The sequence below is a fragment of the Bubalus kerabau genome, chromosome 12 (genome assembly GCF_029407905.1).
Source record: "Bubalus kerabau isolate K-KA32 ecotype Philippines breed swamp buffalo chromosome 12, PCC_UOA_SB_1v2, whole genome shotgun sequence".
NCBI classification, from domain to species: Eukaryota; Metazoa; Chordata; class Mammalia; order Artiodactyla; family Bovidae; genus Bubalus; species Bubalus kerabau.
The window spans coordinates 1,205,206-1,277,294 of NC_073635.1; the positions used below are offsets into that span (position 1 = coordinate 1,205,206).

A 72,089-nucleotide genomic window follows, 5' to 3' on the forward strand; every position below is an offset into this window, starting at 1 on the left:
TTATTCTTTGTCTTAGAAAAGTGGACAAATTTTAAAATAAAAAATCATTAGTAAATCAACATTTGATAACCACATCAAAATTATGTAAAGTGACTTGTCCATAAAATGATTTGTCTACCTTGTTTCAGCAATTATGATTTCTACTTACTTATTTCATCTTGAAAGAATACAAATTATGCTTAATCAGAATTTGAAGGTGAAATTTTATATACACCTTTCATATTTAAAAAGACAGTATAATTTACTTATTTAATGGCCACCCTAGCAAATACATAGAATTTAATATTCTTCACAGAGCCCAGCTTTGCTCTCTGTGGTGACCTGGAAGGGTTAGGATGGGGAGAGGTGAAGCAAGATGAAGAGGGAGGAGATATGTGTATAATTATGGCTAATTCACATTGTTGCACAGCAGAAACCAATATGACATTGTAAAACAATTTTCCTCCAATTAAAAAAAAAAAAAAAAAAGAAGAAGAAGTTGGTGTTCTCCATTTTTTTGTGTATATCTTAGCTAAATTGAAAACATGCTTTGGTGTCACTTATGATTTCATCTTCAGTGTCAATCTTAGAATCTTGCTAGTAGTAAAACAAGTAATTAAATGAGAATTAATTAATGATTGATCATTGAAAACTGACATAGATAGTATAGGTTCCTGGAACTGAAGTCTAAGTCCAGTTTAATTTTTCACCAGTTTGCCCGGACATGTTATATACATAGATTGCAAGATGTTTAGTAGATTTCTAAATTAAATAATTCTAGGTTATATTGTTGATTTTTAAAGATGAAATATTTTATTTTAAAGGGTTAATATTAAGATAGTTTAGATACTCTTTTCTGCTTTTTTTTTTAAGGGAATCTTAGGTTTGTACATTAAAACATTAAAATAGATGATATGCTCATATTCAGTGATTTACATTTATTAAATATATTTTCTCAATATTGTATACAGTGAATATCTTCATTATTTAATACTTGAAAATATTTTCTATGTTATTTGTATCTGAATAAAGTAGTGAATCCCAATTAAGTAATGAATAATGGAAAAATAAGAACAGTGAGAAGGAAATAGCCTCTCTGGCTGATTTGGAAGAAAGGTAGAAAGAGAGAAAATCAGGAAGAAAGAAAATAATTTAAAAAGGGAAAGTAAAAAGGAAAAATAGGGAAAAGGAAGGAGGAAGGAAGAAAGAGAAAGAAAAAAATGGAACAGAGAATGAAAGCTCTGATCCTTGTAATAAACATAGGAATTTGGAGGAGATATAAATTATCAGTCCATAACAAAGACTGAATGATTTGTTCAAAATCAAACTGCTAGTTGGTGACAGAAGGAGAAGACCCTGACTTAGATATTCTGAAAATTGGTCTGATGTCACTTTCACTGCACAATGAGCTATAATTCCTGCTTTTCAAAAGGGTTAAAAATGAAAGAAACAAATCATCAGGGGAATCACTCAAATCCAATCTTTCTCAGGAATATGACTCAACTTTATTCTATCAGTCCTTTTCTAAGGCATTGCTCCATAAATATTTCTCCAAAGCATTGCTCCACAATTATTTCCATCTTCAGTTTCTCTCTCTAAATATTCCATGAAAGATTCCTCCCTTAATTTCCATCATTCTATTCAACCATGCCCCCAGTATAATTCCTATCACTGTCAAACATTTAGAAAATTATGCTCCCATTAATGGTCTCCACAACTATATTGCTGAGTCTGGTTTTATTCTTCACACTCTTCAGAAGTTTCAGAGTATAATCACAAATTAGGGATGGCAAATAATATTCCTATTTGAAGTTATACATCATCCAAGTGACAGGAGATTTTATGAATATTACTTAATTTATCCATCTAAAATGATTTAAGGATTATTTACATTTCAGAGGACAAAACTCATTGATCTATGAAGTAACTCGTTCATAATTGTTCAAAGTTTGTCTAATTATACAGATCATTGCTGCCTATCACAGTCACCTTATAAATTCCTTCAAAACCTTCTTACTTTCAAGTTACATTAAATGTTTTTCCAAGAATTTATTGATTTAATTGATTTTTTATTCTAACACACCAAATTTTCTCTAAGTGCTACATCTAATGATCTTTTTTAAATCTTGGTTTCTGATTACTTTTCACCAGGTTATTTTCTGGCTTTGGGCATTATCAACTCTCCATCTATTCTGGTACAGAGTGGAATTTAAGAGTGTGATTTGCAGTCAGAGAGACCAGAGTTTGAACCTAACCTCTAACACTAGATATGTGTAGTATTAAGCGAATTCAACTATTTGCTGTTTCATTCATTTGTAAAGTTAGCAATATAACATAATATTTCATGAGCCTGTTAGTCACGAGGTGGGGGGAGTGGGGCATGGTGAGAGAAAGAATGTAAGAACTTAGTACAGTGTTTAACACCTAAATACTTTACTAAAGTTACCCTTCATTTCCACAAAAATGTCTGCTCCCTTTGTCTAATCTTTCTGGCTTTAAAGCTATACCGCTCTCATTTCTTTTTCTCAGTCTCTAGTGCAGATTCCTGCTTTTGACTCCTCTTATGCCTTTGAATACTATCTGTAGATGATTTTTCAAAAGCTCAAGGTTTCACTTGCCATGGCTAAGTTGATTTTTTAAATTTTTTTTTAGTTAATTTATTTTTTATTGAAAGACGATTGCTTTACAGAATTTTGTTGTTTTCTGTCAAACCTTGACATAAATCAGCCATAGGTATACATATATTTCCTCCCTTTTGAACCTCCCTCCCATCTCCCTCCCCATCCCACCCCTCTAGGCTGATACAGAGACCCTGTTTGAGTTTCCTGAGCCATACAGCAAATTCCAGTTGGCTATCTATTTTACATATGGTAATGTAAGTTACCATGTTACTCTTTCCATACATCTCACCTTCTCCCCTCTCTCCATGTCCATAAGTCTATACATTTCTAATTTTCACCTTTGTCCAGAAATTAGCCTGTATATCTAAATACTCGTAATTATTTCTCAAATAAGGAATATTAAGTACAATTCCAACACATAACATCACTTTTCCCCCATTAAAAATATGCCTCCGGTTATCAAAAATAGAAATCATGATCATGCACACATTTTCTCAATTCCGTTCCAATTGCCATTCATACGTATTAAATGGAAGACTAAACTCCTCACATCTTAGTTTTCTTTTCTACTGTTAACCCATCCCTATCATTCTACCCATAGCCTCAAAATATCATCGTACTGACCAATTTGTCTTTCCTGAAATGTTTTGCTTTACTGTTCCTGGGCATCTTTAACCCTTCTGTTTGTGCTACATTATTTTTCTAATAAATTCCTTTGTAATACTCTTAACTTTTAAATGTTCTCTTTTATTTTCCTCCATAAATTCTCTAGGATTTAATGTATTTCTTTTATGTGCTTCTATTACCACTTTGCAAGTGACTCTCACATAGCATGGTATTATAATCATTTTGATGTCCCTTTGCTTTCAGAAAAGAAGCTGAATATTATTCATTTTTATTTACAAGTAGATTTCAAAAATCTTTAATACCAAGAAATTGAATATTAATTTATCCCCCAGCTATGTTTTTATTTTTTTTTTCATTTGGGAAGAAAATAATTCACTCTTATACAAAATTTCTTATAGTCTTCAGGGGAAAAAATGGCAAAACACTGAGAGTCACTTTATGAAAGTACATATTTGCTATAACTACTTGTTAATGCCTACATTATATAATGCTTGATACAAAAATAATACATCACTTTAAAAATTCTGAATAAAAGCAGTACGTCAACTCACACTCAACTTAAGAACTAGACAAAGCAACTATTCATGACTTTCTATTCTTTCCCTATACCACTCGCTGCCTTCCTCTCAGGTATAACTGTTAGTCAGAATTATATGTTTACAATTCCTTTTTTTTTCCCCTAAAAGCTATGGCTCTTTTACATATATAAGTATCTTTAAACAGCGCTAAGTTGTGTTCTCAAGTAGAGGGGTCAACTGGTCTAGTGCCAGCAGACCAGGAGTATATGAGAATCCCTACGTGTTCACACACACTTGGTTTTATTAGTCTTGCTAATTTTCACCAATTTATCAAGTATAAAAGTGCCTCAATAAAGTCGTGATTTTAATTTATCTGATTACTAATGAGCTTTATTCTGTTTCTTTTTTCTCCCTTTGATTAAACCAAGAACCAATACATCCTACCTGCTGCTTCTTACCATCCAACATGACTTTTCAACAAAGGATTAGGGTTTTGATACAGTGTAATGAGATTAGTTTGACCAAATAATTTCAAAGGCTATGAAAATTTAAGAATCATTTGTCATTTAAGTAGTGGAATATAAGGAAAAAGGAGTAGATTTTTCAGACAAAGTGATTCTGTTTTTAACTGTTGTCTGCTTAAATCATAAAAGGTGTTATATAGACTCAAAATTAAAATTTCTGAGATTCAAAATTTTAATGTAAGTTATGAAAGTTAGAGTCTACCTGATCCAACATATTTTTAAATAAATTATAAAATTGCAGCACATAAGAAAGTCAAATGACCTGATCAAGGTCAAAGTCGTGGTTAGAGATAATCAGAGCTAAAATATATCTTCTTCCTTTTAAGGATTCTATGCCCTCTTGTAGGATCTATGTCAGTCCAAACTGAGAATAGTTTATAACAGTCTCAGATAAAGAAGAATAGAAATTTGTGAGCAGGTAAAGTTCAATTTGAAAAAAAATGTTTAATATGATAGAAGTTCAATATTCTAGATTTATTTTGTTTATTTTTCAATAAAACATTTTAAAAATTGTTATTTATTTATTTAGGTGTTCTGGGTCTTCATTGCTTAGTGCAGGCTTTCTCTAGTTGTGGTCAGCAGGGGTTACTCTTTGTTGCAGTGCAAGGACTTACTGTGGTGTCTTCTTTTGTTGTGGAGCACAGGCTCTAACTAAGCACACGGGCTGTAAAAGTTGCAGCACGTGGGCTCAGTATTTGTGGTACATGGGTTTAGTTGCTCAGCCACTGTGGAATCTTTCTGGACCAGTGATTGAACTCTTGTCCTGTGCATTAGCAGGTGGATTCCTATGCACTACACCACTAGGGAAGTACTAGATCTCTTTTAACTACTGTTACATATTCATTGCAGACTGATAAAACTTATAAAGTCTTCTTATGGTAGAGCATAGCTTTGCAGCAATAATAATAATTTCTCTGGAGGAATGTAAAAGATATTAAAATAAATATTAAGAAAAAATAGAACTCTAGACCTGCTGTTGAAAATTGCCTTGTTACAAAAACATACAACCTTATAGTTATAGTACGGTTTTTCATTAAAAAGCCACGTTATACAGCTGGTTCACATAATAATCTCATAGGTCCCACAAGAAGAAAGTATTTCTTCTTCTAGATGACTGAAATGGCATTGCAACATATGGAATAAGAATGTGAGAAGCCAGTCAAGCCTTCTAAAGTCACAGCTAAATTTATCATAATATCAAATTAATCAATGAACAATTCATTATATGCCTCTGTAAGTTCACTTTTGCTTTGCTTCAAAACTTCTGTTGTTTTTTCTATGAAATTCACGGCATTTGTGGTAAGCTTCTTCATGTTTAATTGTAAACTGATGAGAATATTCAAAATTAAAAATTTATGAGAACTATAATTCAATGAAAAGTAAAAGATAAATATGTAACATTACAAGATAACAGTAAATAACAGTAAATAGACAATTAATCCTACTTAGATATTAGTTAGATATTTAGTAGCATGACCTTCACATCTCTAAGCCTAGTTTCCCCATATATGGAATAAGAGTTTTATAACATTAATTGGATTCTAAGGCATCTTACTCAGCTGATCATGTATAAATCTAATAGGTAATGCTAACTTTACAAATTGTATAAGCAAATCAAATTTGAGTTTACCTCAATTAATTATATTTTGTATTCTTGTTTTTTTTTTAACTCAATATATGGCACTACATTGTTGCCAATGACTTCAATAATTTTTTCTCACAGTGTAATAAAATAATTGATTATAATGAGTTAAAACAATGCAAATTAAAAGAAATGCATGGATCTAGAAGCACACAAAAAACAGAAATGTCAATATCCTAATTTATTTCACTGTTGCATATGCTTTTTTATAAAAGGTCCATACAAATTTGTAACCTTATGCATGTCTGAAATTCCTTTGGCAATAAAATGTCTTTCTTTTTCCCAGTAAGCACTGTTTGGAATAAATCTAATACACCAGAAAGCATTTCTATCCATTCTTACAAGAAATCCAGCATCTTCTTCAGACTTTATGATCCTCATCTTATTTGTTATTGAGCAGACAACAACAAGAAAATCTGAAATCCAATGTATATTTTAGTTTTTTGTTTTCCCTGGCTAGACTAATAATATATATAGAAAAAACAAACTTTATAGCTTGTGGAGTATTTACACTTATATTTTGCATACTGTATGTAAATTACAATATAGAAAATCTGAAATCCACTCGCTACTTAGAAAACTAGACAAAAAATTGGTTCATGCTTAGAGTGACTCAAGCACTTTTATTTAATAGGCCAACACAAAATTTTATATAGCTCTAAGGTATAGGTATAATGATCTGAATACTTTGTCCTCCCTCTTGACTAGTAAACTCATAAAATAACTGATATAGTGTGACACTTAAGAATTTGAAGAGAATGAGCAATTGAGAGGCACTCCTTTAAAAAGTCAGGTAAATTAAACAGACACTGGAATAGTCAGTTATTGATGTCAGTTGTAAATATCACATATATGTATATCTTAATTATGTATATATGATATATGCATGCTATTTCCTGGAAACATAACCAATATGTTTTCAGGAAATGATATGTTCTTGAGCACATTCCTCATGGATGTGCATTAGATGAGACAAAGTTATAATTTTTCAATAAGTCATTTCTTTAATAGTTCTGAATACAGTAGGTATTTGGAATAAATAATTCAAGATCAATTAATAAGATTATAATTTTATTTAGAATGAGAAATAATGTTATCTTATTAAGTGCTAACAATAGTAAAGTTGTTAGTATGATTGACTTTGGAGCTAGCTTGTCTAGATTTGAATTTCAGTTCTACTCAGTTCAGTTCAGTCGCTCAGTTGTGTCCAACTCTTTGCGAGCCCATGGACTGCAGCACGACAGTCTTCCCTGTTCATCACCAACACCCGGAGTTTGTTCAAACTCATGTCCATTGAGTCGGTGATGCCATCCAACCATCTCATCCTCTGTCGTCCCCTTCCCCTCCCACCTTCAATCTTTCCCAGCATCAGGGTCTTTTACAATGAGTCAGTTCTTCGCATCAGTTCCACTACTTACCAGCTATTTGACCTTGGACAAGCTACTTACACTTTGTTCTGAAATTATTCTATGTTCAAACCTGAATCCTCTTTCCTTCTTAAGCGTAAGAAAAGACTATTTCTCCATCTCTTGCAGATTGGCAAAAAATGTGATGAGTTTTGGCCAGTGAAGTATTTCCAGAAAAGATATCTGTACAGTTGGGTGAAGATTGGTATGAATGATCCATATTTTATTCTCCTCACTATAGTGGCCCTGAAAGCTAAGAGATGGGGCAGAGGAATCACCAACAGTGCAATCTTCATCAACCTGGTGCTATAAGTGATAATATATGGAGACCAACAATGAACCTGTGATTATATTACAGCAAGAAAAATAAAATAAACCTTGGTCGTGTTAAGCTGAGAGTTGGAATTTATTACTGCATATGACCTTGCCTAATATGGCTTGTATACTCACTGGGTCTCAGTTTTCTCATCTATTACTGTGATAATAACAGTATCCTATTTTTATGGAAGCTAGCAAGACTTTATTGAAGTAAGAGATCAATACAGTTTTAATTCTTATTAAAATTAGCAGCATACAAATCTCCTCATTTAGTAGATTTTAAATTATAGAACATTCTACCTGTTATAAAGCCCAGATTTAACTAGACGTGAGTTATCTCTGCAATGTCTACCACAACAAATTAAAAAAAACAAACAAACAAGGTCTCAAATTCTGATCTAATATTAAAATATCAATATTTCTACTAATGGGAAACAAGACCAACCTAGACAGCAGATTAAAAAGCAGAGACATTACTTTGTCAACAAAGGTCTGTCTAGTCAAAGCTGTGGTTTTTCCATTAGTCATGTGTGGATGTGAGAGCTGGACCATAAAGAAAGCTGAGTAATGAAGAATTGATGCTTTTGAACTGTGGTGTTGGAGAAGACTCTTGAGGGTCCCTTGGACTTCAAGGAGATCCAACCAGTCCATCCTAAAGGAAATCAGTCCTGAATATTCATTGGAAGCACTGATGTTGAAGCTGAAATTCCAATACTTTGGCCACCTGATGCGAAGAACTGACTTATTGGAAAAGACCCTGATGCTAGGAAAGATTGAAGGTGGGAGGAAAAGGGGATGACAGAGGATAAGATGATTGGATGGCATCACCCACTCGATGGAAATGAGTTTGAGCAAGCTCTGGGAGTAGGTGATGGACTGGGAAGCCTGTGTACTGCAATCTATGGGATCGCAAAAAGTCAGACATGACTGAGTGACTGAACTGAACTGTTTTCTACTAAAATATGCAGTATTTTTGTCATGTGAAACATTTTCATGTCCACAAATATTCCAGTTGCCAACTTAATAATAACACCATTCACCTTTAGAAACAATATTTTTTTTTTCCTATTATACAAAATAAAATACTGGCTAGGTAAGAGAAATAAGTGGGGGAGGGTAGAGAGAAACAATAATGAAAAATACAAAAGATTACTGCCAGATTCTCCTGTAATACTCTGATTATAGCTTTATCTATCAAGCTCTAGAATTTCAAACTATTTTTATTTCTGACCCTAGGAGTGAAATAAAAATTTTCTTTTTGCTTCAGAAACTTAAACTGTTTACAGACATTCTTTTTACTTAATCTATATGACATCAGAGAAAGGTATTGTTTCCTGAATTTTGCAGCTAAGAAAAATATATCATAGACCACAGGAAAAATAAAAGAGAGTCACTCCTTACCCAAAGACATTTTCTTTCTGTGGGGAAAGCAATTCTAAGATCTTCATTTCCATTCAGTTTCATATTTATTGCTCTCTCTCATGGTTTAAAGTAGAGCCAAAAATGAAAAGAACTATTACTGAATGCATAAAGAAGAAAACATTTTCCCTGGAGGAGCAAAGTATTTTTATATTATGTCTATTTGCTGAACTCTACTAAAGAGTATAATGACCAAGAAAAGAACCAAGTGAATTAAAAGCTTTTGCTGGACCAATAGTCTCTAGATCCTAGATGCCTCTGCCATCCAGCAGAGACAAAACTAAGAATATAAAATTTTCAATATGTTTACTTTGGAGGAAAAAAGAGTATCATATTTCTTCAATAAAGTTAATCATGTTGCATTTTAACTTTGGTTAATAAATATTGATTGATTTGTTTATACTCAAGAGAATTATATAATATATATTATAGTCAAAAAGCATTTATGTTAATACACATTATTATATCCATTTTAAAAAAATAAATGAGGACTTGAAAAATACCACATAAGTAGGCAGAATCTCCTGTACTTAGAAATTCATTATCCATGCTGCTAGTGAAACTTGAAGATGTTTTAGCATATTTTAAAATTACCTAAAATCAAAGATATTAATGCTTTTGGTAACTTAATAATTATTAATTATATTTTTACTGTCTTTCCAGTCTGTGCTAACTATTATCCATAAAGATCTTGTTATTTAGTTGGAAACCTATCTAACATTTGACAGACAAATGAGTTCTCCTATCACTTATGAATAGTGAACTTTATAAAGCAATAAGGAAAACTATGAATTGCCTTCCCAAATAAAAAAAGAAGAAAAAAGAAACTTTCCATTTAACAAGACTATTACTCTTCTAATAAAAACAATGATAAATGCTATTTGGGCCTATCGTATTGGAAATAAATAAAATAACATCATCTACTAATGATGTCAAAGTAAAGAAATGAGTGCCCTCATATATTGCAAACACCACTGCAAATTACTAAAAACATTCTTGGGATATATTTATTGATCTTCTTCTTCTTCATTGACTGTACTAAGCCTTTGACTGTGTAGACCACAACAATCTGTGGAAAATTCTTAAAGAAATGAGAATACAAGATCACCTTACTTGCCTTCTGAAAAATCTGTATAGAGGTCAAGAAGCAACAGTTAGAACTGGACATGGAACAATGGACTGGTTCAAAATTGGGAAAGGAGAATGTCACCCTCCTTATCTAAATTATATGTAGAGTATATCATGTGAAATGCTGGGATGGATGAAGCACAAGGGAATCAAAATTGCTGAGAGAAATATCAATAACCACAGATATTCAAATGACACCATCTTTATGTCAGAAAACAAAGAGGAATTAAAGAACCTCTTGATGAAAATGAAAGAGGAGAATGAAAAAGCTGGCTTAAAACTCAACATTCAAAAAACTAAGATCATGGCATGCGGTCCCATTGCTTCATGGCAAATAGATGGAGAAACAATTGAAACAGTTACAGACTTGATTTTCTTGGGCTCCAAAATCACTGCAGATGATGACTGCAGCCAAAAATTTAAAGAACCCTTGATCCTTGGAAGACAAGCAATGACAAACTTAGATGACAAATTAAAAAGCCTAGACATTACTCTGCCTACAAATATCTGTATAGTCAAAACTATGATTTTTCCAGTAGTCATGTACAGATGTGAGAGCTGGACAGTAAAAAAGACTGAGAGATGAATAACTGATGCATTGAATTGTGGTGCTGGAGAGGACTTTTGAGAGTCCCTTGGATAGCAAAGAGATCAAACTAGTCAATCCTAAAGGAAATCAATCCTGAATATTCATTGGAAGGGCTGATGCTGAAGCTGAAACTCCAATACTTTGGCCACCTTACTTGAAGAGCTGACTCATTGGGAAAGACCCTGATGCTGGAAAGATTGAAGTCAGGAGGAGAATGAGTCGCCAGAGGATGAGGTGGTTGGATGGCATCACTGACTCAATAGACATGAGTCAAACTCTGGAAAATGGTTAAGGACAGGGAAGCATGGCTTGCTATAGTCCATGAGATTGCAGAGTCAGACATGACTAAGCTACTGAACAAAACAACATTATACTAGTATTAAGGCTGATGTATTTCATGGGCTTCCCTGGGACTTCAGTGGTAAAGAATCCACCTGCAATGCATGACATGCTGGTTCGATTCCTGGGTCAGGATGATCCCCTGGAGAATGAAATGGCAAGTCACTCTAATATTCTTGCCTGGGAAATCCCATGGACAAAGGAGCCTGTCTGGCTACAGTCCATGGAGATGCAAAATGTCAGACATAACTTAATGACTAAATAACAGCAAGTTATATTTCATACTAGGAAATATTAAATTTTTACATCCCATTTTTCAAAAGTTTTTTTTTTTTTTTTAATGTGGGTCACTTTTAAAGTCTCTGTTTAATTTGTTACAATATTGCTTCTGTTTCATGTTTTGACTTTTTAGCCATGAGGCATGTGAGATGTTAGTTCCACACCCAGGGATTGAGCAGTATGAAAAGGCGGGAGGAGAAGGGAGGAGAGAAGATGAGATGGTTGAATGGCATCACCAACTCGATGAACTTGAGTTTGAGCAAGCTCTGGGAGTTGGTGATGGACAGGGATACCTGGTGTGCTTCACTCCATGGGGTCACAAAGAGTCAGACATGACTGAACTGAACCCCTGAATTGGAAGTGTGGAGTCTTAACCACTGGACCATGCAGGAAGTCTCCTGTACCCTATTTTAAATACATATTCAATGTATATTAACTTCTACTAAATGATCATGAAATTTTACAAAGATGTGGATAAAGGAAGCTTCACTTAACATGTATATATGAAATATTGAAATACTTAAAATGTTTATATCCACCAGAAAAATTGTGTGAGTGAACTCTGTCTTGTCCAAAAATTATACAGGACAATAAGTAAAGATATACAATATACTCATAAAGCATTATAAAATATAAATAAAATGATTTGAAAAATCTAGTAGCAATCTGCACATCCAGGTCAAGAAGCAAATGTTCGAACTGGACATGGAACAGCAGACTGGTTCCAAATTGGAAAAGGAGAATGTCAAGGCTGTATATTGTCACTCTGTTTATTTAACTTATATGCAGAGTACATCACGTGAAATGCAGGGCTGGATGAAGCACAAGCTGGAATCAAGATTGCCAGAAGAAATATCAATAACCTCAGATATGTAGATGATACCATCCTTATGGAGAAAGTGAAGAAATTAAAGAGCCTCTTGATGAAAGTAAAAGAAAAGAGTGAAAAACCTGGTTTAAAAGTGAACATTCAAAAAACTAAGAGCATGGCATCTGGTCCCATCACTTCATGGCAAATAGATGGGGAAACAATAGAAACAGTGACCGACTTGATTTTCTTGGGCTCCAAAATCACTGCAGATGGTAACCACAGCCATGAAATTAAAAGATGCTTGGTCCTTGGAAAAAACCTATGACCAACCTAGACAGCATATTTAAAAGCATAGATATTATGTTGTCAACAAAGGTCCATCTAGTCAAAGCTACAGTTTTTCCAGTACTCAGGTATGGATATGAGAATTGGACTATAAAGAAAACTGAGCACAGAAAAATTGATGCTTTTGAATTGTGATGTTGGAGAAGACTCTTGAGAGTCCCTTGGACTGCAAGGAGATTCAACCAGTCCATCCTAAAGGAAGTCATCCCTGAATATTAATTGGAAGGAGTGATGCTGAAGCTGAAACTCCAGTACTTTGGCCACCTGATGTGAAGAACTGACTCACTGGAAAAGACCTGATAATGGGAAAGATTGAAGGCAGAACGAGAAAGGGATGACAGAGGATGAGATGGTTGGATAGCACCACTGACTTGATGGACATGAGTTTGAGCAAGCTAGGGGAGTTGGTGATGGACAGGGAAGCCTACTGTGCTGCAGTCCACGGGGTTGCAAAGAGCTGGACACAACTGAGCTACTGAACCTAATTGAACTGAATTCAGTAAAACCCATAGGAATAAAAATTGATATAGATAAAAGTGCCAAAAAGATGGAATAAATTAAACCACATACACTGGACTGTGAAGGATAAGCATGTTGTGAAAAACTTAGTAGAAAATATAGGAATTTTTAATTAAAGAAAAATGTATTTTGAAAAAGCAATAATTATGCAGTATGCTGGAAACAAAAACAGCTATGGGGTTTATGGGGTAACAGCTAGTAGCTGTTACTATTTTTGTCACCATTCTAATTAGCTCTCAGAGGACTTTTGAAAGGTAGGTAGCTGATTTCTCAAGCAACAGTGTTCAGTAATGCTATGTGATTTCTTCAAACTTTACCTCTGCTCTGATCCAGGAGTAGTTACCCTTCTATATGTTAAAATGAAAACAAAGCTCTGTGCCTCAGTTCTGCCTTTCTCCAAAAAATGGCAACAGTAGTTATTGGCTTCATAATGTACATGGACTGCCTTTTATTTGTGACTACAAGTATGGATATTTCTGTTTTATGCTAGAAGCACTGTCATATGTTAGATCTAAAACAGACCATTTTTAAGAAAGAACAAGTATTCATAGAAGAGAACTTTCACCCAGGAGAAAGGCATACTCAGGTCCAGATAACTTCTCCTTATTGTGGTTGTTCAGTTGCTCAGTCATACAACCACATAGATTGCAGCACACCACACCAGGCTTCCCTGTCCTTCACTATCTCCTCGAGTTTGCTCAAACCCGTGTTCATTCAATCAATTATACCATCCAAACATCTCATCTTCTGTTGACCACTTCTCCTCCTGCCTTCAATCTTTCCCAGCATTAGGGTCTTTTCCAATGACTTGGCTTTCCCATCAAGTGGCCAAAGCATTGGAGCTTCACTTTCAGCATCAGTCCTTCCAATTAATATTCAGGACTGATTGCCTTTAGGATTGACTGGATTGATCTCCTTGCTGTCCAAAGGACTCTCAAGAGTCTTCTCTAGAACCACAGGTTGAAAGCATCAATTCTTCAGCACTAAGCCTTATTTATGGTCCACCTCTCACTTCCAGTAGTACATGACCACTGGAATAACTGTAGCTTGGACTATACAGGCCTTTTTTGACAAAGTGATGTCTCTGCTTTTTAATCTGCTGTCTAGGTTTTTCATAGCTTTTCTTCCAAGGAGCAACTGTCTTTTAATTTCATGGCTGTATTCACTGTCCTCAGTGATTTTGGAGCCCAATAAAATAAAGTTTGTCACTGTTTACATTTATTTCCCCATTTATGAAGTGATGGGACTAGATCTTCCTTTCCTATGATCTTCCTTTTTTGAATGCTGAGTTTTGCTTTGTTTTTAATTGAAGGATAATTGCTTTTACAGAATTTTGTTGCTTTCTGTCAAACCTCAATATGAATCAGCCATAGGTATACATATATCCCAGAGAAGGCAATGGCAACCCACTCCAGTACTCTTGCCTCTAAAATCCCATGGACAGAGGAACCTGGTAGGCTGCAGTCCATGGGGTCGTGAAGGCACTTACTGAGCGACTTCACTTTCACTTTTCACTTTCATGCATTGGAGAAGGAAATGGCAACCCACTCCAGTGTTCTTGCCTGGAGAATCCCAGGGATGGCGGAGCCTGATGGGCTACCATCTATGGGGTCGCACAGAGTCGGACATGACTGAAATGACTTAGCAGCAGCAGCAGCATACATATATCCCCTCCCTTTAGAACTTCCCTCCCATCTCCCTCCTCATCTAGGTTGATACAGAGCCCCTGTTTGAGTTCCCTTAGCTGTACAGCAAATTCCCGCTGGCTATTTTACATATGGTAATGTAAGTTTCCATGTTACTCTTTCCTTATATATCACCCTCTCCTCCCATTTCCCCGTGTCCACAAGGCTATTATCTATGTCTGTTTCTCCATCGCTGCCTTGTAAGTAAATTCTTCAGTACCATTTGCCTAGATTCTATATATATGCATTAGAATACGATATTTATCTTTCTCTTTTTGACTTACTTCACTCTGTATAATAGCTTCTAGGTTATTCACCTCAGTAGAAATGACTCAAAGGCATTCCTTTACATGGCTTAGTAATATTCTATTGTGTATATGTACCACAACTTCTTTATCCATTCATCTGTCAATGGACATCTAGGTTGCTTCCATGTTCTAGGTATTGTAAATACTGCTGCAATGAACAATGGGATACATGTGTCTTTTTCGATTTTGGTTTCCTCAGGGTATATTCCTAGGACTGCGATTGCTGGGTCATAGTTTTAAGCCAGCTTTTTCACTCTCCTCTCTCAACTTCATCAAGAGACTCTTTAGTTTCTCTTCACTTTCTGCCATTAGGGTAGTGTCATCTGCATATCTGAGGTTATTGATTTATCTCTCTACCATCTTGATCCTACCTTGTGCTTCATTGAGCCTGGCATTTGACATGATCTAATCTAAGAATAGCAAGGAGAGATAAGAAAGCTTTCCTCAGTGATCAATGCAAAGAAATAGAGGGAAACAACAGAATGGGAATGACTAGAGATCTCTTCAAGAAAACTAGAGATAGCAAGGGAACATTTCATGCAAAGATGGGCTCGATAAAGGACAGAAATAGTATGGTTCTAACAGAAGCAGAATATATTAAGAAGACGTGGCAAGAAAACACAGAAGAACTGTACAAAAAAGATGTTCATGACCAAGATAATCATGATGGTGTGATCACTCACCTAGAGCCAGATATCCTGGAATGTGAAGTCAAGTGGGCCTTAGAAAGCATCACTACGAACAAAGCTAGTGGAGGTGATGGAATTCCAGTTGAGCTATTTCAAATCCTGAAAGATGATGCTGTGAAAGTGCTACACTCAATATGCCAGCAAATTTGGAAAACTCAGCAGTGGCCATAGGACTAGAAAAGGTCAGTTTTCATTTTGATCCCAAAGAAAGACAATCCCAAAGAAAGCTCAAAGTACCACACAATTGCACTCATCTCACACACTAGTAAAGTAATGCTCAAAATTCTCCAAGCCAGCCTTCAGCAATACGTGAACCGTGAACTTCCAGGATGTTCAAGCTGAACTAGAGATCAAATTGCCAAAATCCGCTGGATCATGGAAAAAGCAAGAGAAATAAAAAACAAAAACAAAACCAAAAACATCTATTTCTGCTTTATTGACTATGCCAAAGCCTTTGACTGTGTGGATCACAATAAACTGTGGGAAATTCTGAAAGAGATGGGAATACCAGGTCACCTGACCTGCCTCTTAAAAAACCTATATGCAGTTAGGAAGTAACAGTTTGAACTGGACATGTAACAACAGACTGGTTCCAAATAGGAAAAGGAGTAGGTCAAGTCTGTAATATTTTCACACTATTTATTTAACTTCTATGCAGAGTATATCATGAGAAACGCTGGGCTGGAAGAAGCACAGGCTGGAATCAAGATTGCCAGGAGAAATATCAAGAACCTCAGATATGCAGATGACACCACCCTTATGGCAGAAAGTGAAGAGGAACTAAAAAGCCTCTTGATGAAAGTGAAAGAGGAAAGTGACAAAGTTGGCTTAAAGCTCAACATTCAGAAAACAAAGATCATGGCATCTGGTCCCATCACTTCATGGGAAATAGATGGGGAAACAGTGGGAACAGTGTCAGACTTTGTTTTGGGGGGCTCCAAAATCATTGCAGATGGTGACTGCAGCCATGAAATTAAAAGACACTTACTCCTTGGAAGGAAAGTTATGACCAACCTAGATAGCATATTAAAAAGCAGAGACATTACTTTGCCAGCAAAGGTCCATGTAGTCAAGGCTATGGTTTTTCCACTGGTCATGTATGGATGTGAGAATTGGACTGTGAAGAAGGCTGAGTGCCGAAGAATTGATGCTTTTGAACTGTGATGTTGGAGAAGACTCTTGAGAGTTCCTTAGACTGCAAGGAGATGCAACCTGTCCATTCTAAAGGAGATCAGTCCTGGGTGTTCATTGGAAGGACTAAAGCTAAAGCTGAAACTCCAATACTTTGGCCACCTCATACAAAGAGTTGACTCATTGGAAAAGACCCTGATTCTGGGAGGGATTGGGGGCAGGAGGAGAAGGGAACGACAGAAGATGAGATGGCTGGATGGCATCACTGACTCGATGGACATGTGTTTGAGTGAAATCCAGGAGTTGGTGATGGACAGAGAGGCCTGGCATGCTGTGATTCATGGGGTCGCAAAGAGTCAGACACGACTAAGCGACTGAACTGAACTGAATCTGCATATAAGTTAAATAAGCAGAGTGACAATAAACAGCCTTGACATGTTCCTTTCCCAGTTTGGAACCAGGCCATTGTTCCATGTTTGGTTCTAACTGTTTCTTCTTGACTTCATACAGGTTTCTCATGGGGCAGGTAAGGTGACCTGGTATTCTCAACTCTAAGAATTTTCTATGGATTGCTGTGATCCACACAGGAAATTATTTAGCATAGTCAAGGAAGCAGAACTTCTCGTAATGGCAGAAAATGTCTGTATTTGTAGAACAGGGTTAAATGGGTGGATAGAATCATAAGGAAAGGGCTCCCCAGTGAGTGATTGGAAGGAAACAAAAGACCCTTGGAGGAACCTGTGTTAAAAAGTTAGAAGAGAAATTCAGCAAAGATAAAATAGGCTCGGAATAAAAGGTTGAAAATACATTTCAGTTTGGGGCATCCCAGATGGCACAGTGGTCAAAAATCCACCTGTCAATGTAGCATATAAAAGAGAAGCAAATTGAGTCTGATTTGGGAAGAAGCCCTGGAGTAGGAAATGTCAATCCACTCCAGTATTTTTGCCTGGAAGACTCCATAGACAGAGGACCCTCGCAGGCTGGTTGTGACTGAACACTCATGCACATTTCAGTTTCACAGAATCAGGGAAAGTGTAAAATGAATGTGTAAAGTCAGGAAAAGTAGACCATAATTATGTGACAGCAACACAAAAATACAAGTCTAGCACCTTCTATGTTGTTTCTGCCATCATTCTGTGCCTGGTAATTTGTAAGGAATATATTGTTTACTTGCCAAAACCTATTGGAGGAGAAATATAAAGGTGGTTCAAGATTTGTAGTATTTTTTGATTAATGGTGTGTGATAAGTGAAAACATGCCCTTTTGTTAAAAAATGTCACTGCTGCTTCAATTATGGTACTAAGGAGGTTTACTGTAGCCTTTGCTATAAGACCTTGGAGAGCCTTGGCATTGATGTTGATTCAAAGGACCCATATCTAGTCTACAAGAGCTGCTTGTAGTTATTACATAAATATATGGAGATGGCACCTGGAATCAATCTTGACCCAGAAATCTCACAGAAATGCTAAAATATTCACACAGGTATCAAGGGTACCTGAGATTTCTCAGCTTTGTGACTAGTGGATATTGTGTGTAAAATGTCTTTTATGATCATTATTAAATAGTTTAACAAGCTCTAGCAGGACTTTAGCAGACTCAGGGCTTTTGAAAAAGAGGTTTTGGAATATGGAAGAAGCACTAACTGTGCTTAATGCTTTTTTCCCCCCAATAAAGCATATCATATATATGCACATTTAGAATGAGGAAAATTGCTTCTACAGAAACTATATATCATGCTTATGATACATTTAGAAAATTCTTAATCCTTTTATTTAGAGGCTTCCCAGGTGGCGCAGCAGTAAAGAATCTGCTTGCCAGTGCGCGGGACGCAGGAGGCTTGGGTTTGATCCCTGGGTGGGGAAGTTCCCCTGGAGAAGGAAATGGCAACAAACTTCAGTATTCTTGCCTGGAAAACCCCATGGACAGAGGAGCCTGGTGGGCTACAGTCCGTGGGGTCACAAAGAGTCGGACACGACTGAAGCAACTGAGTATGAGTATAATAAAAAGTGCTTCTCAAGTGAATTTCTCAGTTTCTAGCATTCTTTCTTATTCTGTCTATATAGGGGTTAAATTGCTCAAAGTCTAAATTATGGGTAATAAAAATATTATTCCATTCATTTTAACTTATTTGCATTTCTTTGAATTATTTTAAATTCTAAAAAATCATATAAATATTTAAAATAAAGTTGGTAATGCAATTTTGTCACTAAAAGCCAGTTACTCTTAGTGATGTTCTACTTTAATCTAGTTAATGAAGAAATTATTTATCCATAAAGAGGAGCAATCCACAAAAAACTATAATTATTATTATTGATTCTATATAAAGTTGATACCAACTTGATCAGTTTTAAATATTATTTATGACTAAGAATTGGTAGGCCTTTAAGATGTTTATAATATTTTTTTTTTCTCTCAAGAAGCACACTACTTTCACTAAATAAATGTTTTGGTGCCATATAATTCCAAACCATTAATGAAAGTTTATTTACAAAATGTTTCTTTTCTTGATAGTCTAAATAAGAAAATAAAAAATATTTGTTATTTCATAAATTGGACTTATATATATTTTTATTGAAGTTCATAATTATGCAATTTTTTCACAAGTTTTGTATTTTGGGAGTGATTCTGTTCCTGTCAGATTCTGCCTATTGTTGATAACACTCACATATTCAACACACAACATACGTGCTTACCTTAGTGAATATTAGATTAACACCAATATACAGAAAGAAGATTTATGAAATTAAAATTAAGTACCAAATTTTCCTTATTTAATTTTAACTTGGCCTAATTCCTGGCTATATGACCTTAAGCAACCTACTACCCTCTGAGAATTTCAGATTTCTTCTCTTAAAAATGGGATTATTAACTTTCAGTTTTCTTGTGAAGATTAGAGATAATGTTCACCATGCACCTGCAAAACTTAGGTGCTCAATGATTGGTACCTGTCAGCAGTAAATGAAACTGAGGTCAGCAACTGTACCTTCTTCCTACAAAGATACCCAGGAGGAAGCTAGTGATCGTAGGGATACTACTATGAACATGTTGACTTTTTACATCATTGACAGAAACTTTGATTAATCCTACAGCACTAATTCAGTGTATGCCAAGATTAGAACAGTCATGCAGTTTTTAGCAATCCCACCTTAAATTCAAAGACTCAGATAAAAAAGATTTTCAAAAGCCAGACAAAGATCTGTCAATCTGTGTAAAATATTACAGGAGGACAAGTTTTCATTAAGCTTTTCCCAATGTAACACTTAAATCTGTGAGAGTGAAGAGAAGGTACCTGAAGGATATAGGACACAGGATCAGTGTCCTAAAATGAAATTTCAAATGATTTCTCTCCTGCAATAGATTTGTTTTGTCCTTGACCTAATTTATATGCTAATTTATAGGGTTTAAAATTGCTTCATTCTTGGCAAAGCCCATACTTCTCCCTTCTTTCAACTCTCCCAGGGGCTGACTCTAGGGAACAAGGCTAGATGATACACATACATCATCAGTAAACTGCATTTGGTTAACTGTTCATTATTCAGCAACTGCTGATCCACTTTGTGGATTTTGCATGCCCTTCATTTAGTCTTCTCCTCAATCCTGCTACCTTTCTTTTGATGATTTCACTGCTCATTATCACCTCTACCAGAAGCAAGAAGGAAGAATGTGGAATTTAAATGAATCGAAAATGACTTTGAAATTTATTTTAAGGATAAGGAGAGAAAGTTGAGAATGTGATCTAAAATTAGGCCTGGAGTTTTCTGATGACTTCATCCAGCTATACTTATCCCTTTTAAAGTGCTCCTAATGGAGTTCTGGAAATAAAAAGACAGTTCAATTCTATTACATTCCTTCCTCTTGGAAAACAGGGGAAAAGAAGAGATATGTGAAATCTATTTATACAAAGTTTCTAAAACAAAAAGGAAAGTACTATTCAGAATCAGTTCAGTTCAAGTCAGTTCAGTCACTCAGTCGTGTCTGACTCTTTGCAACCCTATGGATCGCAGCACGCCAGGCCTCCCTGTCCATCACCAACTATTCAGAATAGACCAATGCTTAACAAAAGTCACCTTTATAAGTTGCACAGTACAGTGGTAAATGTTTTAGAATACAATTTTGTATTACAGTAAATTAGCTTATGTGTGCCCTTTTCATACAAATAATGCAAGATAAATACATATTTATTTCTTAACTATCCAGTTTTCTTAGCCAAAGAACCAATGTGTTTACTTTCTATTAGCCTTACAATTAATTCTTAGTTGTGTAGGGAAAAACACAATAGGGTTTTTTCAAAGTTTGCTTTACTTGAACAATAATTTACTGAAATTAGTGATGATGATCATTTAGACGGTAAGTCCATGTCTGACTCTTGCGACTTCATGGACTGTAGCCCACTGGGCTTCTCTGTCCATGGAATCCTCCAGGCAAGAATACTGGATATGGGTTGCCATTTCCTTCTTCAGGGGATCTTCCTGACCCAGGAATTGAATCTGGGTCCCCTCCACTGCAGGCAGATTCTTTACTGACTGAGCTATGAGAGAAGCTATTATTGTTTCTTTAAAACGTTTGTAAATTTTTAAAATTAATAAAATATAAAACAAAATAACTGGTACTTATGGCAATGTTTAATAGTAGGATTTGAGAAATAATAGATAGTAAAAAAAAAAAAAAGAAAAAGCTCTTTTACTAAGCTATCCTCTAATATTGGGGAGATAATCCTGAGGCCAAAATCTACTACTATTTTAAGAAATAGTGTTTTGAGGATTCTCATTAGCTAGGGACCATCTTTATTGCTCTCAGCTAATACGTAAAATGAGGGCTAACTAGGAGATTCATAGTTATTCAGACCCTCTCAAGTATACACATGCTTTCAAGTGTACACATATTCATCAGTTAAAAACAAAACAAAACATAATATATGTTGTTTACAAGTTGTGAGAAGATCTAAACTAGCACCCCACTCCAGCACTCTTGCCTGGAAAAGCCCATGGACAGAGGAGCCTGGTAGGCTGCAGTCCATTGGGTCACTAAAAGTCGGATACGACTGAGTGACTTCACTTTCACTTTTCACTTTTATGCATTGGAGAAGGAAATGGCAACTCACTCCAGTGTTCTTGCCTGGAGAATCCCAGGGATGGGCGAGCCTGGTGGGCTGCCGTCTATGGGGTCGCACAGAGTCGGACACGACTGAGGCGACTTAGCAGCAGCAGCAGCCAAACACTGAGAAGTTCGTGTGTGTGTGTGTGCTCGCGCGCGCGCATGTGTATGCGTGCGTGCATGCGTGCTCAGTCGTGTCTGATTCTTTGCAACCCCATGCCACGCTGCAGCCCATAAGACTCCTCTGTCCGTGGAGTTTTTCCAGCCAAGAATACTGGAGTGGGTGGCCATTTCCAACTCCAGGTATCTTCCCAACCCAGGGACTGAACCTATATCTCTTGCATCTCCTGCATTGGCTGGTAGATTCTTTACCACAACACCACCGGGGAAGCACATGTACGTGTTTAGGAAACAATATTTGACTAAAGAGGTTTTTACTTCAGAAAGGTCTCAGATAGAAAAATCTATGCCTACAGTAGTGTTTTTCTCATTGTTGATGAGTGATAAATGCTTGTTGACTCAGCCCCAGGGAACGAACTGATGGCTCCTTCATTAGCAGGCAGATGTTTACTACTGAGCCACCAGGCAAAAATGCCGGAGTGGGTGAGCATGCCCTTCTCTAAGGGATCTTCCTGACTTGGAGATTGAACCCAGGTCTTCTGTATTGCAGGGAGATTCTTTACCATATATTTACAATGATTATATAATATATTTACATGTTATTAAATGTCCCACATATACTGTAATATTCACATTTATTACATATCTACATCAACATTATACATATATACAACATATTTTAAGACATCTAAAGTGACTGCTAAAATCTGTACACGAGACAGCAAAAGAGACACAGATGTATAGAACAGTCTTTTGGACTCTATGGGAGAGGGAGGGGGGGATGATTTGGGAGAATGGAATTGAAACATGTATAATATCATGTAAGAAACAAATCACCAGTACGGGTTCGATGAAGGATACAGGAAGTTTGGGGCTGGTGCACTAGGATGACCCAGAGGGATGGTATGGGGAGGTAGGTGGGAGGGGGGTTCAGGATTGGGAACACGTGTACACCCATGGTGGATTCATGTTGATGTATGGCAAAACCAACACAATATTGTAAAGTAATTAGCCTCTAATTAAAATAAACAAAATTAAATTAAAAAAAATAAAAAATAAAATCATATATTAACACGCAAAAAACAAAATAATCTTTTTTTTCTTTTTTATTGAAGTATAGTTGATTTACAATGTTGTGTTAGTTTCTGGTATAAGTGATTCAGTTATACACACACACACATATATATATTCTTTTCATATTCTTTTCCATATTGATTTATTACAGTATATTGGATATAGTTCCCTGTCCTATACAATAAGACCTTGTTGTTTGTCCATTCTCTAAGTAATAGTTTGCATCTGCTAGTCTCAAACTCCCAATCCAACCCTTCCCAGAACTCCCTACTCCTTGGCAACCCCAAGTCTCTTCTCTGTGTCTGTGAGTCTGTTTCTGTTTGGTAAGTTCATTTCTGTTGCATTTTAGATTCCACATATAAGTGATATCATTTAGTATCTGTCTTTCTGACTTACTTCACTTAGCGTGATAATCTTTTGGTCCATCCATGTAGCTGCAAAGGAGATAATTTCTTACTTTTTGTGGCTTAGTAATATTCCATGTCTTCTTTATTCAGTCATCTGTCAATGGATATTTAGGTTGTTTCCTTGTCTTCACTTCTGTGAACAGTGCTGCTATAAATATAAGGGTGCTTGTGTCTTTTAAAATCATAGTTTGTCTGGATATATGCCCAAAAGTGGGATTGCTAGATCATACAGCAACTCTGTTTTTAGTGTTTTGAAACCTCCATATAGTTCTTCACAGTAATTATACCAATTTGCATTCCCACCACAGTGGAGGTGAATTCCATTTTCTTCATGAATATTATTACTTATTTGTACATTTTTTAATAATTACCATCCTGAATAGTGTGAGTTGGTACCTCAATGTAGTCTTTATTTGCATAAAGTAGTCTTCAAATAAGGTCATATGCTTAATTTGTATTTATTTATAATCTTGAATAACCAGAATGTGGTTCAAAATAAGTTTAACTGTCTGTATATGCATTAATCACATGAAATGTTATGGATAGCATACTGTCATTTAAATACTTTAAATGATATTATCAGAGTTAACTGAAAAATACAAACAAAAACTACCTGGAAAACATAACACTTCACAATTTTAAAAGTTTTAGGGTATGTTTGCTAAATGTACGAAGTTTTATAGACACTTGCAAGGTCACAGAAAATAAAGAGATGAAACCTCAAGGAGAGAATGCTTGCAATAAATGAATATTATTATTAACCTTCTGCATTATGCTGTAATAAAATAAAGATCAAACTAACCTATGTATCATTATGTAATTTCTATCAAAGACATATATCTGGTAAGCTATTTCCATCATATATGTGTATGTAGTGTGTATGGGTATTTTTATATGAAATTGAAGCAGAGAGATCTGATGGCTTGCCTAAAGTCACACAGTAACTTCATAACAACCTAGAGAAGGTATCCAAATCCCCTGGTTCAGCTCAGTGTCACCTATTTCATCAAGTTGTTTTCTTTGTCTATAGAAAAAATAAGCTTGGGAGGCTTATAATCTAGCTATTCTTCTAAACTGATTTTTACAGAACACCTGGGAAGCAGGCCCAGAGCAAATGAGACATCTGAGAAGTTCATAAGTATTATTTTCAAGGGGTTAATAGCATAGAAGCTCTCTAAGTCATCCTTAGAAAGAAATATGTGACACCAGATGCCAGGTCACAGAGCTGGCTCATAAGGAACAGGAGTTTGGGGACACTTTCACAGTGCCAAGTTAAGAAGATACAAGAGAAGAAAAAAAGGAATTTGCTCTTTTCTTTTTATTTCTAAGCTCGTTTACAGTTTAAACCTGCATGAAATCTCTACTTAGATCTTCAGAAGAAAGATAATAAGTAGCTCAGTTAACAGTTTGGGATGTGTCATGCAAGATGCTACCCCAAATTGTGCTGGCCTTGATGACAAACTTCCATGAAGAAACTTTGCAATAACCACAACAACTTAAAGCAAAGTGGTTATTACTGTCCCAAACATTATCTCCAGAATGTTTAATTTCTGTGTTTTACTTATAATTTATATGGTCATGCTTTATAGAAACACTACAGAAAATTATTGTTGATTGTAGTGTCCTTCTAGACAAAGGATAAACTAAAGAAAACAAATCCCAAATTTTCACCAAAATAGAAAGTCTTAACCTGTTGGGGAGGGGATGACCTGTAAGGAAATATAGTCTACCACTGTTGCTATCTGTACAGATGTAGAATTAATTCAGATTGTACGTCTAAGCTGTATGTATCCTGACTTTGGATGGATTGCCTAATTCTGGTCATGTGCCTCAAACTTCCAGAAGCTGTGTGATGACATAAATTAAACACATTTCAGAAGCAGCTTTCTTCTGATTTTTGAAGTTGGATATGTTTCAACTTCAGATTCCAAAGTAATTATTTACCAATCATGTGGTAAAAGTTCAGCTGTAGGACAGAACAAGCAGCTCAGGAAGCAAGGAGAGGCAAAGCATACTTCCCTGACTGTTTTGTTTACCAACTGTGTGATGGCCTTGCACCTACCTGTACATGTTCATGTGTGTTTACCACTTCATCAGCATTACAATTTCACTTCAAAGAGCTTAAAGGAGCTAATTTTATAAGCCAGATTTGCATTATAAGAAGTTTTGTTTATGAACTCCATGTATAGCCACACTAATGCAATAAGAAGCTGTTACACACACCAGGTTTTCTGATGTAGTGTGGCATCAATATTTAGAACTTTTGTGTCTCTAGGATTGGTGGGATGAGGAGAAAATAGTAAGTGTTAGAAGCAAAACAATTAGCTCTGCTAAGCAATTTATATTCTATTCAGCATACAGTAGAAGAAGAAAAAAATTAAAGTGGACCCTATGGAAAACATAGGATGTCAGATCTTTCTCCAAACCAAGAGAAAGACTTTTCTATTCCAGGCTCAGTGGTTAGTTACTCATCAGGAGGGCTTTATGTTTAAAACAGTACACAGGATACATGAAAACCTAGTGGTGAAGTGAAATGTATACTCTGGGAAAGGCCAATGGTCTTTCCCATTAGGCACCCTGCAGATCAAACAGTGTTTCACAGATTTAATACACTGTGGTTTCTCAGTGTATTAAGATACATACTGCCCTGATTGTATAAATTAGAATTTTGTCATATGTCTAGTGCCAGAGTCAAAGGGGCTATCCAAGCATTTTGCACCACACTCCTCCAGTATTCCTTTCCCAGTAAGCATTCCAAGGAAAAAAAAAAAAAAAGAAGCAATAACCTGAAGTAGCCTTTATTTCTAAAAAGCCTAGACTTCAGTAAAGAAAAGGAAGAAAGATAGTAATGTCCAACTCTTGGGACGACCCTATAGACTATAGCCTGACAGGCTCCTCTGTGCACAGGATTCTCCAGGCAAGAATACTAGAGTGGGTTGCCATTTCCTCTTCTAGGGGATATTCCCAACCTAGGAGTCAAACCCAGATCTCCAGCATTGCAGGCAGATTCTTTACCAACTGAGCTATGCGGGAAGCCCCAGGCTTCAGTAAGTGCCCTGTAAAAAAACAAAACAAAAAAACCAAAACACCTCTTTTCCTTAGAGAAATATGGTAAAATTGCTTGCAGGTAGAACCACTTGTGCTACCAAGCAATAGTTTCCACCCTCCCCTTTGGCTCTTTACCTTAGCCAGAAGCCGCGACTCTCTTAAAAACCACAAGGCAGACACCCAAGGACGCTTGTGCCTACGACATGGAAAGTGCCGCCACCAACAGCCACCAACAGCGAAGCTTCAAAATTAAAGCATATTGAAATGTTCACCGAGCTCCCATGTTTGCTTCTTAGCTTGAGACTGCCTTACAAAGAGCTTGAAATCCCTTCCCTCCGCAGAGAAAGTGGGGTTTCTTCCTCCTTGCAAATATTGCTGAATCCAAGTCTCCGATGAACTGGTGGCAAAGCTGGCATTTGGGGATCGAGCCTATGGTTGCTTTGTAGCGCGGACTTGCTATTCGGATATAAATGCATACTTATTCTCCATTCGGATATGAATGCATACTTATTTACTCGCTATGCTCTATTCGGATATAAATGCAGAGTTATTTATTTAATCTAATTCTCCCTCTCACATTTTCAACCTGTGGACTTGGGTCCTGACTGGTGCTGCGAGGAGAGAGGCCAGGGCCATGCGCCTGGAGCCGGACCAGGTAGAGCCTAGCCGCGGTCTTCAGAGGCAAGTCCCAGCTCCGGCTCCTCAGGCCGGGTCTGGACGTGCCCACGTCCGGAGCAGGAAATCACGACCGTGCCCCCGCTCCCCCACGCCTTTCTGGCCTCCAGGAGCTGTTGTCCTTGATTGACAAGCCGGGACTATTGGCTGAAGTTCCCCCCGCGATTTGCATGCCCAGAGAGGGAGTGTCCTCTGCCGCCCTCCTGCGCCACCGCGCAGCCCGCAGCCTCCCGGGGAATGCGCGGCGGCGGGGATGCGTGCGGCTCGCGGGCCGGGGCAGTAAACTGGAGTCGGGCGACCTGGCGCCCGCGCCCGGATATGGGGAGTCTCAGTCGTCCTAGCAGCAGCGCCAGCCACGGAAACCTGCCGGTAAGGGTTGAGATCCAGGAGTCCCGCGGCCCTGACAGGGTGCAGCACCGTGGTGCCGTTCCTACTCCTTCACGTTTTTCAAATCGTTTTACCTTATTCCAAACTTCACGGGAAGGTTGAGGGGAGGGAAAGGGAGTTTGGGATAATGTCTCTTCATTTTAGCAAGGAATAGGCAAGTCCTTGGGTAATAAGTTTCTGAAGCACGAATGGAAGGAGACGAGGTGAAAGGGGTTAGGGTGTGCTCATATGGCATTAAGATAGAGGGGTTTCTTCGGCCGGCATCTGGCTTTGACTGTCGACTGCAACTGACGAATTGTTTTTGCATTTCGTTTTCCGCGTTTGCTACTCTTTACCTAGGGAGGAGGATTAGTGAGAGCTTATCATTGGGTGGAAATTCAGATCTTTTGGATTTGATTTTAGGTACGTGTTAAAACGAAGATCAATTCTTCAGACCTAAAGCGTTTATTTAGTGGAGTAGGGAGTCCGAGGGGCTAGAGTGTCTATGTTTTTATTGTTGTGGTTGTTGTTGTTATCAGTCTCATAGCAAGGGATGTAAGACATTTCGCGTTCCTGGGACCTTAGCTGTAGAAACATTTCAGTGGGAAAAAATAAAGAGCCCACTTCTCGGTCCTCTCCACTACCAGCCCCCTCCCTCCCCATGACCTACCCTGCCGCGCGGTGCAATCCCTCCACCATACTTCCCGGGGCGCTTGATGGTTTGGGATTCTGAACCTTTACTGAGTGAGGGTGATGGGGAACCGGGCGAGAGCCGGGGTGGGGATGCGGTGCAGAAAGTAAACAGAAAATAAGTTTTGGAGACAGCGTTGCCGCGCAGATCTCTCCCTTGCAGTAAGTTTCCTCTTAACCCTGTTTTGACTGGAGCCTTTGCCTTTGAGAATGGGGATGGAGCCGGAAGGAGCCCGGGGCACGCGTTCTGACTCCAATTCCGCGAGTATGTAACAAGCCTTCTCTACCCCCCTCCCTCCGCCCCCCCCCACCCCGCCCCATTCAGCATCTGCTTCTGTTTTTCCTCTTCGTGGGACCGTTCAACTGTCTGGCGAGTTACAACCGGGCCACAGAGATTCTGTACAGCCTGAACGAGGGGCTGCCGGCGGGGGTGCTCATCGGCAGCCTGGCGGAGGACTTGCGGCTGCTGCCCAGCGCAGGGGGACAGGACCTGCAGTCTCAGTCGCCTCAGCACAGCGTCGCCGAGACGAACCCTCCTCTCTCCTTCAGCCTGGCCTCCCAGGGGCTGAGTGGCCAGTACGTGACCCTAGACAACCGCTCAGGGGAGCTACACACTTCTGCCCAGGAGATCGACCGGGAGGCCTTGTGTCTTGAAGGAGGCGGAGGGATTGCCTGGGGGGGCAGCATTTCCATCTCCTCTTCGCCTTCTGCTGACTCTTGTCTTTTGCTTCTGGATGTCCTAGTCCTGCCTCAGGAATACTTTAGGTTTGTGAAGGTAAAAATCGCTATCCGGGACATCAATGACAATGCCCCGCGGTTCCCTATTTCCCAAATATCAGTTTGGGTCCCAGAAAATGCACCTGTAAACACCCGGCTGGCCATAGAGCATCCCGCCGTGGACCCAGATATGGGCACTAATGGTGTTCAGACCTACCGGTTGCTGGACTACCATCGTATGTTCACCCTGGACGTGGAGGAGAATGAGAATGGGGAGCGCACCCCCTATCTAATTGTCATGGGACTGTTGGACAGAGAGACCCAGGACCAGTATGTGAGCATCATCATAGCTGAGGATGGTGGGTCTCCACCACTGATAGGCAGTGCCACCCTCACCATTGGAATAAGTGACATTAATGACAATTGCCCACTCTTCACAGACTCACAAATCAACATCACTGTGTATGGGAATGCTACTGTGGGCACACCAATTGCAGCTGTTCAGGCTGTGGACAGAGACTTGGGAAACAATGCTCAGATCACCTATTCTTACAGTCAGAAAGTTCCACAAGCATCCAAGGATTTATTCCATTTGAATGAAAACACCGGGGTCATTAAACTTTTCAGTAAGATTGGAGGAAGTGTTCTGCAAACACACAAGCTCACCATCCTTGCTAATGGGCCAGGCTGCATCCCTGCTGTGATCACTGCCCTGGTGACTATTATCAAAGTCATTTTCAGGCCACCTGAAATCATCCCTCGTTATATAGCGAATCAGATAGATGGTATTATTTACCTGAAAGAATTGGAACCTGTTAACACTCCAATTGCATTCTTTACCATAAGAGATCCAGAAGGTAAATACAAGGTGAACTGCTATCTGGATGGTGAAGGACCATTTAGGTTATTGCCCTACAAACCATACAGTAACGAGTATCTTCTAGAAACGACAAAACCTATGGATTATGAGCTACAGCAATTCTATGAAATAGCCATAGTAGCTTGGAACTCTGAGGGATTTCAAGTCAAAAAAATGATTAAAGTGCAACTTTTAGATGACAATGATAATGCTCCTGTTTTCCTTCAACCCTTGGTAGAACTAACCATTGAAGAAAATAATGCACCCAATGCCTTTTTGACTAAGCTAGATGCTACAGATGCTGACAGTGGAGAAAGGGGCCAAGTTTCATATTTTCTGGGACCTGATGCTCCATCATATTTTTCCTTAGACAGTGTCACAGGAATTCTGACAGTTTCTACTCAGCTGGATCGAGAGGAGAAAGAAAAGTATAGGTACACAGTCAGAGCTGTTGACTCTGGGAAGCCACCCCAAGAATCAGTAGCTACTGTGGTTATCACAGTGTTGGATAAAAATGACAACAGCCCTAGGTTCATCAACAAGGACTTCAGCTTCTTTGTGCCAGAAAATTTTCCAGGATACGGTGAAATTGGAGTAATTAGTGTCACAGACGCCGATACTGGGCAAAACGGATGGGTCGCTCTTTCCGTGGTGAACCAGAGTGATATTTTTGTCATAGACACTGGAAAGGGCCTGCTGAGAGCTAAAGTCTCTTTGGACAGAGAGCAGCAAAGCTCCTACACTTTGTGGGTTGAAGCCGTTGATGGGGGTACGCCTCCCCTCTCCTCTACTGCAAAAATCACAATTCTCCTTCTAGACATTAACGACAACCCGCCTCTCGTTTTATTTCCTCAGTCTAACATGTCTTACTTGTTGGTGTTGCCTTCTACTCTCCCTGGCTCACTAGTTACAGAGGTGTATGCAGTTGACAAAGACACAGGCATGAATGCTGTCATAGCCTATAGCATCATAGGGAGAAGAGGGCCTAGGCCTGAATCCTTTAGAATTGACCCTAAAACTGGCAACATTACTTTGGAAGAGGCATTGCTGCAGACAGATTATGGGCTCCATCGTTTATTGGTGAAAGTGAGTGATCATGGTTATCCAGAACCTCTCCATTCCACAGTTATGGTGAATCTATTTGTCAATGACACTGTCAGTAATGAGAGCTACATTGAGAATCTTCTAAGAAAGGAACCAGAAATTAGCATAGAGGAGAAAGAACCACAGATTTCAATAGAACCAACTCATAGGAAAGCTGAATCCGTGTCCTGTATGCCCACATTAGTAGCTCTATCTGTAATAAGCTTGAGTTCTGTCACATTCTTAACAGGGATGGGCATATATATCTGTTTAAGGAGAGAGAAGAAACACCATAGGGAGGATGAAAATTTGGAAGTACAAACTCCATTAAAAGGAAAAATTGACTTGCATATGAGAGAGAGGAAACCAATGGATATTTCTAATATTTGATTTTTTTTTTTTTTTTTTTTTTTGCTGTGGAATAGAAGAGACATTTCAACTGATTTTGGGGATTTCTCACCACCAAAACAAGAATGTGGATGGCAGTTTGAATGAAGGACATCTAATTTATAACTTGTACTATATTGTAAATAGCTGTTTACAGGTTTTTAAATTCAAAATCAGAAGTTATAATATGTGTACAGAAATTTTTAAATGAAATTGGTACTAACAGCTATGGAGCTGTTATTTAGAAAATCTTGGACATGATTTGCAGCTTTCATACACCAAGCAGATGATTGTTAAAACCTAGGAGTAAGGTAAGAAAATGTACATTGCATTTTTTGTCTAAAAAGTCCTTTAACCACAAGAGGGCTTCAACTGCTCCTTTGCAGGGAACTATTTTAAGGTATTGTACATGACAGTTGTACATGAAATTAATGAAAGAGTCTATTTTAAATATATTGTTTTTAGCATTAAACAAAGATGAGATTAAATGGGATTTCACCCTACTTAAATATATGATTAAAAAGAAAATAAATGCATTTGTAAACAGAATGTTTATTACTTCACAAATGCATCATGTATAATTTGAAAGAGAAGGCATCTTTAATTTGAAAAAGAAGGCATCTGTGAAGAAGCACAGTTCTTTTTTAGCAAGGATAAATATTTTGCCATGTGTTAAAGATCTAATGTGGTGAAGAATAATTCACTTTCTGTGTACTCTCGTGGCTTTCTATTTGCTTTACCACTGCATTTACTGTTAATACAGGAAATTCTTTCTTAAAGAAAATGTAACTAGAAGCTATGTCCAAGAAAAACAACCAGAAGCAAAGATATGTTTCAATCCTTAGTTGCTTAATAGGTATTTATGACATTTTGATGCTTTCACAACTCGTCAGTAGTACTTTATATTTGGGCTTTGTGTTAGATCTTATATACTTAAATTCATGTGTTACATAAAAAAAAAGAAACCTTATTAAAATTATTCTAGAAGCTGGTGGACGCTATCTGTTGTTTTAGCAGGACCTTTTCTATGAAAGTTATACTTATTGTTTTATTGTTGTTTAGGTTTGTTGGCTACCATTTCTGGCTTCCTTTCTTTGGCTTTGGATTAGTTCCAAGAGTTTATTTGTAAGCCCAGCAGCAGACCTCTTTGATAATTTAGCTTTTACTGAATGCTTTGCAGTGAAGCAAGCTGGTTTATCAGTGATTGATCACCCTCACTTCATTGTGTGAGCTGGAAATTTTATTTTATATGAGAGCTATAGCAAAATTATCTGTGTAAACAAAGAATTTATTAGCTTAAATTGGATCATTCTACTTTTTGGCATCATGTATCTGTACTGTACCAAAAGTGTTTATATGTCTGCAAATTAAAGGTATATATTTTCATAATTTTCTCATTTTTACTGTTTTATATTTGAACATGGGTTTGTTGTTTTACTGAAGTGCCCGTTAATGGAATTCATCTGCTTTTAAAGATAAATGAGTAAATTTTAAATATTATGTTATGCTAAAGTTTACATTATACTAATTTATTACTTAAATAAACATTGGGTAAATTATTAAACATATGTGTAATTATAGACATATATATATGTCTGTGTGTGTGTGTGTGTGTGTGTGTGTGTATCATAGACAAAGACTATGGTTATGTACTTGATAGTTCATATGAAAATTTATAGCCATGCATGTGTACATGCATATTTATCTACTATGACTTAGAAACAATTATAAACACTCATTTTAATTTCAAATTCTCTATTAACTCTGTTATAAACTTCAATTTTAAAATAAAAACACGTTGCAAAAAAATAATTAAATACAAAAATTAAGATCTTTTGAATATGTATTAACTCATTTTCTTATTTTCAATTTGACAATTTAAATGTGTGATAATAAGATATGAAACAGTAGTGCTTGCTACAAAAGGGAAATATACTTTTATTGGAAATTCCTTTTGTTTAAGAGCCAACTGAGCTAAGAAACTAAGATTATTTAGCTCCCCAAACTTTTCATTCATAATTGATATAGCCCTCCAAACTTCATTTGTAATTAATATAGGGTAATGGAGGAAATCATTCTCCACCTGTTATTTTTATATCTATTTCTATTTTTTTACACAAAGGAACTACATGTGAAACAAGTAGCACCATTAAAAGAAAAAAAAAAAAAAACAGCCCTCCACAATTGCAATGATTTAATTATCAGTATAAAGAGCAGAATATTTTACTCACTTCTTAATTTGAAGAGGTTCATGTGTTTGGGGATACAGATTTCATCTTTATCATTAAAAAATGCCTTTAACATTAATAAAAGGACATATTTTGATAACTTCTTGTGCCAGGATTTCCTTTACAAAAACATCTCATTCACACTAAAAACATTTATAACAAGGGAAATTAAATTAAGCTCAAAGATAAAAGCCCCTTTTTACTAACACCTTGTGCTAGAATGGCTGCCAAAATGTATGCTAATCATGTCAATGTTGCTAGTTGAGCTGGCACAAAAATAAATGTTCCATTCATTAAAAGCCCTAATATCCATTTAACAGTTTGAGGACCAGTGCGTCTTCTTTGCCCAATTTAATGAAGAAGATTGCTCTGATCTTTGCACTGCCAAATCCATTCTTATACTACAGAGAAAATTGTTCATTAATTTGAATTGGGAAATTTAAAGCAACAAAGCAATTTCAGCTACAAGTGAGGAAACAGTTTGCATTACTTGACTGTTTAGATGCCTTGACCCTATTTAAAAAAAAAAAAAAAAAAGGTTTTCTTGGAAGTTATGCTATCAATGGTAGTTAAAAGGAAAAGGAAAAAGAAATTCTTCTTTTAAAACAATTGTGTAGAATACATGTATTAAAAATAAAATCCAAAGCCTTTGTCTTTTTGAGTGCTTTGCATGTGTTTTATGTAGACACCAGGCATAATCTTGCCTATGAAGTAGCATCACTGAAGCAATATTGTGTGTGCTAAGTCATTTCAGTCATGTCCAACTGTGTGTGACCCCATGGACTGTAGCCAGACTCCTTTGTCCATGGGATTTCTCAGGCATGAACACTGGATTGGGTATCCTGGTTCCTTGTCCAGGGGATATTCTCAACCTAAGGATGGAACCCATATCTCCCATGTCTCCTGCATTAGCAGACATGTTCTTTACTAATAGCACCATCTGGGAAGCAATACTAGGGACAGTGCATAAAGTGGACTTGACTGCAATAATACCTATCTTGAGGATTCTAATTTACATTTCTAGAACATCTCAATTGACAATTGCAAAAAGAGGGAAAATACAATCCTCTCCTGAGCTTATGGAGACTCCAGTTCTAATCTATCTCAGCACAGAGAACTGGGGTGCTGACCTGTGGCAGAAAAAAGAAAAAAGTAATGAAAGGACAGTGCTGAGCATATGGAGCTCTTCAACTCATTGGACAGTCTCAGCTCACAGACAAGGGACACAGATACCTGAACATTGTCCTCACTCTAAGGAAAATTTGCTCACTGTAAGAAAGCAGTCAGTGCTACCAAATACCATTTTGCTGATTTTTACAAACTCTGCCCAGCAATGTGACTTTAGAGTGTGAGTAGTCAACAAATATTTATTGAAAGGAAGAGGATTGACAGTTATGCAAATAGAAACAAAAAAGAAAAAAAATCTATCAGTTAAAAATAAAAGTAATTCATGGGCAAAATACCCACTGTAATTTTTTTAAATTATTTATAGTTCTGATAAGAAAAGTTCATGAATAATTTTCAGATGATGTATATGTGAACACTTACAGTCTATAATCATTTTTTAAATGTCAGTTATTGTTGGTAATTGTTCTTAAAATACTAGTACTTTTTCCTCTGATAAAATTCTAAACTGGAAATGTATTTCATTAAGGATATAAAACAAAACTGAATGAACTTTAAGGCTTAGCCCACTGGTGTCAAGAAGTAGGAAGACTGCGATGACTAAAAAAAAAATCAGTCATTCATATCATACATATTTATTTCGATACTTTAAATATTACGGGCTTAACTGAGAACAAGACAGAGTCCCTTGATGACTTTAGATAATGGCGTGAAAGGCTAACAAGAAAAACTTCGATCTGAAAACAAAAGCATTGTATGGGATAAATGCCTGTTCCCAGAATATCAAGTGAACAGGATCTAACTCAACCTTGGGAAGTCTCTGAGAAAGATTCCCAAAGGAGGTTATTTCTAAAGTGGACACTCTCGGGAAGATGATATCTAATCTGAGTATTAAAAGAAGTTAGCCAGGGGAACTGGGCAGAAGAGAGAAGGGTATTTGAGGAAGAAGAAATAATGTGAAAACCACACATGTCCTAGTGAGCACATTATGACTTTTTGTTGGTGTTGTTCAGTCACTAAGTCATGTCCAAATCTTTGCAACCTCATGAATTGCAATATGCCAGACTTACTTGCCCTTCACTATCTCTCAGAGTTTGCTCAAATTCATGTCCACTGAGTCAGTGACGTCATCCAACCATCTCATGCTCTGTTGCCTCCTTCTCCTCTTGCCCTCAATCTTTCCCAACATCAGTGTCTTTCCAGTGCATCAGCTCTTCGTATCAGGTGGCCAAAGTATTAGAGCTTCAGCGTCAGCATCAATCCTTCCAAAGAATATTCAGAATTGATTTCCTTCAGGGTTGATCTCCTTGCTTTCCAAAGGACTCTCAAGAGTCTTCTCCAGCACCACAGTTTGAAAGCATCAGTTCTTCGGTGCTCAGTCTTCTTTATAGTCCAACTCCCGTATCCATACATGCCTACTGGAAAAATCATAGCTTTAACTATATGGACCTTTGTTGGCAAAGTGATGTCTGCTTTTTAATACACTCTCTAGGTTTGTCATAGCCATTCTTCCAAGGAGCAAGAGTTTTTTGTTTTTGTTTTTAATTTCATGGCTGCAGTCACCACCTGCATAGATTTTGGAGACCAAGAAAATGAAATCTGACACTGTTTCTACATTTTCTCCATCTATTTGCCATAGGGTGATAGGACCTGATGCCATGATCTTCATTTTTTGAATGTTGAGTTTTCATGATCTTAACTTTTTGAATGTTGAGTTTTAAGCCAGCTTTTTAACTCTCCTCTCTCACCTTTGAAAGTTCCTCTTCACTTTCTCCCATTAAAGTTGTATCATTTGCACATCTGAGGTTGTTGATATTTTTCCTGGAAATCTTGCCTCCACCTTGTGATTCATCCAGTCCATCATATCACATGATATACATTGCATATAAGTTAAATAAGCAGAGTGACAATATACAGCCTTTCATACTCTTTTCCCAATTTTGAACCAGCCCGTTGTTCCATGTCAAGTTCTAACTGTTGCTTCATGCCTTTTTTGGGGGGATTGGAATGGAAACTGATCTTTTTTAGTCTTGTGGCCACTGCTGAGTTTTTCAAATTTGCTGGTGTAATGAGTGCAGCATTTTAACAGCGTCATCTTTAGGGATTTGAAATCGCTCAGCTGGAATTCTATCACCTCCACTAAATTTGCTCATAGTAATGCTTCCTAAGGCTTCCCTGGTGGCTCAGAGGGTAAAGCATCTGCCTGCAGTGCAGGAGACCCAGGTTCAATTCCTGGGTCAGGAAGATCCCCTAAGGCCTACTTAACTTCACACTCCAGGATGGCTACCTCTCGGTGAGTGACCACATCATTGTGGTTACCTGGGTCCTTAAGAACTGGTCATACAGTTCTTCTGTTTATCATTGCCACCTTTTCTTAACCTCTCCTGCTTCTGTTAGGTCCTTGCAGTTTTTATTCTTCATTGTGTCCATCTTTGCATGAAACATTCCCTTGGCATCTTCAGTTTTCTTTTAAAAACTCTCTAGTCTTTCCCATTCTATTTTATTCCTCTATTTCCTTGAATTGTTCACTTGAAAAGGCTTTCTTATCTCTCCTTGCTATTCTTTGGAACTCTGCATTCAGTTGAGAATATCTTTTCCTTTCGACTTTGCCTTTTGCTTCTCTTCCTTTCTCAGCTATTTTAACCCCTCCTTAGACAACTGCTTTGCCTTCTTTCATTTCCTTTTATTGGACATGGTTTTAGTCACCACCTTCTGTACAGTGGTATGAACCTCTGTCCATAGTTCTTCAGGCACTCTGTCTATCAGTTCTAATTCCTTGAATCAATTTGTCACCTCTACTGTATAATCTTAAGGGATTTGATTTACGGCATACCTGGTGACCTAGTGGTTTTCCCTACTTTCTTCAATTTGAGCCTGAATTTTACAATACAGAGCTGAAAAAGGAATTTAATTTTGCAATAATGATTTGAGCCACAGTCAGCTTCAGTTCTTGTTTTTTGCTGACTGTATCAAGTTTCTTCATCTTCAGCTGCAAAGAATACGCTGCTGCTTCTACTGCTGCTAATTTGCTTCAGTTGTGTCCAACTCTGTGCAACTCCATAGACGGCAGCCCACCAGGCTCCCCCGTCCCTGGGATTCTCTAGGCAAGAACACTGGAGTGGGTTGCCATTTCCTTCTCCAATGCATGAAAGTGAAATGTGAAAGTGAAATCACTCAGTCATGTCCGACTCTTCGTGACCCCATGGACTGCCGCCTACCAGGCTCCTCCATCCATGGGATTTTCCAGGCAAGAGTACTGGAGTGAGGTGCCATCTAATGCATCTGATTTCGGTATTGATCATCTGTTGATGTCCTTGTGTAGAGCCGTCTCTTGTGTTGCTGGAAGAGAGTGTTTGCTATGATCAGTGCATTCTATTGGCAAAACTCTGTTAGTGTTTGTCCTGCTTCATTTTGTATTCCAAGGCCAAATCTGCTCATTATTCTAGGTATCTCTTGATTTCCTACTTTTCATTCCAGTGCTCTATGACAGAAAGGACATCTTTTTAGTTCTAGGAGGTCTTGTAGATATTCATAGACTTTTTCAACTTCAGCTTCTTTGCCATTAGTGGTTGAAGCATAAACTTGGATTCTTGTGATATCGAATGATTTACCTTGGAAACGAACAAAGATCATTCTGTCATTTTTGAGACTGCAACCAAGTACTGCATTTCAGACTCTTTTGTTGACTACAATGGCTATTCCATTCCTTCTAAAGGATTCTGGCCCACAGTAGTATTTATAATGGTCATCTGAATTAAATCCACCCATTCCAGTCCATTTTAGTTCACTGATTCCTAAAATGTCAGTGTTTACTCTTGCCATCTCCTGTCTGACCACATCCAATTTACTTCGATTCATGGACTTACCATTCCATGCTCCTATGCAATATTGTTCTTTCTATCATCAGACTTTACTCTCACCGACAGATACAACCACAGCTGGGTGTTGTTTCCACTTTGGCTTAGCCTCTTCATTCTTTCTGTACCTATTTCTCCACTCTTTCTCAGAAGTATATTGGACATTCTCCGACCTGGGGGGTAGGAGGTCATCTTTCAGCGTTAAATCTTTTTGCCTTTTCATACTCTTCATGGGGTCCTCAAGGCAAAAATACTGAAGTGTTTGTCATTCCCTTCTTCAGTGGACCAAGTTTTTGTCCGGCCCTAACTAGCAGTGACTATGCTATGCTATGCTAAGTCACTTCAGTTGTGTCCGACTCTGTGTAACCCCATAGACGGCAGCCTACCAGGCTCCCCTGTCCCTGGGATTCTCCAGGCAAGAACACTGGGGTGGGTTGCCATTTTCTTCTCCAATGCATGAAAATGAAAAGTGAAAGTGAAGTCACTCAGTCGTGTCCGACTCTTAGCGACCCCATGGACTGCATCCTACCAGGCTCCTCCGTCCATGGGATTTTCCAGGCAAGAGTACTGGAGTGGGGTGCCATTGCCTTCTCCGAGCAGTGACTAAAGAGGAGCAAATATTACTGTTATCAGTTGAAGGGACGAAGAGATTAAAAGATACTATTAACAATGAATTTAGAAGTGTACAAGTCCAGAAAACCCAGAGAGTCCCAAACAGGATAAACTCAAGGCAAAACACCCCAAGACACATATTAATTAAATTAACAAAGATCAAACACAAAGAACAAATATTAAAAGCAGCAAGGGAAAAACAACGAATAACACACAAGGGAATTCCCATAAGGATAACAGCTGATCTTTCAATAGAAACTCTTCAGGCCAGGAGGGAAGGCAGAACATACTTAAAGTGATGAAAGAAAATAACCTACAGCCCAGATTACTGTACCCAGCAAGGATCTCATTCAAATATGAAGGAGAAATCAAAATATTTACAGACAAGCAAAAGCTGAGAGAATTCAGCACCACCAAACCAACTCTCCAACAAATGCTAAAGAATCTTCTCTAGACAGGAAACACAAAAAGGGTGTATAAACTCAAACCCAAAACAATAAAGTAAGTGGCAATGGGATCATACTTATCAATAATTATCTTAAATATAAATGCATTGAATGCCCCAATGAAAAGAAAAAGACTGGCTGAATGGATAAAAAAACAAGACCCCTATATATGTTGTCTACAAAAGACCCACCTCAAAACAAGGGACACATACAGATTGAAAGTGAAGGGCTGGAAAAAGATATTCCATGCAAATAGAGACCAAAAGAAAGCAGAAGTAGCAATACTCATATCAGATAAAATAAACTTTAAAACAAAGGCTGTGAAAGAGACAAAGAAGGACACTACATAATGATCAATGGATCAATCCAAAAAGAAGATATAACAATTATATATATATATGCACCCAACATAGGAGCACCACAATATGTAACACAAATGCTAACAAGTATGAAAGGGGAAATTAACAATAACACAATAATAATGGGAGACTTTAAGACCCCATTACACCTATGGATAGATCAACTAAACAGAGAATTGACAAGAAAACACAAACTTTAAATGATACAATAGATTAGTTAGATCTAATTGATATCTATAGGACATTTCACCCCAAAACAATGAATTTCACCTTTTTTTTCAAGTGCACACAGAACCTTCTCCACGATAGATTCATATCCTGGGCCATAAATCTAGCCTTGGTAGATTCAAAAAAATTGAAATCATCCCAAGCATCTTTTCTGACCACAATGCAGTAAGATTAGATCTCAATTACAGGAGAAAAACTATTTAAAATTCCAACATATGGAGGCTGAAAAACATGCTACTGAATAACCAGCAAATCACAGAAGAAATAAAAAAATGCATAGAAATGAGTGAAAATGAAAACACAACAACCCAAAACCTGTCGGACACTATAAAAGCAGTGCTAAGCGGAAAGTTCATAGCAATACAGGCATACCTCAAGAAAAAAGTCAAATAAATAACCTAACTCTACACCTAAAGAAACTAGAAAAGGAAGAAATGAAGAACCTCAGGATTAGTAGAAGGAAAGAAATCTAAAAAATTAGGGCAGAAATAAATGCAAAGGAAACAAAAGAGACCATAGCAAAAATCAACAAAGCCAAAAGCTGGTTCTTTGAGAGGATAAATAAAATTGGCAAACCATTAGCCAAACTCATCAAGAAACAAAGGGAGAAAAATCAAATCAATAAAATTAGAAATGAAAATGAAGATATCACAACAGACAACACAGAAATGCAAGGGACCATAAGAGACTACTATCAGCAATTATATGCCAATAAAATGGACAGATTGGAAGAAATGGACAAATTCTTAGAAAAGTACAACTTTCCAAAAATGAACCAGGAAGAAATAGAAAATCTTAACAGACCCATCACAAGCATGGAAATTGAAACTGTAATCAGAAATCTTCCAGCAAACAAAAGCCCAGGTCTAGATGGCCTCACAGCTGAATTCTACCAAATATTTAGAGAAGATCTAACACCTATCCTACTCAAACTCTTCTAGAAAATTTCAGAGGAAGGTAAACTTCCAAACTCATTCTATGAGGCCACCGTCACCCTAATACCAAAACCTGACAAAGATGCCACAAATAAATAAATAAATAAATAAAATTACAGGCTAATATCATTGATGAATATAGATCCAAAAATCCTTAACAAAATTCTAGCAATCAGAACCCAACAACACATTAAAAAGATCATACATTATGACCCAGTGGGCTCTATCCCAGGGATGCAAGGATTCTTCAATATCCGCAAATCAATCAATGTAATACACCACATTAACAAATTGAAAAATAAAACCCATATGATTATGTCAATAGATGCAGAGAAAGCCTTTGACAAAATTCAACATCCATTTATAATAAAACTCTCCAGAAAGCAGGAATAGAAGGAACATACCTCAACATAATAAAAGCTATATATGACAAACCCAAAGCAAACATTATCCTCAATGGTGAAAAATTGAAAGCATTTCCCCTAAAGTCAGGAACAAGACAAGGGTGCTCACTTTCACCACTACTATTCAACATAGTTTTGGAAGGTTTGGCCACAACAATCAGAGTAGAAAAAGAAATAAAAGGAATCCAAATCGGAAAAGAAGAAGTAAAACCCTCACTGTTTGCAGATGACATGATCCTCTACATAGAAAACCCTAAAGACTCCATGAGAAAACTACTAGAGCTAATCAATGAATAAAGTTGAAAAATACAAAATCAACACACAGAAATCCCTTGCATTCCTATAAACTAATAATGAGAAAATAGAAATAAATTAAGGAAAAAATTCCATTCACCATTGCAACAAAAAGAACAAAATACTTAGGAATATATCCACCTAAAGAAACAACAGACCTATATATAGAAAACTATAAAACACTGGTGAAAGAAATCAAAGAGGACACTAATAGGTAGAGAAATATACTGTGTTCATGGATTGGAAGAATCAATATAGTGAAAATAAGTATAGTACCCAAAGCAATCTATAGATTTAATGCAATCCCTAACAAGCTACCAACGGTATTCTTCACAGAGCTAGAACAAATAATTTCACAGTCTGTATGGAAATACAAAAAACCTTGAATAGCCAAAGCAATCTTGAGAAAGAAGAATGGAACTGGAGGAATCAACCTGCCTGACTTCAGGCTCTACTACAAAGCCACAGTCATCAGGACAATATGGTACTGCCACAAAGACAGAAATATAAATCAATGGAACAAAATAGAAAGCCCAGAGATAAATCCACGTACCTATGGACACCTTATCTTTGACAAAGGAAGCAAGAATATACAATGGAGAAAAGACAATCTCTTTAACAAGTGGTGCTGGGAATTCTGGTCAACTACTTGTAAAAGAATGAAACTGGAACACTTTCTAACACCATACACAAAAATAAACTCAAAATGGATTAAAGAGCTAAACAAGACCAGAAACTATAAAACTCCTAGAGGAGAACATAGGCAAAACACTCTCCGACATACATCACAGCAGGATCCTCCATGACCCACCTCCGAGAATATTGGAAATAAAAGCAAAAATAAACAAATGGGACCTAATTAAACTAAAAACCTTCTGCACAATAAAGGAAACTATAAGCAAAGTGAAAAGACAGCGTTCAGAATGGGAGAAAATAATAGCAAATGAAGCAACTGACAAAGGGTTAAGCTCAAGAATATACAAGCAACTCCTGCAGCTTAATTCCAGAAAAATAAACGACCCAATCAAAAAATGGGCCAAAGAACTAAACAGACATTTCTCCAAAGAAGACATAAAGAAGGCTAACAAACACATGCCAAGGTGCTAAACATCACTCATTATCAGAGAAATGCAAATCAAAACCACTATGAGGTACCATTTCATGCCAGTCAGAATGGCTGCTATCCAAAAGTCTAAAAGCAATAAATGCTGGAGAGGGTGTTGAGAAAAGGGAACCTTCTTACACTGTTGGTGGGAATGCAAACTAGTACAGCCACTATGGAGAACAGTGTGGAGATTCCTTAAAAAGCTGGAAATAGAACTGCCTTATGACCCAGAAATCCCACTGCTGGGCATACACACTGAGGAAACCAGAACTGAAGGAGACACATGTATCCCAATGTTCATCACAGCACTGTTTATAATAGCCAGGGCATGGAAGCAACCTAGATGCCCATCACCAGATGAATGGATAAGAAAGCTGTGGTACATATATACAATGGAGTATTACTCAGCCATTAAAAAGAATACATTTGAATCAGTTCAAATGAGGTGGATGAAACTGGAGCCTATTATGCAGAGTGAAGTAAGCCAGAAATAAAAACACCCATACAGTATACTAACACATATATATGGAATTTAGAAAGATGGTAACAATAACCCTGTATGAGAGACAGCAAAAGAGACACAGATGTATAGGACTCAGCGGGAGAGGGCAAGGGTGGGATGATTTGGGAAAATGTCATTGAAACATGTATAATATCATACGTGAAACGAATCTCCAGTCCAGGTTCGATGCATGATACAGGATGCTCGGGGCTGGTGCACTAGGATGACCCAGAGGGATGTTATGGGGAGGGAGGTTGGAGGGGGGTTCAGGATGGGGAACACGTGTACACCCGTGGCAGATTCATGTTGATGTATGGCAAAACCAATACAATATTGTAAAGTAATTAGCCTCCAATTAAAATAAATAAATTTATATTAAAAAGAGGAAGTGTACAGTACTGCAAATAATAAAGAGACTTGTGCCATATCGGAGGTTGATATTTTACCCCAGGTGTAATGGGGAATTTAAGGATTTGACCAGGGAATGTGTGCTTTTATTTTTTTTATTTATTTTTTAACTTTACAATATTGTATTGGTTTTGCCATATATCAACATGAATCTGCCACAGGTATACACGTATTCCCCATCCTGAACCCTCCTCCCTCCCCGTACCATCCCTCTGGGTCTTCCCAGTGCACCAGCCCCAAGCATCCAGTATCATGCATTGAACCTGGACTGGCGACTCGTTTCATATATGATATTATACATGTTTTAATGCCATTCTCCCAAATCATCCCACCCTCTCTCTCTCCCACAGAGTCCAAAAGACTGTTCTAGACATCAGTGTCTCTTTTGCTGTCTGGTATACAGGGTTATTGTTGCCATCTTTCTAAATTCCATATTCTTTCTGGCTTACTTCACTCTGCATAATAGGCTCCAGTTTCATCCACCTCATTTGAACTGATTCAAATGTATTCTTTTTAATGGCTGAGTAATACTCCATTGTGTATATGTACCACAGCTTTCTTATCCATTCATCTGCTGATGGGCATCTAGGTTGCTTCCATGCCCTGGCTATTATAAACAGTGCTGTGATGAACATTGGGGTACACGTGTCTCTTTCAGTTCTGGTTTCCTCAGTGTGTATGCCCAGCAGTGAGATTTCTGGGTCATAAGGCAATTCTATTTTCAGTTTTTTAAGGAATATCCACACTGTTCTCCATAGCGGCTGTACTAGTTCGCATTCCCACCAACAGTGTAAGAGGGTTCCCTTTTCTCCACACCCTGTCCAGCATTTATTGCTTGTAGACTTTTGGATCGCAGCCATTCTGACTGGCGTGAAATGGTACCTCATAGTGGTTTTGATTTGCATTTCTCTGATAATGAGTGATGTTGAGCATCTTTTTATGCGTTTGTTATCCATCTGTATGTCTTCTTTGGAGAAATGTCTATTTAGTTCTCTGGCCCATTTTTTGATTGGGTCATTTATTTTTCTGGAATTGAGCTGTAGGAGTTGCTTGTGTATTTTTGAGAATAGTTGTTTGTCCGTTGCTTCATTTGCTATTATTTTCTCCCATTCTGAAGGCTGTCTTTTCACCTTGCTTATAGTTTCCTCTGTTGCACAGAAGCTTTTTAGTTTAATTAGATCCCATTTGTTTATTTTTGCTTTTATTTCCAATATTCTCGGAGGTGAGTCATATAGGATCCTGCTGTGATGTATGTCGGAGAGTGTTTAGCCTATGTTCTCCTCTAGGAGTTTTATAGTTTCTAGTTTTATGCTTAGATCTTTAATCCATTTTGAGTTTATTTTTGTGTATGGTGTTAGAAAGTGTTCTTGTTTCATTCTTTTACAAGTGGTTGACCAGATTTCCCAGCACCACTTGTTAAAGAGATTGTTTTTAATCCATTGTATAATCTTGCCTCCTTTATCAAAGATAAGGTGTCCATATGTGTGTGGATTTATCTCTGGGCTTTCTATTTTGTTCCATTGATCTATATTTCTGTCTTTGTGCCAGTACCAAACTATCTTGATGACTGTGGCTTTGTAGTAGAGCCTGAAGTTAGGCAGGTTGATTCCTCCAGGTCCATTCTTCTTTCTCAAGATAGCTTTGGCTATTCGAGGTTTTTTGTATTTCCATACAAATTGTGAGATTATTTGTTCTAGCTCTGTGAAAAGACAACATTGCCCATGTGTGGAGCTTGTATTGAAGAAGATTCTGGAAACTGGCTAGAAGGAGTAGTGACAAGTTAAAGACATGACCTTAACTAGGCAATATAAAAAGGATATACAACATGCTGCTGCTGCTGCTGCTGCTAAGTCACTACAGTCGTGTCCGACTCTGTGCGACCCCATAGACGGAAGCCCACCAGGCTCCCCTGTCCCTGGGATTCTCAAGGCAAGAACACTGGAGTGGGTTGCCATTTCCTTCTCCAATGCATGAAAGTGAAAAGTGAAAGTGAAGTCGCTCAGTCGTGTCCAACTCTTTGCGACCCCATGGACTGCAGCCTACCAGGCTCCTCCGTCCATGGGATTTTTCCAGGCAAGAGTACTGGAGTGGGGTGCCATTGCCTTCTCTGCTATACAACATAGTAGATAGTAATTTATAACTGATAAACTGTGGTACTAATAAGAATTAATGCACATGTAATATATAATAAAGTTCAGAATTTTCGTAAATTACTTTCAAGCCTATTTTACAAATAGAGAGCCTGTATACTAAACATTAAATCAACAATGAAAGCACTGTAGCCATAACTCCCATTCTAATGTTGGGTTTTGTGATGCAGATGGAATTATAAAGAAACTAATTCACTAAGTTTATTTCATACTCATAACTGTCAGTTCTATTCAATTGTACAAATAGTACTGTGTGCCCATGTAGTAGATATTCCAACATGAGGTTGACCTCATCAAGAATATTTTATGCAAGACATTTACAATATTTTGCCTGTAGTTGCTTCAAAAATCTCCACTTGAGGACTTCCCTAATGGTCCAGTGGTTGAGAATCCTCCTGCCAATGCAGGAGACATGGGTTCAATCCCTTGTCCAAGAAGATCCTACATGCCACAGGGTATCTGAGCTGGTGTACCACAACTACTGAACCCATGCACCCTAGAGCCTGTACTTCACCACGAGAAAAGTCACCATAATGAGAAGCTCATGTACCACAACCAGAGAGTAGCCCCACTCACTGCAACTAGAGAAAGCTCATGCACAGTGGCAAAGACCCAGCACAGCCAAAAATAAAAATACATACAAATTTATCTCCACATGCAGAAGAATCATGTTGGAAATTTAAGAAAAAGGCAATGAGATATCAAGTGGACAACGTAAGATGTAAGTATAATTTAAAGTGTTGTGGAAGTATCAAGAAAAAAGTGCTATATCTGTGGCAGGAAATTCTAAATAAATCCAGGAAATACAAGCAGGTGAAAGAGGTAGTTGGGGTCAGAAATATAGATCTTCAAGTTTAACATCATTTTTGGATGAAAGAAGTCATTTAACATATTTTATGCTTCAGTTTATCTTGTGTAACTGAAGAATTTAGTAATATCTAGTACCCGCTGGTGGAAATTTCAAACCCAGTCTAAATAAATCTATATAATAGACGGGGGAAAAAACAAAACAAAACAAAACAGTATTATACGGAGTCCTAGCTTCAAGAAAAGCCATTTGCCCTCTCCAAATTTGCCCCTCTTAGGGCTTATCTGTGTGAAAATTATTAACTTATTCTACTTCACAGTGTAATTTTGAAAATCAAATAAATTAATTTATGCAAAATATTTCACACAAATGAAATGTCCCTCAAATATTAGCTATCATTATTGCTATTTGTATTAAAAAGTGTGCTATAAGGTTGTCTTAGCAGTTTTTCACTCATTCTTCTTTCAAATTCATTCAATCCTTATTTTTATTACACAGGAAAATAACCCATAAATTTGATAGTGTTTTAGATTGAAGGCCTGTGTGCTCAATATCCTCTAATATGTTCATCCTAATTATCCGTTTCACAGGCCCATAGACTTTGTTTCCACAGTGACTTTGTATGTCCTTTTTCATTTGGAAATCTCATGAGGGCCAGAAACATGATATAAATTATCAGAACATGGAATTTTACACGATAATTTAGTGCAACCCCATCATTTTACAGTTGAAGAAACTAAGACAGAATATCAAGAAAAAAACTCACAATTGAGAGGATTAGAATAGAAAACAACAATCATGAATGTAAAAAAATACAAAATCTTACTGAAAACAGCAGTTACTTTTCCTTCAAATCTTTCCTTAAAACACACATTTTTACATTTTCTAGGAAGTTAACCAAAATGTGATACTTAAAAAGACAATATGCAATATATTTAAAAATATTATGAGATAAAACTTCATTTAAAAATGAAGTCAATTAAAACTAATCATTAAAATGAATTAATAAGAATTGTATATCTTTCCTGCATACACTTGTAGAAAAAATATACATAAAATTTAAAACATAAAGTTACTTCCCTGGTGGCTCAGCTGGTAAAGAATTTGCCTGCAATGTGGGAGACCTGGGTTCGATTCCTTGGTTGGGAAGATCCCCTGTAGAAGGGAACTACCCACTCCAGAATTCTTGCCTGCAGAATTCCATGGACTGTATAGTTCATGGGGTTACAAAGAATTGGACTTGACTGAGCGACTTTCCCTTTCCCTTTCCCTGGTGGCTCAGTGGTAAAGAATCTGCCTGTAAGACAGGAAATGAAGCATGAAGCTATGAATCCCTGGGTTGGGAAGATACCCTGGAGAAGGAAATGGCAACCCATTCCAATATTCTTCCCTAGGAAATTTCATGGACAGAGGAGCCTGGTGTGCTACAGTCCGAGGGGTCATGAATGAGTCAGATATGCCTTAGGATTAAATAACAAGAATAAAAATGCCTCATAAAGAGAAAAATACTAAAAAGATTATAAAATCATTTATTTGATGAATATAATAATTGCAGGAAAATAGTAGGGAAACAAACGAGGAGATGAGAGAATAAGTGAGAACAATCAAGGAAAACTGTGTGAGCTTTACAGAAAAATGGAAGGAAGAAACTTGATTTATAAATGGGAATAAATATTCACTTATGCACAATTTATATATGCACACACACACACACACATATATATAGATATAGATATAGATATAGATATAGATATATAATATGGAAGATACTGTTAATTTGAAAATGAAGATGACCAGGTTTTTATACAGTAAGGTAAATGAAGGTAAACCCAGAATGACTGAATGTAGAAACTAACTAAATCACAAACTTGACAACCTCAAAAGAAGTTTGGATTATTGTCCTTCTCCTTAAGGTTTTGGGTACAATATCCTAACACATTACCAAAGATAAAAACTATTATCAACTATTTATTTACTTAACATATTCACTATTAGCCGATGCCTCTGATAAGCAAGACACAAGGATCGAACTCGGGTCTTCAATCCCTGGGTCGGGAAGATCTCCTGGAGAAGGAAATGGCAACCCACAACAGTATTTTTGCCTGGAAAATCCCATGGACGGAGAAGCCTGGTAGGTTACAGTCCATGGGGTCGCAAAGAGTCGAACACAACTGAGCGACTTTACCTTCACTTTCACTTTCATGATATTCATTGACTACATATGTACATATGTAGCCTGTAGTAACTGTGCCACTATATTTCAAAGATAGCTGATTTTTGTTTTGCAAATATACTTATATATCATTTCCAATTCATGCTGCTAAGTGTGCTAAGTCACTTCAGTTGTGTCCAACTCTTTGTGACCCCATAGACGGCAGCCCACCAGGCTCTGCCATCCCTGGGATTCTCCAGGCAAGAACACTGGAGTGGGTTGCCATTTCCTTCTCCAATGCATGAAAGTGAAAAGTGAAAGTGAAGTCGCTCTGTCGTGTCCAACTCTTTGCTACCCCACGGACTGAAGCCTACCAGGCTCCTCCATCCATAGGATTTTCCAGGCAAGAGTACTGGAGTGGGGTGCCATTGCCTTCTCTGTCAAATTCATAGTTTTGAGCTAATAAGCTTTCTTAAGGTACTTCCTTGGCAATGTGAGGTTTTGATTTAATGGAGTGTAAAGTGTACTTTGGGAATTGTTATGCAAATCTTTCAAATAATAACATGCAACGGTATTTTTCAAAGTTATGAGATCTGGTATAATGTGCAATGGGAGGATATTTTAACATTAATATTAAAAAAAATTCAGTTCAGTTCAGTTCAGGTCAGTCACTCAGTCATGTCCGATTCTTTGCAACCCCATGAATCACAGCACACCAAGCCTCCCTGTTCATCACCAACTCCCAGAGTTCACTCAAACTCATGTCCATCGAGTCAGTGATGCCATCCAGCCATCTCATCCTCTGTCGCCCCTTCTCCTCCTGCCCCCAAACCCTCCCAGCATCAGAGTCTTTTCCAGTGAGTCAACTCTTCGCATGAGGTGGCCAAAGTACTGGAGTTTCAGCTTTAGCATCATTCCTTCCAAAGAAATCCCAGGGCTGATCTCCTTCAGAATGGACTGGTTGGATCTCCTTGCAGTCCAAGGGACTCTCAAGAGTCTTCTCCAACACCACAGTTCAAAAGCATCAATTAATTACTGCATGTATATTCTGAATCCTCCATCTCATTATGAAAAAAAATATACTCCAGAGAACTTAATTCTAGAAGATTCATAGAAAAAAAGGTGTTGTACTTTAGAGTGAAATGGGCAAATACTATTTTTTAAAATCTAAAAACTAAATTTTTTTTTTCTTTCAAAAAACCTCATCTACCCAATTTTCTTCCTCACCCCACTGTCTTATGAAATTTGGAACCTAGTTTCCTTCACATTTTTCTGGTTAAATTATAAAATCACAAAAATTTTCAGTCAGATGAATGAGGGCAATGCTAATTATAAAGGAGGTGCAAAAATCACTATTGGTTTATATTGGGACAAATTTCCATTTATGATTTTTTCAATTATTATTTCACTGTAAAAAGTTGCATTTGATTTACAGATTTTCATTAAGTAGCAGCAGTTAATGTTCACTGCAAGGAGAAAAGTTACAATAACAGGTATTTAGTTTATCCTTAAAATACTAACATTGAATTATTTAAGTATTCAAGTTTAACACAGCCAACTATCCTGTATATGTTCAATTTCCCTGTCTATTCCTACAAAGAATTTTTTCCTACAAAAAGCAATACAGAACATATAATTTTCCCAATCTCATTTACACATGTATTTAGCAATTGAATCAGATTTCTGTGAAGAATAACTGAGTATAAGTTGTTTTAAAAGATTATCTGAAACAGGAGATTTAATGTAACTTCAGTAAATCAAATCAATTCCTTTTTTGTGTTTTATGCTTGACTCAGGACGTACTGCTCGACATGCCATGACAAATCAGCATCAAAAAATTTGGTGGGGAATGTCAACTCGCACAGTTAGAGATGATTTCTAAAAGACCTTACTAGTGAATGCACATATCAGGAAAGAAAGATAAAATATCTATGAAAATTTACAAAATGTCTGTCTCATGGAGTCAGGAGGAATCTTAAAACATCAAGTTTCTCTTATTTTCCTTACTCTATCATCCTACTGATCTTTAACAAGGAAAGTTCAATATTATCAGAATCCAGTGATTAATCTGTCTATGGTATCAAGATTGCTGGGAAAAATTACAACAAACTCAGATATGCTGATGATACCACCCTAATGGCAGAAAGCAAAGAGGAACTAAAGAGCCTCTTGATAAGGGTGAGAGAGGAGAGGGGAAAAGCTCACTTAAAACACAACATTAAGAAAACTAAGATCATAGCATCCAGTCCCAACACTTCATGACAAATAGAAGGGGGAAATGTGGAAGCAGTGACAATTTTTTCTTCTTGGGCTCCAAAATCACTGTGGATGGTGACTGCCATCATGATTAGATGTTTGCTTCTTGGAAGGAAGGCTTTGACAACCTAGATAGAGTACTGAAAAGCAAAAGTATCACTTTTCCAACAAAGGTACATATAGTCAAAGCTATGGACTTTCCAGTAGTCCTGTAAGGATATGAGCGGTGAACTATAAAGAAGGCTAAGTGCCGAAGAATTCATGATTTAAAACTGCGGTGCCAGAGAAGACTCTTGAGAGTCCCTTGGACAACAAGATCAAACCAGTAAATCCTAAAGGAAATAAACCCTGAATATTCATTGGAAGGGCCGGTGAGGAAACTCCAATATTTTGCCCACCTGATGTGAAAACCGACTCAATGGAAAGACCCTGATGCTGGGAAAGATTGAAGGCAAAAGGAGAAGAGAGTGGCAGAGGATGAGATGGTTTGGTAGCCATCCCTGATTCAGTGGACATGACCTTGGGCAAACTCTGGGAGATAGTGAGGGATACGGATGCCTGGAGTGCTACAGTCCATGGAGTTGCAAAGAGTTGGACACGACTTGGTGACTGAACAACAATGGTAGGCAAAATAGCCCCCCAAAGTTATACACACCTTCATGCAAGGAACCTATGAGCACATTATATTATGTGGCAAAATGTATCTTACAAATGTAATTGATGTTATGGACTTTAAAACAGAGAAATATCCAGCCTGATAGTCAGCAAGGAATGAGCTTATAAGTGGATTCACTCACAGAGCTTCCAGAAAGCAATACAGACCTACTGATACCTTGATTTCTGCATTTCAAAGCACCAAGCAGGGAACCAGCTGAGTCACTCTGTACCTTGACATCTGGCTGCAAGAACTTAATAAATGGGTTTATTTTAAACTTCTAATTTTATGACAGTTTGTTAAAGCAATGCTAAAATACTATCACAGTATCCTGAAAAATACTTTACATATCTATTAAAGGTGGAATTTAGTTCACCTATTATAACAAAATATTTGTTTTATTTTGGGTAACTTTCCCAATAATTTAATTTTTCTTTACAAAGCATGTGGGCTAAGTATACATTTAATGATAATTTGCTAAATGAACTAAAAACAAATCTGTATAATAATATGTATATGAAAAGAAAATATATATGAAAACACATATTATAGAAAACAATTTACACTGACAAAATTATATTATTTTGCAATAATAGTCAATGTTTTGGATTTATATTAGAACTTGTGTGACTGAAAAGCTAAAATACCATCATTTTCCCCTCATTTTGCAAAAAAAAAAAAACAAACATGTTTATTTCTCAAATATGTACATATCTCTTTCACTTTGTATGTCAGTCATTTTCAATAAGTATAGGGCTTTGTACAAGTTCTAATCAAAGTAAATAATGATACTGATTTAAATAAATTCAAAATAAAGGAAATAAAATCAAGCATATTCTAAGAATGATTTTTTCATGTATTTAATAAAGAAATGGGGTGGACAGACAGGAAATTGTAAGTGATAATTTAGAACAGATTTTAGAAAAAAATTGGGATCATCATTCATGGAGCTAGATATCTCACTTCTAAATGTTGTTGAGTATACTTTCACAAAAAGAACATGTCTTTCCCTTCATTTGTCTAATCACTCACTATGTTGTAGAATAATTTCTATTCAAGTTATTCACCTATGAAACACATTAGAATATGGAGAAGCTACAAAACTGGAATTTCACATAGAAGTGATAAGTCTGGCTCCCTCTTATCTTCCTAGAGGTTTGGTTGTGATTAAACATATGTCTAGGGCTTCCCAAATGATGCTAGTGGTAAAGAACCTGGAGGTTCAATCCCTGAGTCAGGAAGATCCCCTGGAGGAGAACATGGCAACCTACTCCAGTATGCTTCCTGGGAGACTCCCATGGACAGAGGAGACTGGTGGGCTACAGTCCATACGGTCCCAAAGAGTCAGACACAAACATAATGCATTTCCCAAAGACCTTTAAATCAGCATTTCCAGGTGCACATCTTAGAAGTCCTTCTCATACTTGGGTTGAGATGGGAGTTCTTCCAAAGTTGTGAGAGAAACGTATGACATTAAAGAGTCTCTTCTCTATGTTTAGGTGGTCCTTGTTGATGTGGAACATGGTGCCTCCACTATCCTTGATGGGCTAGGTAACTGCCAATCAGAAAAGGACAGGCAGCTAGCTGCAGAGCCTTTACATGCCTGATAAGGTGATGTGTTGTTGCCTTTCTATATTCACTAGGTGGCATACAGTTTAACAGCAGAAGCTGTAGCAGTTTCTGGTTGCTTGTTGGACATGAAGAATCTAGGGCCTACCCCTGATCCATTGAACTAGAATATGTGTTTAATAAAATTCTTAATTGATTTGCCTGTACATTAAAGATTGATAAAAAGGATATTGGATCATTGACTATTGAGTTTGTCTACATGTTGAAATAATCTAGGGAGTTTTAAAATAACAACTGATCATTTCTTAACTTAATTGGTACAGGGCATATGGGCTTCCCTGGTGGCTCAGTGGTAAAGAATCCTCCGGCCAATGCAGAAGATGCAGGGGACTCAAGTTTGATCACTGGGTCAGGAAGATTCCCTGAAGGAGGAAATGGTAACAGATGCCAGTATTCTTGCCTGCAGAGTTCTATGGACATAGGATTCTGGCAGGCTATAGTCCACGGAGTTTGAAAGACTCAGACACAACTGAGCACACATGCCCACACAGGGTATAGGGTGAAGGAGGGCTTCCCTGGAGGCTCAGATGGAAAAAAATCTGCCTGCAATGTGGGAGACCCTGATTCTATTCCTAGGTGGGGAAGAGCCCCTGGAGAAGAAAATGGCTACCCACTCCAGTATTCTTGCCTGGAGAATTCTATGGACAGAGGAATCTGGCAAGATACAGTCCATGGGATTGCAAAAAGTCAGACATGCTAGAACAAGTAACACTTTCATTTTCATAGGATGGGGGTTAGTATTTTTTAAAAAGTTCCCTAGTAGTTTTTTAATGTGCAGTAAAAATTGAAAATTACTAAGTTCAGTTCAGTTCAGTTCAGCTCAGTCGTGTACGACTCTTTGCGACCCCATGAATTGCAACACCCCAGGTCTCCCTGTCCATCACCAACTCCTGGAGCTCACTGAGACTCACATCCATTGAGTCAGTGATGCCATCCAGCCATCTCATCCTCTGTTGTCCCCTTGTGCTCCTGCCCCCAATACCTCCCAGCATCAGAGTCTTTTCCAATGAGTCAACTCTTCGCATGAGGTGGCCAAAGTACTGGAGTTTCAGCTTTAGCATCATTCCTTCCAAAGAAATCCCAGGACTGATCTCCTTTAGAACGGACTGGTTGGATCTCCTTGCAGTCCAAGGTGCTCTCAAGAGACTTTTCCAACACCACAGTTCAAAGGAATCAATTCTTTGGTGCTCAACTTTTTCACAGTCCAACTCTCACATTCATACATGACCAGTCGAAAAACCGTAGCCTTGACTAGATAGACCTTTGTTGGCAAAGTAATTTCTCTGCTTTTGAATATGCTATGTAGGTTGGTCATAACTTTCCTTCCAAGGAGTAAGCGTCTTTTAATTTTATGGCTGCAGTCACCATCTGCAGTGATTTTGGAGCCCAGAAAAATAAAGTCTGACACTGTTTCCACTGTTTACCCATCTATTTCCCATGAAGTGATGGGACCACATGCCATGATCTTCGTTTTCTGAATGTTGAGCTTTAAGCCAACTTTTTCACTCTCCACTTTCACTTTTATCAAGAGGCTTTTTAGTTCCTCTTCACTTTATACCATAAGGGTGGTGTCATCTGCATATCTGAGGTTCTTGATATTTCTCCCAGCAATCTTGATTCCAGCTTGTGCTTCTTCCAGTCCAGCGTTTCTCATGATGTACTCTGCATAGAGGTTAAATGAGCAGGGTGATAATATACAGCCTTGACGTACTCCTTTTCCTATTTGGAACCAGTCTGTTGTTCCATGTCCAGTTCACACTGTTGCTTCCTGACCTGCATATAGGTTTCTCAAGAGGCAGGTCAGGTGGTCTGGTATTCCCATCTCTTTCAGAATTTTCCACAGTTTATCATGATCCACACAGTCAAAGGCTTTGGCATAGTCAATACAGCAGAAATAGATCTTTTTCTGAAACTCTCTTGCTTTTTCCATGATCCAGCAGATGTTGTCAATTTGATCTCTGGTTCCTCTGCCTCTTCTGAAATCAGCTTGAACCTCTGGAAGTTCATGGTTCACGTATTGCTGAAGCCTGGCTTGGAGAATTTTGAGCATTAGTTTACTAGCATGTGAGATGAGTGCAATTGTGTGGTAGTTTGAGCATTCTTTGGCATTGCCTTTCTTTGGGATTGGAATGAAAACTGATCTTTTCCAGTCCTGTGGCTACTGCTGAGTTTTCCAAATTTGTTGGCGTATTGAGTGCAGCACTTTCACAGCATCATCTTCAGGATTTGAAAGAGCTCAACTGGAATTGCATCACCTTCACTAGCTTTGTTCGTAGTGATGCTTTCTAAGGCCCACTTGACTTCACATTCCAGGATGTTGGGCTCTAGGTGAGTGATCACACCATTGTAATTATCTTGGTCGTGAAGATCTTTTTTGTACAGTTATTCTGTGTGTTCTTGCCACCTATTCTTAATATCTTCTTCTTCTGTTAGGTCCCTACCATTTCTGTCCTTTATCGAGCCCATCTTTGTATGAAATGTTCCCTTGGTATCTTTAATTATCTTGAAGTGATCTCTAGTCTTTCCCGTTCTATTGTTTTTCTCTGTTTCTTTGCATTGATCGCTGAGGAAGACTTTCTTATCTCTCCTAGCTGTTCTTTGGAACTCTGCATTCAGATGCTTATATCTTTCCTTTTCTCCTTTGCTTTTCACTTCTCTTCTTTTCACAGCTATTTATAAGGCTTCCCCAGACAGTCATTTTGCTTTTTTGCATTTCTTTTCCATGGGGATGATCTTGATCCCTGTCTCCTGTACAATGTCACAGACCTCTATCTGTAGTTCCTCAGGCACTCTATCAGATCTAGTCCCTTAAATCTATTTCTCACTTCCACTGTGTAAGTCATAAGGGACTTGATTTAAGTCATACCTGAATGGCCTAGTGGTTTTCCCGAGTTTCTTCAATTTAAGTCTGAATTTGGCAATAAGGAGTTCATAATCTGAGTCACAGTCAGCTCCCAGTCTTGTTTTTGCTGAATGTATAGAGCTTGTCCATCTTTGTCTGCAAAGAATACAATCAATCCTATTTCGGTGTTGACCATCTGGTGATGTCCACGTGTAGAGTCTTCTCTTGTGTTGTTGGAAGAGGGTGTTTGCTATGACCAGTGTGTTCTTTTGGCAAAACTCTATTCACCTTTCCCCTCTTCATTCCGTAATTAAGGCCAAATTTGCCTGTTACTCCAAGTGTTTCTTGACTTCCTACTTTTGCATTCCAGTCCTGTATAATGAAAAGGACATCTTTTTTGGGGTGTTAGCTCTAAAAGTTCTTGTAGGTCTTCATAGAACCGTTCAACTTCAGCTTCTTCAGCGTTACGGGTTGGGGCATAGGCTTGGATCACCGTGATATTGAATGGTTTGCCTTAGAAACTAACAGAGATCATTCTGTCATTTTTGAGATTGCATCCAAGTACTGCATTTTGGACTCTTTTGCCTATATTGCAGGAAACCTGGGTTCAATCCCTGGGTCAGGAAGATCTCTTGGAGAAGGAAATGGCAACCCACTCCAGTATTTTTGCCCCCTCCCTAATAAAAGTGACTCAAAGAAATATTTTTACTTCCCTGGTGGCTCAGATGGTAAAGCGTCTACCTACAATGTGGGAGAAAATTTAGTCTAGGAAAATTCCTGGGATATAGCCTGAGGAGCACAGCGACTTTTTTTTTTTTTTAAGTGTAGTTCTAGAACCTAGGAAAATATTTGGTAGATAATAGAACATTCATAAAAAGTATCTGGGGAATGAATGAATGCATGAACAGCAGGTATTCCTAATACATAGATTAGTATATTTATGTACTTCCGGGCTTCCCAGGTGGAGACACAGGAGATGTGGATTCAATGAGTTGGGAAGATCCCCTAGAGTAGAAAATGATAATCCACTCTAGTATTCTTGCCTGGAAAGTTCTATAAGCAGAGGAGTCTGACAGGCAACAGTCCATGGGGTCTTGAAGAGTTGGACACAACTGAATGACAGAGTACACATATACTTTAGAAAAGAAAAAAAAAAAAAAAACACCATATTTTGACTTTAAAAGACAATATAAAAACTATACTCAATATTTCATAATAATATATAAGGGAAATTATTTATTTATCTATGTAACTGAATCACTTTGCTTTACAACTGAAACAAGCAAAATATTGTACATCTACTCTATTTCAATTTAAAAAAAATAAATAAGATAACTTAAAGGAGACAATGTGGCAGTCTTGAAACAGAGTCGTGCTTTGAGAAAGAATTGCAGTTAGAACAGCTATGATCTTCCCCATCATCTTACATGCCCTTAGTGTTCTGGTTCTTGCTTGGGAGGGAAAAATAAGGAAGTGGATAGCAGAAATATCATGTATTGGCCATTGAGACAAGGGATGTAATTATTTAAGAGGTTCTCTTCTCTAGGTGCTATAAAAGCTATTTCAATTATCAATATGTGAGGTACCTACTAAAGCAAAATAATAGTGGAAAAGGACAGAAAAGTATATTCTAGGTGTGAAAGTCTGAAATAAACAAAAATGAAATTACTAGCAATTTCTATTGTTAGGAATGAAAGATGTGCTGATGAGAGTTTCAGTACTTATCCTTCCATTTTATAAGATTGAAAACAAACAGAGAAATCCTATCTAGCTTGATTAGAAGTGAAATAAAACTGGCAAACCTGGAGAAGGAAATGGCAATCCACTCCAGTATTCTTGCCTGGAGAATTCCATGGACAGAGGAGCCTGGCAGGCTACAGTCCACAGGACCACAAGAGTTGGACGCTACTTAGCAACTAAACCACTACCACCACTAAAACTGGCAAAATCCAACAAGGTAAAGGAAACATGTATTTAAATCCTTCATCTTCTGACTACTGGTATTAAAAACTAGGGAAAACTTCATGAATATCCAACCACGTTTTCTCCAAATGCACCCAGGATTTGGCCTGGTTTTGTTATGGGTCTAGAAATAATGCATGTAATGTGACCTCACTCTGTCTTGAATGTGGGAGTCAATAATTCAAATATTATTTCCATCTCAGTTCCTGTTTGCCTGCTCACCTTATTTAAAGAATGACACATCAAAGGCATAGATATCTTCAGTGTCAACTTTTCTTCAAGATCTAGCACTAAATGCTTGTTCAATGTACAAATAATAAAGGTGGCTAGTATCATTTTAGGCTTCAATTGCTTTTAATGTGGGTTAGGGGAAAAACAAACTAAGATGCAAAAATTGATTCTTAATTTATTAAAATTATCATTAAGCTTCCAGTATGTAGAATGTACAGAGATATTTTAAAATGTGCAACTGGAAGTATTCTTTGACACACAGAGTTTATCTAAGGGCACTGAAATAAAACTGCAGTTTAATGGGATAAATTCCTCAATAGGGGATGAATAAGGCCAAGGGAATCAATTCAAGCATTTGGTTTACAGTATTTTTCTATGCAACTGGTTTCAATTCAAAAATTATTAATAGTCTCAAGGCTGAGGACATTTCATTGAGTGTCCACATATATTGTTATAGCAGAACAAGCAGGAAAGGCAGGCTGAAAGATTTTAAGATTTTGGGCTAGAGGCATTACCCATCTGTTCCTTAGTTTTTCTTCCTTTTCTCTCTCCTGCTTTGTTATTACATCCAAATGGCTTTCTCCTTTGTTTTTTGGCCCTTCCATCTGAGACATGGAAGTAGGACATGCCATCTTCATCTGACTCCTTTCTTTCTAATTTATGCTGTTAAAGATATAGGATTTGTCAATTCTCTCTTACACTTGACTTTATCTTTGAATTAGATATACATGGATATCTTTTATGATTAGAAATTCAGTCACAAGATAGTAAATGTGCTGATCAACTCTCTTTGCCACCCTTTAGCAACCAAACCATGAAAAGACCCAGAAGACAGCTTTAAATGTATCTCACTTTGCAAAAATACATACAAAGAAATTATCTTCCAATGAAATTGCACTATTATATTGACAGTTACAAAGATACATAAGTTCAGGGGGTCTATTCTGCTATAAAATTAATACAAATAGATTGCTGATGAAAGTGAAAGCTAGGGTACTTTTTATTAAGGCTAATTATTGGCTGATATATAGGATATGTATACATTTATAAATATGCATTATTCTTTTCCTTGCATTTCAGCTTCTAAAACTACAAACAAAATAGCTTCCACAAGCGTACTTACTGTAGAGCTTAATAGCAATGGGGAAAATGTTACATTTACATTAATACATAGTTGACTAAATAAATTTGTTAAATTAATTATGATATAAATATAGTAAAGATAATATGTTTCAATTATCACAAATGCCTCAGAATTTTTTTGTTTCCCTGTATTATCCCTCTAGTTACTACAGTTACCTTGTTTTTCTCACATAGTAATTCACTGCATTTCTGACAAAGGCTCACCACTTCTCTATATGGTTAAAAAAAAAATAAAAAATAAAATGGAACAGGGTAGTAGGGGACATATTATCAGGAAATTTGCATCATCCATGGGAGATTAGTCATAAAATGAATACACACTTTGTGATCCAGGATGATCTTAGTTCAGCACTTCTGGTGGTGATTTTGATTTCTCTGTAGTAAGAGCCTGTTTGAGGATCAGAGTAACTCAGAAGCCAAAAGAAAAAAGGAAGGCAGAAAGAAAGAAAGAAATGGATGGAAAGAATGAGAAGGGAAAAAATGAAACAGAACTGATGGCATCTTTTAAATCTTCCCATCCATCTGTGCTTGAAAAGAGCCTATGGAGATTTTCCATTGTTTGAACAATAAATTCCCTCTGCTGTTTTTGTTCCTCCAAACTATTTTGAATTGTCATCCTGATAATTTTATTCTTTAAAGTCTTGACTTCATTGGAACAACTGATTGTAGTTCTCTGTACACACCATGATATTTATGTCTCTGTATTTTGCACATCTGATCCTCCCCTCCCTCATCCACCTGGAGAGTATCTACAGTCATTAAATCTTAGCTCAAGGGTCCTTTCTTCTGGAAGCCTGCCCTTGAGGGCTTATCTTCTTCTGCTCCCAGGGCACTTAATTATACCATAGCAACAAACTAGAAATTCTTGTGTATTTTAATTATTCTTCTGCATAATTTTCTTATTAACAAAATATAAGTTCCTCAATGAAAAGAGATACTTTTTAAGGAAAAGAAAAAAAAAAAAAAAAAAAGGAGAATTGTTTCCCAATCAAATTAGAGATACATCAGAGATCTATCATTCAATACTTGGCTTTTTAGGTCAATCAAGCCAGTTACTAACAACAAGTGAGATTTTAAATCTTTCAGTGTTCCCTTTTGTACTTTTGAGTCAATTTATATTACTTAGAAGGAATAGTCTGTTTCTAACATATTTAGTGCCCTTATTTTTACTAGATAATTCATGAGGCAAAACTTTCATTAGTTTCCATGTTCACCAGAAATATTTGGATCACATTGTTATTAAAAACTTCAGATGTTTTGGCCTGTGTTATCAATGTAGGCCATGAAAATCTGCAATATTAAGTAAAAAATAAGTTGTAAATATCCACAAAATAATGAATATGAGGGTATAATTGATTCATCTTATTTTAATGTAGCAAAATATAGATTCCTAAGTCAGAAGCCCTCAATTCAAGATCAATCTTTGCCACTTATAGCTACAGGTTTGTCATCTTGACCTAATTAACTTTTAGAATATAAATTTCTTTCTCAGAAAATATGGATAATACTACAGGGTTGAAATAACACTAAAGGATCCAAAGGTAAGTAGAAATGATTTGTTTATTCTGAAAATGCCTGATATTTCTAGCAGCACCAAAATTACAATGGTCTTGACCAGAGGAGTTTTATTGGAGTAGTGAGTGTGAAAGTAAAAATGCAGTTGAATTTGGAGTTAATTCAAAGTGGATAAAGAGAGAGAATTCCAACCAAAAGAAATTTGGCTTTGAGAGAGAAGAGAGATATGGGGCAAATTTGAAGAGCCATGTCTGGTCAGGGGAGGTTTTCTTTTCTCCTGCCTCCAGCAAAAAATACTGGATGTGGTGGAATAGATAGAAAAGAAGATTTGAGGGGAGAAAATAGAGAAAATCAATGGCTCAAGTCAAAGATAAGCCAATAAGGCATGTTATCCAAAAAAGTGTAGATTAGAGACTGGAGGCAGGATGAAATATGTATTTCATTGTATTGAGAAAGGTGCCAAAGATGCAATCGTAGATAGGTGAAATTGTAGAGCTCTTTGGAGGAATTTAAGGAATGATCTATTCCCTTTGTGAAATAGAAAGAAGTAGAAAGGTGAAATCATCTGTTGAAAATTAAAAGAAGATGGGAGAATAGAAATTTGTGGACAGTGGAAGATGTTTGAATTAATTGCTTTCAAGGAAAGAGAATAGGAATCATTTATAGAAAGTGAAACTCGCTCAGTCGTGTCCGACTCCTTGTAACCCCATGGACTATATAGTCCATGGAATTCTCCAGGCAGAATACTGAAATGGTAGCCTTTCCCTTCTCCATGGGATCTTCCCAACCCAAGGATCAAACCCAGGTCTCCCGCAGTGCAGGCGGATTCTTTACTAGCTGAGCCACAAGGGAAGCCTAAGAATACTGGAGTGGGTAGCCTATCCCTTCTCCAATGGATCTTCCCAACCCAGGAATTGAACTGGGGTCTCCTGCATTGTAGACAGATTCTTTGCCAACTGAGCTATCAGAGAAAGCTTCATTAATGGAAAGGATAACATGAATTGGGATGATTATGTGACCTGATCTAAATCACTGCTCAGATTCATAGATGAACTTGACATGGAGAAACTGAGATACAAGTGGTGAAAACAGTGCAAAAGAGATAAAGATACCAGAAAGAGGGTGGTTGAAATGGTTAATACTCAGGGAGATGTTAAAAAAAAAAAAAAAAATTCTGATGAAACAGAGCTGCCATGGAGAAATTAGAGGATTCTATTGATTGAAATATAAAATAAGGTGGCATAATTGATTTATTTTAATTAAAAGAGAGTGTTAAAAGTTTATGATCAGACAGAATGATTTATTTTAGAATTTGAGCAGCTTTGGTTGGCCACAAAGTCAACCATTGATCAAAAGTGATCAATGGGGAAGGGAGGTTTAACAGTGGCGATGGAAGAGAACTTGACATAAGGTAATAGATTACTAGAGTATTGTCAGTATTAACTATGTGGACCGTAAAGTAACTTGTAAAGTGGCTGCTACTGCTGCTAAGTTGCTTCAGTCATGTCCGACTCTGTACGACCCCACAGACGGCAGCCCACCAGGCTCCCCTATCTCTGGGATTCTCCAGGCAAGAATACTGGAGTGGGTTGCCATTTCCCTTTCCAATGCATGAAAGTGAAAAGTGAAAGTGCAGTTGGGCAGTCGTGTCTGACTCTTTGCGACCCCATGGACTGCAGCCTACCAGGCTCTTCCATCCATGGGATTTTCCAGGCAAGAGTACTGGAGTGGGAATTAGGGAAGACTATGAGGAATATTCCATATCCTCAATGAATAAGCAGAAAGGATGAGGAACTTTGACAGTGACAAAGAAAAGTATACCAGAATGTAAACATTTCAATCTCAAACACTGTGGTATGTAACACAAAACTTTGTTTTTTATTTACCACTGTTTCTTAACATGTATTAATTTACTCTCTGTTACCAAACAAGAAATCACATGGGCCTCACAAATTCTCTAGTTAGCTTTAAATTAAAAAAAAAAAAAAATAAATTAAAAATAAAAAAAACTTTTTATCAACTCTAAAATTCAAAACACTGTTTCAAACCAAAATCCTTTTTCATTAATCTTCTCAGTCTCAACTATTCTACATTATTAAAATGAATGGACATTAAAAGTCATACAACTTGTTTATTCTAAATTGTTGAAAATTCCCACTTTTGTTACCACAGTTTAAAAAGTGATACCAATTTCATCTCATTGAACTACTGTCAACTTTAAATCTGTATTGTATGAATGCACTGTATCTTTAGGTAGTAGGGTTTTCACACCAGATTGGAGATATGATAGTAGTTTCCAGCACTGTGAGGTAAAAGAATATTCTTGCATTTCTTGACCCTGAGTCAAATGACATATGGGAAAATGGAGAATTTGGTGGTCTTTAGGGCAGCAGTAATCCAACCAGTCCATCCTAAAGGAGATCAGTCCTGGGTGTTCATTGGAAGGACTGATGCTAAAGCTGAAACTCCAATACTTTGGCCACCTCACACGAAGAGTTGACTCATTGGAAAAGACTCTGATGCTGGGAGGGATTGGGGGCAGGAGGAGAAGGGGACAACAGAGGATGAGATGGCTGGATGGCATCACCGACTCGATGGACATGAGTTTGGGTAAACTCTGGGAGTTGCTGATGGACAGGGAGGCCTGGCGTTCTGTGATTCATGGGGTTGCAAAGAGTCGAACATGGCTGAGCGACTGAACTGAACTGAACTGTACTGAACTGAATCTCTGGAAAAAGCCATGTTTCTGCTTAGTTCAGAAAATGAAATAAAGTGTCAAAGAAAAAGTGTGAAGATATTAACTGAGTATGGCAGAATAAGAATCTGAGACATTAATGTGGAATATTTTTTTTTCTCTTACTCCATGATCACTGAAATTCAGAGTGTAGGACCCGAGATTGTCATTCACTTTAGAGAAAAATGTCAGATGAAAAGCCAGGGAGAAAATAAACATTTGCCATTTCTAAATGCAACAGCTGAGGTTCCAGATGTGAGATGAAAAGCCCACATATCCTGTCCAAAGAAGTTCTTCCTTGAAATTTGTGAACTAGAAAACATTTGAAAGAAAGGACAAAAAGAAGGGAATTTGGAAAAGGAAAGCTAATGTCTTCGAAATAATTTGTGTGTGTGATGGGAGACAGCGGCATGTTAATTCACTGACTCCATCTCTCTACCCGGAATCCACCTTCAAGTTTGGAAGACAAAAGTAAGGGTAAGCTGTACTTCTACAAAGGAGATCAAAGGGGCAGAAACAGAAGACTGGTGCTGAAAACTAGAAATCTCATTATGGATATGTGTGACATTTGCAGGTTTGTAATGCCTGGAGATCATCCATGTTGTCTGAGTCCATGGATTAAAGTAGTATCTGGAAGCTTTTCTTATTTCCAACTAAGGTTAGCTGAGAAAAAGCTACTGGGCCTGCTAAGAGATGGCTTGACAACTACATCTGGACAACCCTCACTGGAAATTGTGTGAAGATAAATCTCAAGTATTAGTGGGTTGTTAGCACCAAAAGGCAAAATAGAAATATAATAATATGCTTCAACTCCATTCATCTTGCCATGCCTTTGCCCATGCACATGGTTTCAGATGTTTGATATTCTGAAGAATGTAGAGATTCTTGTCTTTATATTAACCCTCCAGCAACAGATGTGACTGGTAGAACTTACATTTAAAGTAACTTCATTATGGAAAGGCAAGGAGAAAACCTCAGAAGTACACTTATATCTTGATGGTGGTGGCTTAGTCTCTCATTTGTGTCTGCTTCTTGCAACCCTGTGGACTGTAGCCTGCCGGCTCCTCTGTCCATGGGATTTTCAGGCAAGAACACTGGAGTGGATTGCCATATCCTTCTTCAGAGGATTTTCCTGACCCAGGAACAAAACATACATCTCCTGCATTGCAAGCAGATTCTTTATGTCTGAGTCATCAGGGTAGTCTACATTTTTATCATAATATTATTAAATTTAAGCACACATTAAAAAATAATGACAGATTTGACTGTTTACTTTGAATTGGCATGATTAAGCTTTCCATTACAGAATGAAATAAGGTTTAAAATAAAACAAATTGGAGTTTATGAAAATACTGTTACATCTTTTCACATTTGAGTATATAAACAGTAAAATGCTTACCTACTACAAACCGAATAGAGTTTGAATCAGGCATGTTAAAAAACTAGAAGAGAGATGAGTGAGAAATGGATTCAAAAGAAAGGACAATATGGGTTGGAAAGATGATTGTGAAAGCATACATCTTAAATGTAAACCAGGAAAATAGAGGGGTGGTTTTAAGGCTAATCAGAATAACTTCTGATAGTCCCAAACTGGTAAGGATTTGGAAAAAGAAGATACTACTCAAGACACTCAGGATTTACTTGTAGGTTAAGTTATACAAGGAATTCAGGTCTGTAAATACTTTTATTCCAGTCCCTGTGAACAATACTAATTATGGTTGGGCTGAATTCAAAAGCTTAAAGGAGGTGATAAGGACACAAGATCATAGTTATTTAATTTTAAAGTTTCATGGAGGATCCAGGGGTGGTAATGCCATATTTCATGAATTCTAAGATGTGAAATTTTGCATGCATATTATCTCTGAAATAGAAATAGATTTTATACTTGGCACTGTTTTTGCTGTCTTAGTACTACATGCTATAATCAATGACGTCTGAGTTTCAGTAAAATGCAATATGTATTAAACAGATTTTCATTGAAGAAATAAGTTTCATATCTGGTTTCCTTTCTACTGAAATACAAAATTGAAAAAAAAAAACAACCTTGACTTTTGTACTTAAATAATCAACAATCTACTGTTGACACACAGTTGAACAGAATGTGTTTTCAAAAGTCTATATGTGGCTTGAGAGGCAGAGAAAATTAATGCTTGCACAAGGTCTTGATTGCCTTAAAATCCCATTTACAATAAATGCAATAATATATGCCTCAAGCATAATTTTTTATTATGAGCACTATATTTCATGTAAAATATTCTAGGATTTTAGAGGGTTTTTTTAAGTTAGCATAAAATAACAAAATAATCTTATCAATTTGTACATATTACATTATAAACTCATATGAACTATAATGATGCATAATAAATTGTAATTGCTGCATTTATATTTTGAATTATCAATTGAATTATGATTTCAATTATTTTAAAAATCCAGCTTCATCACTTTCAAAAGACTATTTTTTTCTTCTTTTTAACAGAAAACAGAATTTGTAGAAATTCTTCAGATAATGTTATGTGCTGGGAGAAGTAATCTTTCAAAATTTAGGACTTTGATAAATCTGAGGTAAAGATTTTACACCTTAACGAGTCTCCAGAGAGCTTTTTTCTTTAATTATAAAACTGAAATAATGTCTAATCCCTTTACATTTAAAACTTTAAAAACTCATCTTACTTCAGTTTTGACGTTAATTTTACAAATATATATTTATAAACCTGTCAGTTTTAACAGTTGTTTCTAGAGGATCTTTGAAAAGATATTGCTTTCTTTTATAAACCTAGAAAAAAGACTTTAAATCCTACTACAGAGTGAGATAATTTTAATAATTTTAACAGGTGTTGGCAATGAGTTTATTATGTTTATTAATTTAAATGTTTTATTATGGGAAAATCTCAAACATATTCAAAATAATAAATATAATAAAATGAACACTCATACATTCATCACATGGCAACTCTAGGCATCCTAGCATTATTATTTTTTTTTTTAATGTTTCTAATTGGAGCGTAATCGCTTTACAATGTTGTGTTGCTTTCTGCCATACAACAAGGTGAATTAACCATGTATCACGAGCCTGCTTCCCACCTACCATCATCCCATTCCTTAAGGTCATTACAGAACACTGGACTGAGCTCCCTGTGTTACACAACAACTTCCCACTAGCTATTTATTTTGCACATGTTAATGTATATCATCCACAGGACTGGAAAAGGTCAGTTTTCATTCCAATCCCAAAGAAAGGTAATACCAAAGAATGCTCAAACTACCACAAAATTGCACTCATCTCACATGCGAGTAAAGTAATGTTCAAAATTCTCCATGACAGGCTTCAGCAATACGTGAACCGTGAACTTCCAGGTGTTCAAGCTGGTTTTAGAAAAGGCAGAGGAACCAGAGATCCAATTGCCAACATCTGCTGGATCATAGAAAAAGCGAGAGTTCCAGAAAAACATCTATTTCTGCTTTATTGACTATGCCAAAGCCTTTGACTGTGTGGATTACAATAAACTATGGAAAATTCTGAAAGACATAGGAATACCAGGCCACCTGACCTGCTGCTTGAGAAATCTATATGCAGGTCAGGAAGCAAGAGTTAGAACTGGACATGGAACAACAGACTGGTCCCAAATAGGAAAAGGAGTACATCAAGGCTGTATATTGTCACCCTGCTTATTTCACTTCTATGCAGAGTACATCATGAGAAACTCTGGGCTGGAAGAAGCACAAGCTGGAATCAAGATTGCTTGGAGAAATATCAAGAACCTCAGATATGCAGATGACACCACCCTTATGGCAGAAAGTGAAGAGGAACTAAAAAACTTCTTGATAAAACTGAAAGAGGAGAGTGAAATAGTTGGCTTAAAGCTCAACATTCAGAAAATGAAGATCATGGCATCTGGTCCCATCACTTCATGGGAAATAGATGGGGAAACAGTGGAAACAGTGTCAGACTTTATTTTTTGGGGCTCCAGAATCACTGCAGGTGGTGTGCATGAAATTAAAAGCCATGAAATTAAAAGACGCTTACTCCTTGGAAGGAAAGTTATGACCAACCTAGATAGCATATTGAAAGCGGAGATATTACTTTGCTGACAAAGGTCCGTCTAGTCAAGGCTATGGTTTTTCCAGTGGTCATGTATGGATGTGAGAGTTTGACTGTGAAGAAAGCTGAGCACCGAAAACTGGATGCTTTTGAACTGTGGTGTTGCAGAAGACTCTTGAGAGCACCTTGGACTGCAAGGAGATCTAACCAGTCCATTCTAAAGGAGATCAGTCCTGGGTGTTCATTTGAAGGACTGATGCTGAAGCTGATACTCCAATACTTTCGCCACCTCATGCGAAGAGTTGGCTCATTGGGAAAGACCCCGATGCTGGGAGGGATTGAGGGCAGGACGAGAAGGGGACGACAGAGGATGAGATGCCTGGATGGCATCACTGACTTGATGGATTTGAGTCTGAGTGAATTCCAGGAGTTGGTGATGGACAGGGAGGCCTGGCGTGCTGTGATTCATGGGGTCACAAAGAGTCGGACACGGCTGAGTGACTGAACTGAACTGAACTGAACTGAATGCATGAGATCCTGGTTTGATTCCTGGGTTGGGAAATTCCCTTGAAGAAAGGATAGGCTACCAACTCCAGGATTCTTGGGCTTCCCTGGTGGCTCAGATGGCAAAGAATCCCCCTGTAATGTGGGAGACATAGGTTCGATCCCCTGGTTGGGAAGATCCCATGGAGGACGGCATGGCAACCCACACCAGTATTCTTGCCTGGAGAATCCCCATAGACAGAGAAGCATGGCAGACTACAGTCCATGCAGTCACAGAGGCAGGCATGATCGAGACTAGGCACAGCACAGCAGCACAGAATTATAAACTCTTAGATAAAAACATAGGAATAGATCTCTGTGACCTTGGATTATGTAAAACATTCTTAGATATGACCCCAAATCACAAATGACCAAAGAAAGAGTAGATAAAATTTGAGCTTTATCCAAATTAAGAACTTTTGTTTCAAAGGACACATCAAGAAAATGAAAAGAAAACAGGATGGTAGCACTTATCTGACAGAGAACTTGTATACATAATACGTAGGGAACTCCTCCAATCCAATAACAAAAATACAAGCAACCAAATTAAAAGATGAGCAAAGTACTTGAACAGAAATTTCTCCAAAGAAGATATACAGTTGGTTAATAGGCAGATAAAATGCTAATCAAAACCATGAGTACAAACAGAAGCAAAAAAAAAAAAAAAAAAAGGAAAAAACCATAAAAAATAGCAGGTATTGATGAGGATGCAGCAAAAAAAATGTCTGGCAGTTTCTCAAAACATTAAACAGAGTTACCATATGATCTTTTAATTCTTCTAGGTGTATTACCAAGAGAAATGAAAGTGTATTGCTTTACAATGCTGTGTTGATTTCTGCCATACAGCAACGTGATACATATGTCCCCTCCCTCATGAACCTCCCTTTCAGTCCCCACCCTATCCCATCCCTCTAGGTTGTCACAGAGTACCAGAATGAGCTCCCTTTGTTACAAGCCACTTTTCATTAGCTATCTATATTACACATGGTAATGTATATTCTTCAATAGTACTCTTTCAATTTGTCCAATCCTCTTCTTCCCCCTGCTGTGTCCACAAGTTTGTTCTCTATGTTTATGTCTCTATTCCTGCCCTACAAATAGGTTCAATAGTACTATTTTTATGAATTCCTATATATCTGCTAAAGTTGCTGTTGTTCAGTCACCCAGTCTTCTTCAACTTTTTGTGACCCCGGGGACTATAGCACACCAGGCCTCACTGTCCCTCACCATCTCCTGAAGTTTTCCCAAGTTCAGCTCATGTCCACGCCATCGGTGATGCCATCCAGCCATCTCATCCTCTGTTGCCCTCTTCTCCTTCTGTCCTCAATGTTTCCCAGCATCAGGGACTTTTCCAATGAGTTGTCTTTTTGCCTCAGGTGACAAAAATACTGGAGATTCAGCTTCAGAATCAGTGCTTCCAATGAGTTTTCAGGATTGATTTCCCTTAAGATTGACTTGCTTGATAGCCTTGCTTTCCAGGGGACTCTCAGGAGTCTTCTCCACCATCACAGTTTGAAGGCACTGATTCTTTTGTGCTCTCACAGCCATATACAATAATATACAAAATTTCTTTTTCTTATAATAAAGAAATTTTATTCTCTTTATCAAATAAAGAAATTTAATTTTCTTATTTCACTCTGTATAACAGGCCTATGTCCATCCACCTCTTTCTGATCTTGAAATATAGCTGCTTTCATTTATTACTTCTAACCTGTAAGAAATTTTTAATTTTAATTTTTATTTACCAGGAAATATAATAGGATTACTGGACTCTATGGAGTACCCAGGTAAGATTTTAGAATCACGTATTTAAAGATAAAAGAGTTAGCAAGGAAGAGTGATTTACTTGATTTGACTTCAGTTGTCTATGTTGGAAGTATATAAAACTATGCTAAATATTTGATAGATGGAATGAACAATGAAAAATATGAAAAAATGACTGAATATTTTTTTTAAATTTGATGATCTCAAAACCATAAATTATTTTAAAAAAATGGTTTTCTCTGGTAACTACTTGTGCAACTTTATATAAATAGTAATTCAGGCCTCAATAAAATAATCATCTTATTTCTATGTTGAAAAATCCTTTAGAAAAAAAACCCCAAATATTTATGACAAATTGAAAATATTTTAAAAAATGCTCACTTGTCAGCAGACATTCTGTAAGTATATATTTAATGAATAATGAATAAATTAATTTTGAATTTGTCAGGAAAAATTAAGTAAACTTATACATGTATGTACTTAATGTTTGAATGACCTAATTAGGCATTATTCATTTAAAGCGCCCCTCCCCGCCCTGGAGTTTTTTTTTTTTATTTAATTGATGAAGTAGGGTCTAACAGCAAGGAGAGATAAGAAAGCCTTCCTCAGTGATCAGTGCAAAGAAATTGAGGAACAAAATAGAATGAGAAAGACTAGGAACCTGTTGAGGAAAATCAGAGATACCATGGGAAAATTTCATGCAAAGATGGGTACAATAAAGGGCAGCAATGGTATGAAACTAATAGAAGCAGAAGAGATTAAGAAAAGTTGGCAAGAATACACAGAAGAACTATACAAAAAGGATCTTTTTGACCCAGATAGCCACGATGTTGTGATCACTCACCTGGAGCCAGACACCCTGGAATGTGAAGAAAAGTGGGCCTTAGGGAGCATCACTACAGACAAAGCTAGTGGAGCTGATGGAATTCCAGTCGAGCTATTTCAAATCCCAAAAGATGATGCTGTGAAAGTGCTGCACTCAATATGCCAACAAATTTGGAAAACTCAGCAGGGGCCACAGGACTAGAAAAGGTCAACTTTCATTCCAATCCCAAAGAAAGGCAATGCCAAAGAATGCTCAAACTACCACACAATTGCATTCACCTCACACTCTAGCAAAATAATGCTCAAAACTCTCCAAGCCAGGCTTCAACAATATGTGAACCATCAACTTCCAGATGTTCAAGTTGGATTTAGAGAAGGCAGAGAAACCAGATATCAAATTACCAACATCTGTTGGTTCATCAAAAAAGCAAGATAGTTCCAGAAAAACATCTACTTCTTCTTATGGCCTATGTCATAGACTTTGACAGTGTCGATCACAGCAAACTGTGGAAAATTCTTAAAGAGATGGGAATACCAGACCATCTTACCAGCATTCTGAGAAATCTGTATGCACATCAAGAAGCACCAGTTAGAACCGAACATGGAACAACACACTGGTTCCAAATTGGGGAAGGATTATATCAAGGCTGTATATTGTCACCCTGCTTTTTTAACTTATATACAGAGTACACCATGAGAAATGTCAGACTGGATGAAGCAAAGGCTAGAATCAAGATTGCCGGGAGAAATATCAATAACATCATATATGGAGATGACACCACCTTTATGGCAGAAAGCAAAGAGAAATTAAAGAGCCTCTTGATGAAGGTGAAAGAGGAGAGTGAAAAAGCTGGCTTAAAACTGAACATTCAAAAAACTAAGATCATCCCATCACTTCATGGCAAATAGATGGCGAAACAGTGGAAACAGTGAGAAACTAT

General features: G+C 37.3%; 1 protein-coding gene across 1 annotated transcript; it reads left to right on the forward strand.

Annotated features, from left to right (window-relative positions):
• The first annotated feature begins 27,532 nt into the window (after positions 1–27,532).
• On the forward strand, positions 27,533–31,400 carry PCDH20 (protocadherin 20). The gene is made up of 2 exons (XM_055541810.1): positions 27,533–27,664; positions 28,677–31,400. The coding sequence occupies exons 1-2, from the start codon at positions 27,533–27,535 to the stop codon at positions 31,398–31,400; spliced, it is 2,856 nt and encodes a 951-aa protein (XP_055397785.1).
• Positions 31,401–72,089: the final 40,689 nt, after the last annotated feature.

Bases quoted from the DNA above. Each gene is read 5' to 3' on its own strand.
- PCDH20 (XM_055541810.1), top strand. From the start codon at position 27,533: ATGCGCGGCGGCGGGGATGCGTGCGGCTCGCGGGCCGGGGCAGTAAAC. The intron at 27,665-28,676 runs GTAAGGGTTGAG...CGCCCCATTCAG, and splicing joins CCAGCCACGGAAACCTGCCG to CATCTGCTTCTGTTTTTCCT.